Raw genomic sequence first — 72,089 nt, 5'->3', positions numbered from 1 at the left:
GGACGGGAACATGTCAGCTCTGGTGCAGGAGACTGGGAAGCATCTAAGCCCGGTCGTGCTCCATTTTCCACTTCAGCCCAGCAGTTCCACTGCCAGCAGTTCACCCTGAGGAGTTACATCCAACGGAAAGACACGCGTACAAGGTTATTGGGATTGGCATCATCTGTAGTGCAGAATCTCAGAGACAACTTCACTCACTGCACAACCCCCTGATGTCAGAATGGCTGGCCCATAGCACTGTCCTTCTCAGACAAGATGAGGGTAATCCCACTGTCAAGAATGGAGTGAGGGGGCAAGAGATAGTATAGCAGGTATGGCACTTGGGTTCAATCCCCAGCATTCCATGAGGTCCCCCAGTACTACCAGGAGTAATTTCTGAGTGCAGATCTCTTTTTTTTGGGGGGGGCACACCCGGCGGTGCTCAGGGGTTACTCCTGGCTGTTTGCTCAGAAATAGCTCCTGGCAGGCACGGGGGACCATATGGGACACCGGGATTCGAACCAACCACCTTTGGTCCTGGATCGGCTGCTTGCAAGGCAAACGCCGCTCTGCTATCTCTCCGGGCCCTGAGTGCAGATCTCTGAGCACCACCATGTGAGTTCTCCAAACCAAAACTTAACAAAACAAAATGACAGCAAATATAACAAAGAAAGAATGGGGCGACTGCAAGGATCACTTGAATGAAAAGAGCAAAGTGCAAAAGACGATAAAAAAAAGAAAGATGCATCCTCTGATTATCTTGGGAGGAAAGGGCAAGTCAAGCCCCCACCCTGCTAAAGCCACATCTGCTGTCTTAATCACACAGAATCAGCATTTTCTCAATGGCCCTGCCTCATCACGCCTATTGGGTACATGCGCCCTCCCCTCCTTCCTCCTTCCAGGAGGCCTGGCAGCTGAGTATATGCCCCGAAAAGTTGCAGTATCAGTACTAGTGTTTTGAATTTCAGGACAACTTCCTTTGTTTGACACTCATCCCTGTCAGAACATACCGCTTTAACAGAATGGAAAGCTAACAAGAGCTTACTAAACCTACTTCCACTGAATTAATAACTTCATTGAAGATGCAATAAATTTCACAAATGTGCCTGCTACTGTACTTTTTTCTTTCTTTTTTAACACTTTCCTCTCTTCCCTTTTCTTTTTCTATTTTCTTTCCATAACTTTGATTTCACGTATCTAGAAACAAATGTATTATGTTAACTCTATGGACTATGTGATGCATTTCCTTTAAATAAAGTGAAAAAAAGATGCTTCCTCTGCGTGAGGAAAATGGGGGTGTGGTGGTGGCAGAAAACTTGCCTATGTGGCTGCTTGTGTAAGAATTTGTGTAAGACTCAGTCTCCAGGAGATTGGACAGTGTTAGTCCAATCCCAAACCCCAGATCCCAGATGTAGAACTGATACAGCTCCGGGCAATACCACCAGGAACTAAGCTCCATTGGGAGATTTATAACACTGCTCTGGCACCAACTTGTGCCAGTTTTGATATGACAATGAGGAACGGACAACTTGACCTAAGACCAGGTTGTCCTATCACATCACCTAACACTAAATGGAAGTCAGAAGAGGTATCGTCCTTTGAACTGTGAAAAATAAGAGCACCAACAACAGAAAACAGACTTTAACAACTGAACAGAACCTACCTTGGGACCAATAAGGAAAACCCTACCCTAGGCTGTAGCCCAGGACTCATAAAAAAATAAAACAACAACAACAACAAGATGTCTTATTGCAGAGGACAAGAGACTGAGCAGAATCTTTGGATCCATACTATCCTAGGCTCTGGCTTAGGGACTGAACAAAAACAGGAAGCAAGTGTTACAGAAAACTGAACACAACAACAATGATGGATAGGAACCTCTAGAACAGTAAAGACTCTATCCTAGATCCTGACCTATGACCTGTGCAAATACCAAGATCGCTAGCTACAGTGGCTTGATTTTCTCACACACAACTAAGAGGAAAGTTTCCTGGCACCACAAAAAAGTCTTTGGGATGGAGTAATGAGTATATATGGAGCCAGGGGTTGATCCCATGATGGTATGCTTCAAGGATGGAGAAACCCTGAATCTCTTGAGGCCAAGGGAATTCCCTTTCTTCCCCAATGCTTACTGTGCCTATGCAAAAAAAAAGTGGGGGAACGCCAAACCCTGCCACTCCAGAACCCCTACTTTTTCTTGTTTTGGTTTGATTTGTTAGTTTTTGACTTTATTTTCCTTCTCTTTTTCTTCCACTTTTCTCTTTCTTTTTCACTCTTGTGGTTACTATTTGGTGATTAATTTTTATTTTTATTTGCTGAGTGCATTTTTCTTTTTTCTTCCATTTATCTTTATTTTTTTTCTCCTTTCTTTTTTTGGTAGTTGTTACCAAATTTTTTTCTCCCTTTTTTCTTATCCTTTTTATCTCCAATGACGGTGGAATGGATGGGCAATCTACAACAAGCTGTAAAGTGGAGACCAGTTGCACTAGCATTCTGGGGGGTAAAAGAGGGAGACATAGGATACATACTGGGAACAGGGGTGGTGGGAATGCCCCTCATTCACTGTCACTATGTACCATAAATGATGCAGTGAAAGATTTGTAATGCACTTTGGTCACAATAAAAAAAGAATTTGTGTAAGAATTTCAGTAAGGTCTGGAACACAGTGGGTAGGGCGTTTGCCTTGCACATGGCCAACCCATGACTGACCTGGGTTTGATCCCCAGCATCTCATATGGTCCCTGAGCCAGCCAGGAGTGATTCTTGAGCACAGAGCCAGAAGTAAATCCTGAATGCCACCAGGTATGGCCCCAAAACTAAAACAAAAACAAGTTCAGGGAGAAATAAAGCAGCCAGTTCTGCACAAAGGGCCCTGGACGGTGTGGGGTGGTGCTAAAGGGATGTGAGACCTACTTGTCCCTAGGTATCTTCTCATACAGTTTTGATCTGAGGAAATATGTCCATATTTTCCATATTAAAAATGCAAATCAACAAGGATGAACATGGGAAGCCAGCTAAAACTAAACACAGACTAGTTTTAACAAAAACAAAAAATGTGAAACTATATTTCTTTGAGGGGAGGGGTTACACTCAGTGGCACCAGGAATCAAACCAAGGTTGGTCATGCTCAAGGCAAACGTCTTAACCTCTCCAAAACATAATTGTATTTATTTTCCCTTCCTTCCATCCTCCCTTCCTTTTTCCTTCCTTCTCTCTTTCTTTTTCTTTCTTCTTTCATTCTTTCTTTCCTTTTCTTACACCCAACTATACTCAGTTTTTACTTCTGTCTCTGAACTCAGGGGTCACTTCCAGTGGAGCTCAGAGTACTATATGAGGTGCTAGGTATTGAGCCCTTGCCAATCATGTGAAAGGCAAGTACCCTACCCACTGTATTATCTATCTAGCCCTCCAACTGTGTTGTATATGAAAATATTTCCATAAAATTATTCTTTGCCTGTTGTCCCACCTTGACCTTCCAGGTGGGGGCGCTGTTGAGATCCGAATAAATAGCTTGGGTGCCAGGCATTCGGGGTCTTTTGCCAGAGTTGGCTGGCTGGCTCAAGGTGTGTTTTGGAGCTAGCAGCAGGCTGACAAAGGACTCTCTTTTCCCAACCTTTTAACCCTTAACCCTCCTGGCTGTGTGGATTATTTGCACGGATAAATATTACCAAGATCTCCCCCCAAAAGGGGACAAGAGAATGGGAATCAATTTCTCATTCTTGGAGCTCTTTGCAGATACTCAAACAATCGACAAAGGTGTAAACGGGACCCAACAAATGGGGCAACACAACTGTACTTCAAATGAATAATATAACCACATTCTGGGATACATGGATAGGGCTAATTCTTGGGATGGGTTGGCAATATAAGCAAATTCTAAACACTTCTTGGGTGCGAAGGAAAACACTGAAAACAAATCCTGAACTATTTGTAGCAGGTTTCTGCCCTGTAAGGGCATGTATGACACCGTTGTGACACTATTTTAGATGTACTGTACTGCATGAATGAGAAAAAGATTACATTATTTGATCTTGGGAACCAGGGTCCTTACTGTGGATGTAAGATACAAATGTGAATACAGATATAAGGGAGGATCCTATGGGGAGGGAAGGGAGGGACTGTGAGACCTAATCATTTCTAGAATATGTATGAGGATTATATTCATGTTTGTATGTGTGTTTGTGTTTCCCAATTCTGATAGCTGAGGAGGCAAAGACGATCCCATAGTTATGGGCACAGATGACCACATTTTTTTTTTGGTTTTTGGGTCACACCTGGCAGCGCTCAGGGGCCACTCCTGGCTCTATGCTCAGAAATCGCTCCTGGCAGGCTCGGGGGACCATCTGGGATACCAGGATTCGAACCGCTGTCCTTCTGCATGGAAGGCAAACGCCTTACCTCCAGGCAATCTCTCCCGCCCCAGATGACCAAATCTTAGTCTCTAATAGCACTTCTCACTCAAAGAATTCAGGGGTCCTTGGAGAAAGGGGCTGCTTTCAAGGCTACAGCAGGAAACATGCAAGGTGAACCTGGAACACCTTGGTCCATTTTTTGGTTTTGGTTTGGGAACCATACCTGGCTGTGATTAAGACTTAATCAAGACTTAATCTTGGCTCTGTGCTCTGGGATCAATTACTCCTGGCAGGGCTTGGAGGGTATACAGGGTGGTAGGGATCAAACACAGGTCCACAACATGACTCCCTCATAATATCTTTTTGGCTTTGGAATATTTTGTTATGCTACAAAGAAAAGGAATGCTGAACATAATTATGAGGACATAGCAATCATTTTATTTTTTTGGGGGGGGGTCACACCCGGCGGTGCTCAGAGGTTACTCCTGGCTGTTTGCTCAGAAATAGCTCCTGGCAGGCACGGGGGACCATATGGGACACCGGGATTCGAACCAACCACCTTTGGTCCTGGATCGGCTGCTTGCAAGGCAAACGCCGCTGTGCTATCTCTCCGGGCCCCATAGCAATCATTTTAAAAGGGCACACACTGACCAATGCAGGGCTCATTTCACGCACCAAAATAATCAAGGACAATAATGAATCATAAAGCACTGCAAGACTAGGCATGAAACATATTGATAATTAACTGACAGAAAAGGGAGGATGTTTCTTGTAGGAGAATGCCAGCCAGAAAGCGTGCAGGAAAACAACCATCTGTAACCAAGACTATAAGATTGGTTCAGACAGAAATCAGCAAGAGATACTAAAAGTATGAGGCAATTTTGATAAGTAACAAGACATTCCAGATTCAGCTTTACAATTTATTCAAAGGAAAGAAAGGAAAAAACAATAATTCTGTGACAAGAATGGACAACCACCAATTCACAGTGGGCTCAGGGGACATATGGGGAGCTGGTGATCAAACCCAAGTTGGCCTTGAACAAGGCAAACTTTCTACTCATTGTACTACCTCATGAGTAGTAGCTTTTTAGCTACACTCAATGGTGCTCAGAGCTTACTCCTGGTTCTGTGATCAGGGATCACTCCTGTCTGTGCTCAGAGGATGCCTGGGATCGAACCTGGATTGCCTAAGTTTCACATGACTAAAGTCCTAGGTTAGATCTCCAGTATCAAGAAAATTACAGGGAAATAGAGGCCAGAGCGATAAAACAGCCTTGCAAGCTGTCTGCCGACCCGAGTTCAGATACCCAGTACTACATATGGTAGTACAGCCTGAGTATCACCAGGGGTCACTCTTCAGCACAGAACCATGATTAGCTCCTGAGCACTGCTGGATGGGACCCAACTCACCTTCCATCTCCCTTGCCCCTCCCAATAAAAGAGAAAAATACAGATTAATAAACACAGGAACAAACACTCATCACTGTCATTAAAGAAACACAGTTAGAAAACGGTGAGATGCTCCTTCACCTCTAGTAGAACAGCTGAAAACAAAGAGACTGCCACAGGCAGAGCCACAGAACTGTTGAGATGCTCAGATTGCTGGTCAGAGCGGAAAATCCTCCAGCCATTTAGGAAACATTTGCTAGTTAAATATCTACTTATCTTAGAACCTGGCATCTCACCTCTAGGTATTGACCTGTGAGAGAAAAAGACAGGCTTCCGGGTCTGGAGAGATAGCATGGAGGTAGGGCATTTGCCTTGCATGCAGAAGGACGGTGGTTCAAATTCCAGCATCCCATATGGTCCCCCGAGCCTGCCAGGAGCAATTTCTGAGCATAGAGCCAGGAGGAACCCTTGAGCGCTGCCAAGTGTGACACCCCCCCCAAAAAAGACAGGATTTTAGGCAGACCTGTACTTTGTCACTGCCGGTAGGTAGACTTGACAAAGGCCCCTCAAATTGTATTGGAGAAATAAATTACAGGATAAGGAAATATGATTTAGCAATAAAAAGGACCAGATCAGTTGGAAAGATGCAACATGGCTTTACAGAGTGTTATTTAGAAGGAACAATTGTTGAAGAAGTTTGTATAGTGTAAGATTCTGTGGGTATGGCGTCTGGAAAAAGACTTTCAGAAATAGAAAACATATCCCTGAGCCAGAGTGACAGCACAGCAGTAGGGCATTTGCCTTGCACGCAGCTGACCTGGGATAGACCAGGGTTTGATCCTCAGCACCCCATATTGTCCTGAGCCTGCCAGGAGCAATTTTTAAGAGCAGAGTCAGAAATACCCCTGAGTGCTGCTGAGTGTGGCCAAAAAATAAAATATATCCATTTGAGGTAGCAGGTGGGGGTGAGGGGACAAAGGAAATGTGGGGGGGGTGGTGATTAAAATAAAAAATCTCTATGTAAGAGAGAAAAGTCAAATGTCTGCAAAGAAGCAGGCAGCGGGGAAGAGTGGGAGGGATGTTGGGGACACTGGTGATGGGAAGCATGCACTGGTGAAAGGAAGTGGACACTGTGTGTAAATCATGAACAATTTTGCAACCACAGTGCTTAAATAATTATTTTAAAAATAAATAAAATGTTAGTAATTTTTAAAAATTCTATATTTTGACTGTGGTGCTTGTTAAATAACTGTGGGTTTTTCAAAGGTTTCTGCACTGGAAATCTTGAGCACGTTAGCAACTTCCACTGCCTTTGTGTCAGAATCTGCCTGCATGACAGGAACAGTAATAGAAACAATTTCGTAGGGATTTGGGGAGATCTGTGAAGTCATGGAAGCAGCAACATGTTTAGGTGACAGAATAAGCACCTAGAGTGTGTCAGCCCATCTGGTCAAAATCCCTCCCCGAGCCTGGAGACGTGGCCACCAGCACCACCTCTTGGTACCTATCACTTGGTATCTTTGAGGGAAGTTATTGGACTTGGAGGAGCTCAAAGTTGAGGCACTGTTCTCTTCTGTTTGTGTGTACAGCACATCGGGTAATGATAGAGGGAAGGAGGATGGGTGGATGGGTGTCTCACGATGCCTGGCCTTTCAAGGACAGTTTTTCAGAAAGAAAAAAAAAAGCTACTCTGAGAGGACTTCCGAGAATCTGACTCAGTGAATTAGGGAGCTATTAACTGAGCTCATGAACAGAAGAAAAGCACTTGGAAGCTTCTATTCAGCTCCAGAAGGGCTTTTTGCACTAATTGTAGGACATTCAGGTAAAAGCTTACACATAACAAATGGAAATAAATCTACAAAAGGGGAGCGAGGTTAGGAACAGATAACATTTAGCATTAATGAACACCTGGGACAAAATAACAAAAATCTAAACGAATTCCAAGAAATATATGGGGAAGTGAAGGGAACCAGGGCTTTTACGAGCTTTATTGGCTTTGAGAACAGAGCTATAATACAGCAAGTTTTATACACTTGACTTGCATGCACCCAACCCAGGTTTGATCCCTTATATGGTTCCCTGAGCACTGCCAGCAGTTATTCCTGAGTGAAGAGCCAGGCATAAGCCCTGAACACCACCAGCTATGGCTCAAAAAACAACAAAAAGAAATTTGATAGCTTTTGGGGGACACCAGTTCAAGAAAGCAGATGATGGGAGCCTCAGAGAAAGAGAAACAAGAAACTGGATTCCACAAATGCACAAGAAGTTAGTGGCTATACAAGGCACAAAAACTGAGTAAATTAGTAAAGGGGATGAGAAGATGAAAAGAATGAAAAGCAAACCAGGCAGCCAGGCACTGCTCCAAGAGCAGAAAAACAATGAGGGGGTTTCAAAATCAGGCAGTGATAGAAAGAAAAGAATCAGAAAATGTAAGACATAGAAGGTCTTCAGATTGAACAGGTCTCAGGAACTCAGTAGAATCCATAAAAACTCCACAAAAAATATGAAGTGGAGCAAGGATGGCCTCTACAACAAATGGTGTTGGGAGAACTGGTCAGATACATGCAAAATAATGAACTCAGACCTAACACCATGCACAAAACTTAAATCCAAAAGGATTAAAGAACTTAATACCAGACCTGAATCTATTAGATACATAAAGGAAAATGTAGGCAGAACTTTTCATGACATTGAAACTTAAGGCATCTTTAAGGATAAAAAGGATGTTTATCTTTAAGTGATAAACAAAGATAAACAAATAGATGTATGTAAAAGAAAAAAGCTTTTGCTCTTCAAAGGAAATGGTGACCAGGACATAAAGACTGTCTGTGGGATAGGAGAGATTATTTACCCAAAACTCATCTGAAAAGGGGTTAATATCTAAATATAAGGCACTGATAGAATTTATATACCTTCAACCTATCAACCTATTATATACACCCAACCCTATCAAAAACGGGAAGATATGAACAGAAACTTCCTCAAAGAATAAATATGGATGCCCAAAAAGGCACATGAAAAAATGTTCCACATCATTAATTATCAGAGAGATATAAATAAAAATGACAATGAGGTATCATATCACACCACAAAGACTGGCACACATCACAAAGAACAAGAATAACCAGTGCTGGCATGGATGCAGGGAGAGAGAGACTCTCATTCACTGCTGGTGGGAACTTAGACTGGGCAAGCCATTTTGGAAAAAATATGGGCATTGCTAAGCAGCCATACAACCCAGCAATACTGCTCCAGGAAATATGTTACCCTATAGGCCCAAAAACACAATGCAATAAAGTTCACTGTACTCCTTTATTCATTGCAGTGCTATTCATAATAGCCCAAATCTGGAAACAACCCAAGTGCCCAAGAATGGATTAGCGGATAAAGAAACTATTGACAGAATGAAATATTATGCAGCCAATAGAAAAAATTATGTCCTGAAATTTGCTTATACATGGGTGGATATGGAGAGTATTATGCTGAGCTAAAAAAAAAAGTCAGAGGACAGACGTAGAATAATTACACTCATTTGTGGGATTAAAAAAAAAGAATGGATGATATTTGAGAAGAAGCCTCATGCTCCAAGACCAGAACATTGGAGAGACATGGGTCTGGAAGCAAACGTCCATGCAAGAAATAACCCACACAAATTAAAGAGAGTGAAACAGGTTTAGAAATTCAACATGCAGCCTTCCTCTCTTAAGAAGATAGTTGAGTGGAGAAAGCCGGAAACCCAAGAGGGCGTTTTCCCAAGACCTGGAATTTTTATTAGGAAGAAATCAGACCACCCTGAGGTGGAAAAGAAATGGTCAAAACACCAGTTCAAGGTTTTACATTCAAAGATGATTCCAACCAATGAGTTATAAGGCATATACTCAGTGGGGTGACATCTGGTTAATCCAGCAGGTATTAATATCCAAAGACAAAGACGAGGGCCAAGAGGACCAGTCCATGGTATGAAGCTTGCCACAAATAGTGGAAGAGTGTAGTAAGAGCAGACCATAGTAAGGGACCACTATGAAAATGATAGTTGGAAAGATAAGAACTGGATATGAACTGGGTACTGAAAGAAGATAAAGTGATATGCATGATACCCCATCAATAACAGTATTGCATAGCACAGTGCATAAATGGGAAAAAGGAAAAAGAAACCAGTGAATGTAAAAGACAGAGAAAAGTGTCTGCTATAAAGTCAGAATTTGGCGCCAAGCCACCAAATTGTTTCGCCTCTATAGCTCCTCATTCTCAGAATGGGAGGGTGAAACTGAATGAAAATTGGGGACAATGGTGGTAGAAATGTACAGTGGTGAAAGGTGTTGTACATTGTATGACTGAAAGTCAATCGTGAACAACTCTGTAACTGTGCACTCTCTCTCTCTCTCTCTCTCTCTCTCTCTCTCTCTCTCTCTCTCGCCATGGTAATTTTCAGTGCAGTTGGTGCTCTAACTGTGCTCCCTGCTCTTTGTGGCAAGCTTCATATTATGGGCTGGTCCTTCCAGCCCTCATCTATATTGTCTCTGGATATTATGACCATACATACTGCCTTTTATTTTTGTTATATCTCACAGATAGACTATTCTGCATCGATACCTCTCCCTCTGACTCATTTCATTCAGCCTCATAGTCTCCATGTCGATCTATGTATAGGCAAATTTCATGACTCGATTTTTCAACATTTGTATAGTATTCTACTGTGTACATGTACCAATTTCTTTAGCAACTCATTCATATATAGAGATAAGAACCAAAGCAATGTAGAAATGTTCTTAAGTATAATGAAAATTGCATCTATTCTGGATATTTTATTGATAGGGTATCATACAATGTTTGTACCTGTGTTACTGGTTTATTTAGCATGCTTCAAGATGCATGTACACCACTGCACTTCATTCCTTCTTTGGATGGGTATGATACCACTAAATGGATAGATCTTGTTTATTCATTTATCTTCTAATGTCATTGGCTTACAAGTATGATAGTCCCTGTCTTCAATTCTTTGTGATATATATATCTAAGAATGAAATTGATGGGATATTTGGTAATTCTGTTGAGCTTTTCCAGGAACCTCTTGGCAATATTTTTTTCCACCACAGTCGTTAAGAGTAATTGAATTGGCAGCAGTGTTCCTTGTAACCCCTTCCAGAAATCATCATCATCACGGTCAAGAACTTCCCAGCACTAAAGTCACTTTCTTCTTGAAATAGTAGTGGGTAAGACACTTGCCTTGCACAATGCCTTTCCAGGCTTGATCCCTGGCATCCTTTATGATCCCGAGTCTTCAAGAAGTGATCCCTGAGTGCAGAGCCAGGAGTAAACCTTGAGGACCACCAAGTGCAGCCCCACGACCAAAAAATAAGTCAATTTCTTCTTTACTAAATATTAAGTATTATTAGAAGGGCTAAGGAATTTGAGTTAAGAATTTACTTTAGAGGAGCTACACACACACACACACACACACACACACACACTCACTCACTCACTCACTTGCCATTTTGCCAGTAGATAAAGGAACCCAGCTCCACAATTAATCTTGAAGAGAACATGATGCCACAGAATCTTCGCAGGAAGACTGGTCCAGGCTAACAACTCGGGGGGGCTCTTGGAATGAGGGAGGGCAGATACCCTTTTCTGCCCAAAAGAACAGCAGTCAACAGCCACAACCCGCACCCTCTGACATAGAAGCAGTTCAGCTCCACATCTGACCCTCAGGCTGCCAAGCCACCAAACTGTTCCAGGTCTATGGACTCCATGGCAACATCTGCATTTGCGGCCATGCCACACCTCTGAGTTTCAGAGTACTGTACTGGCAGTCCAGTAGGAGGATCATAGAAAATCTAATAAGAAAAGTTGCATATATTACCAAGCTCAATGAACAAAATCAACAACATAGAAGGTTTAATCAGCACCAATCAGCCCTCAGCTCTTAGAGAATGCCCTCAGTAACATCATAGTGAGATATAATCATGATCACAAATTGACTCTATGATCAAAGGATTCAGAGTCCCATTTGCCTTTGTATTGTGACAAACAATAGGAAGTAAATCTGTGCCTACTACAGAAGCTGACTGGGATGGTCGTTGGGTGGGAAAGGGGGAGCATTGGTAGGACAGTAAGAATTAGTATTGGAGAGGGCTGGAGAGATAGCACAGTGATAGGGCATTTGCCTTACACGCAGAGGGACGGTGGTTCAAATCCCAGCATCCCATATGGTTCCCCGAGCCTGCCAGGAGCGATTTCTGAGCGTAGAGCCAGAAGTAACCCCTGAGTGCTGCCGGGTGTGACCCAAAACAAACAAACAAACAAACAAACAAAAGAATTAGTATTGGAACATTTAATGCCTAAAACAACTTTATTATAAACAACTTAGTAAGTTGTGCCTTTTGTAACAAAATATCTTCAAAAACAATTTACTTTAGAAAGTTATATATAAAAATGTAATCTAGGGGCCAGAGCGGTGGCACAAGTATTAAGGCATCTGCCTTGCCCGCGGTAGCCTAGGATGAACCGAAGTTCGATCCCCTGGCGTCTCATATGGTCCCCCAAGCCAGGAGCGATTTCTGAGCACATAGCTAGGAGTAACCCTTGAGCATCACCCGGTGTGATCCAAAAAACAAACAAAATAATGTGATCTAGTTTTTAATATCATAAGTGGTATGTATAGCAAAAAAACAAAAACAAGTTCTCTAAATGTCAATATAATTCAATATTTCTTAAGACATTTTTAGCTTTCTGAAAAATGCCTTTCCCTTGTCCTCCAAAAAGAGGTCAATTTGGATGTCATACAAACTTTAAAGACATTTTAAACATATATGACTATGTGAAAAATTAAATATACACAACTAAAATACTGCCTCAAATTCTAAAGTACTAACAAAAGAACACCAAATATGTTTATATTAAATACATATAATTGTATAATTGTGAATGAAAAGTTTACAGACTAGTCTATGTACCTTGCTATTGTTGGAGGTGGAAGAAAGCTCTGCACTTTAAAAAGTGTCAAGGCTAGAGCGATAGCATAGTGGGTAGGGTGTTTGTCTTGCTGGTGTCATATCTGGGATCCCATATGGTCCCAAATCCGTAAGAAGTGATTCCTAAGCACAGAGCCAAGAGTAACCCCTGAACACCACCAGGTGTGGCCACAAGACAAAAACAAAAATAGCAAAAAAAATATAAATAATAATTTTTCATAAAAAAAAACACATGCTTGAGTCAACACCACTCACACTTGAGTAAATCACTCACTTTTTAAGATGTGGGAGGAAAGGAAGGAGAAAATCCTTTAAACAGCATCAACATAGGCAGGCAAGGGAGGGACGGTGATACATTTAAATAGACTTTAGTGAGACAGTAGAAAGATGAAAAAGCTTTAGTACTTTAATGAAATCACTGTATTTTAATTTTTCCCCTTTGAGGGCTCCACCTAGCAGTGCTCAGGCACTGCTCCCGTATCTGTGCCTGTATTCTCTCCCAGCAGTACTCAAGGGTCTGTGAAGTGTCACAATAGAATCTGGGTCTCCTACATGCAAAACATTTGCTGTATCCCTTTGAGTAATCTCCTTGCTTCCAGAAATCTTGATTTTATGAACTGATGACAGAAGATTGAGTGACTCTCAAGCTTGGGCATGCACCAGAATCTACAGGATTTTGTATGACTATTGGGTCTGACCCCAAGTTTCTGAATGAATCAGAAAAGAGGGAGCAAGAATCTGTACTTGTACCAAATTTCCAAATGGACAGAAACGGTCAAGATTTAAAATGTATACATTTTGGTCTCCAACTATGACCCATCAAATCCTGGTATCTTGGTTGTATATTCTAATAGGCTCAGCTCACTACCATTCCTTTTACTGGAAGCTTGGTGGAGAACCTGGCATCCTCTCTTCCAGGTTCCCATTAAATGCCCAGAATTGGGGCTTCCAGTATTTGTTCAAAGGTGTAGCTCATTGGGCTGGCTGTAGCTTCTGGGAAGTGCCTTGTCCTGGGAGTCTTCTCTTTATAAGGTCTTGTGACTAGGTGGCTAAGACTCTATCATCCCTACAGCACCGGTCCTTGTCCAGTGCCTATACTGGACAATGGGTCCCATCACCAGGTATTATCGACACTGTTTTTGTCACAGTCCTATTGAACTGGGTGCAGAGGGCCCAAAGCCTCACCTTGTCACACTGGCACCTTCTAGGCAGTGATCAAGTTTATTAGATGATCAGTTTTTAGAAGTATTTCATTTGGGTCTTTATTTTAGGGGGACCACACCTGGCGGCACTCAGAGGTCACTCCTGGCTCTGTGCTCAGAAATCACTCCTGGCAGGCACAGGGGACCATATGGGATGCCAGGATTTGAACCACCGTCCATCCTGGATCAGCTGCATGCAAGGCAAATGCCCTACTGCTGTGCTATCTCTCCAGCCCTTCATTTGGTTTTATAAGAACACTATTTGGGAACATAATATTGAGTAAACCAGTGTTCAGGTTATCTACATATACTAGGTAAATGACTATGTAAATGTCTTTTCCAACAGACAACATAGATTTGATTATATCTCTGATTATAGGTGATTTTAACTTAAGTTTTGGGAAGATGTACATTTATATGTAACTGTAAGACAGATAAAATCCTATATAAACATTACCAACTTCCTTCTATCCATTTTTTTTTGTTTTGGGACCACACCCGGTGATACTCAGAGGTAACTTTTAGTTATGTACTCAGAAATGGTTCCTGGTTTGGGAGACCAGATGGGATGCTGGGGATTGAACCCAGGTCCATCCTGAGTTGGCTCTGTGCAAGGCAAACGCCCTACTGCTGTGCTATCGCTCTGGCCCCCTCCTACCCATTTTAAATGCCTTTTGAGGTTCATGAAATTAAGAAATGAGGTAGGGAGTGAGCAACCAGGAATGTCAATTTTACTATGAATCTTTCATATAAATGATCAATATGGAAAGTCAGTCAATACTGTATTTTATTTATCTCTACCTCACTGGTGTATGACATTGCTCGGAGCAGAAATCATTTTTGTTACTTTTTCAGTGTTTATGCAAATAATATTTTTAAATTGCTTTAAAATGCCTTACATATTTAAGAATTCGAACTCCTACTAATCAGTAGAAAAAATGCTATTGATAAACTTTTGTTCACGGTCCACAAGAAAATTACTCAGTTCTTATTACACATTCTTTTAAACAATTGTTTTTACTTGAAACACTATCACCACTCACTTATTCAATACATATTTAATGAGTTCCTGGTCACTCCCTAGTCATTCTGGTCAGAATGCTGGGTGCAGCTATACTGTGGTGAATAAGACAGACATGATATCTAAGTTCACACTCGAAATGACAAAGCTTTTCTTTTTAGGTTTGATATCTTTGTTCTAATTTAGGCTTTATATATATTTTTCTTTTTTTGGGGGGTTGCACAATCTGTACAGAAGTAGGTGGTAAAAAAGTAAATATTCAAGGCATAATTCCAAAAAAATGGGAATAAATGAAATTATTTTCAATTTTACAATTTAAGGCAAAATCTTCTACCACCAACTGTAGCTGTAAAATCAAATTGCTACAAATAAATTGAAGGCTTGAATAAAAGCTTAAGGCAAAAAAAAAAAACTTAAGGCAAATACTAAAACATGCTTAATACAAAGTCAAGTTGTCATACCACAGTAGTGAGATGTGTGCTTTTTTTATCATATCATAAATGAAATGTTAGTTTAGTAAAATGCCCTCAGAAATAGAACAGCTTCAGATGAGCAATTTCCTTTATTGCCTTAAGTATTTTCATCTTCTTTATTGCTAACGTACAACGGACATAATCTCCCTACTCCAACAGTATTTTATTTCATTACTTTTTATTTTTGTGGGCCACACAGGTCGGGCTTCAGGACTTATTCCTGGCTCTATGCTCAAAGAACATTCCTGGCAGGCTTGGAGGCCCATATGGGGTGCTGAGGATTGAACTGGGGTTGCCCACATGCAAAAGCAATTGCCCTACCTGCTGTACTATCACTCTAGTCCTAAAGTAGTTTTTTACAATAAAATTATAGTAAAAACATAAATATATATATAGAAAACAATAAAAAGTTTATAGAAACATTTTTCAAAAAAAGAAAAAATAATAATAAATCAATTTGTCATAAACCTTTCATAAAAACTCAAGTTCTTGCCAGATACTGATTTAGAAAGTTCTATCTTTGTATTTCCAACATCAAGTCCAACCCAGGACTACCCAACTCCTAGGCAATTAAAACAATGTTCTCGGGCCCGGAGAGATAGCACAGCGGCGTTTGCCTTGCAAGCAGCCGATCCAGGACCAAAGATGGTTGGTTCGAATCCCGGTGTCCCATAGGGTCCCCCGTGCCTGCCAGGAGCTATTTCTTTTTTTTTTTTTTTTTTGGTTTTTGGGCCACACCCGTTTGAACGCTCAGGGGTTACTCCTGGCTAGGCGCTCAGAAATCGCCCCTGGCTTGGGGGGACCATATGGGACGCCGGGGGATCGAACCTCGGTCCTTCCTTGGCTAGCGCTTGCAAGGCAGACACCTTACCTCCAGCGCCACCTACCCGGCCCCTCCAGGAGCTATTTCTGAGCAGACAGCCAGGAGTAACCCCTGAGCACTGCCGGGTGTGGCCCAAAAACCAAAAAAAACAAAACAAAACAAAACAAAAAAAAAAACCAATGTTCTCACAAACTGACAAATAAGCTCTTCAAGAAGGAGGAGCATTTTAATACAAATGAACAATTCACAAAAAAGTCATTATGAAAGCATACACAGCATAATACAGAAAACAACGAATTTAAATTTTTTATTTGAAATCCAACCAGTGGTATCTTACACAAAGTAGGTCAATGCACATGAACCAAGCTGAAAAAAATCACTGAAATTCTTGTTTGCAAAATGTGTGATGCAAGAATAGTAAAGTACAATTTCCAAATGCGATTTTTGTTTGTCCATTTTATAAAGCCTTTAAAAATATGATATGCACAAGCTTGCCCTGAGGGAAAGTCAGATGAAATCTACATTACAAAAATCTACATATCTTCCATACTGGCACTTTGAAATTGGAAAAGAGCAAATTGTGGAAAAACCTGAAAGAACCAATTACTAAAAATTCAGTGCATTCACAACTACCTGATGAAAATTTTAAAGCACCTTTTCGTTTGCCTTCTTACAATATGAAATGTATGAATTATTTAGGCCTTGACCTTCAAAACGTAAGAAAACCTTCAAAGTTATAAGCCAAAATGTCATCAGATAAAGAAAAATTCTGGTATAAAATTTGCTATCATAAGGCCACTGTATAAAGTTCTTTCATGTACAGACAGTATATAATTCAGATACTTTTGTTTTTGTTTTAATTAATATGCAAAACTTTCAACATATAAATGTCTGGATATAATGCAATTTTTTTCCTGTGAAACCATGCTCAAGAGAAAAATGCATCAACAAATTATGCCCTTTTGAGATGGTTTGCAAAGACATTGTAGTTAATACAACTTTGAAATTGAATACTGCAATTTAAATTCAGGTGTTAAGTTTTTTTTTTAAGTTGCAGCATTGACTATGGAAAATCTAAGTTTTTGAAAGAAAGTTATAATATTAGTGCTCTGATACAAATTCTAACTCCTGATAAAAAGAAATTCTCCCAAATTGACTCTTGTAGTGTTTCTTCCATCGGTAACTTTTCCAGGTCACTTTTCTGAGGCATTGCCTTTTTTTCCCTATTGAGAAAAAACAAACAAGAAAAACAGACTTCAAAAGAAAGATCAGTTATTAGTCACACTAAAATTTGATTCACACAATTTTCCAAAGGTTTTCATATATATATATATTTGCTAGCACCCAAGATCCACACACAAAGGCATGTAGAACATTAAAGATTCAAAAAACGGGGCCGGGCGGTGTCGCAAGAGGTAAGGTGCCTGCCTTGCCTGCGCTAGCCTTGGACGGACTGCGGTTCGATCCCCCGGTGTCCCATATGGTCCCCCAAGCCAGGAGCGACTTCTGAGCGCATAGCCAGGAGTAACCCCTGAGCGTTACCAGGTGTGGCCCAAAAACCAAAAACCAAAAAAAAAAAAAAAGATTCAAAAAACTACATAACACATCAGAGTGGATATCACGTAAGTTAAAAGGACCTATATATATATATATATACACACACACATATATATACACATATATATTAGGTTATCTTATCTGGGGCCTTAGAGAGTTGATGAAAATGATATTCAGCTATTTAGGCAAATTTCCTGGGGACATTCCTAGATCCCTCCCACACAAAAAAAATCCAAAGATATTAAACCTTGGCCTGTCAAGTATGAAGGCATGACCTCAAACTGGTGCCCTTACATTTGTCATCATATAGTATGTTTAACTCAAAAACTATAGGTATTTTCCAGCTTGGCTTATGATACCAAACAAAGCCATTGAGGAGCTTCCTTGCTTTGTGGTTGATTACCTCCAACACAAAATGATGGAAATCTTCAAGACCGGCAAAAGAGCTCACAAGAAGACATTAGATGGCTATGATTATGGGTTCTGTGTGGTGATGCTATGCAAAATGTTGAATTACTGACCACAAACTGAACATAAAACCATGCTACTAAGAACAAAAACAAAAGCATGACATGTTTTTCAAGGACATTAAAAAACTTATTAATATCCTTACCTTTTAATAGGACCTTACTGTATTAAAACTGAAAGAAATGTAAAAGTTGATTTATTTTTTGCAGTTTTATGAAGAGAGAAATAAAATTCTGAAAAAAACAGCACTGATAGAAAATTCTATTTTGGCTAATGAAATATTTAAAATGCATGCATAAATAAATATTGCCACTAACATCATTCCTTTATATAGAAGCAGACTTCATAGCACCCTATTTCTTTGCTTATTAGATGGTCATATACAGTGATGTTCAAATAACAAATCTATTGCCTATTAAACTTTACTTATTTATTTTTATGTCACACCGAGTGGTGCTCAGGGTTTACTCCTGGCCCTGCACCCAGGAATCACTCCTGCCAGGGTTTGGGGGACCATATGAGGTACTGAAAATTGAACCTGTGTCAACAGCATGGAACAAATGCCTTGCCCACTCTACTTATCCGTACTATCTCTCTGGGCCCCTGCCTACTGAACTTTGAAAGGAAATTCTAACTATAATAATTCTAAAAAAATTACCAACCAAAGCAACTTGTTTAGGAAAACATGAAATTGTCTTGACTCGTACTCGCTCTTTTTTTTTGGGGGGGGTCACACCTGGCAGCACTCAGGGGTTACTCCTGGTTCTACACTCAGAAATCGCTCCTGGCAGGCTCGGGGGACCATATGGGATGTCGGGATTCGAACCACTGTCCCTCTGCATGCAAGGCAAATGCTCTACCTCTATGCTATCTCTCCAGCCCTTTTACTTGCTCTTAACGAGCATTTCTAATACTGTACTTCCACTTATTTGAGAGCCAACTTTCAACAGAATGCTGAACTACAGATACAAGATACTACACTCACTTGAGGCTGTCTGGTGGTGGAAACAGAAAACACGCCAGCTGAGGGCAGAGTCAGCCAATGCCCACACAAGCACATCACCGGACCTACAAGTGTTCCATCCCCAGAACTGGCTGTTCTAGATGGCAGGAGAACGAAGCGGCCAAACAAAATCAGTGGCTACCTCCCCAGGTCAGATTGAACTTCTAGGCTCAAGATGTACCAGCAAACCTTAACTGACTGCTCAACAATCCAGACTTAATCTGAGTGGTATGAAATTCAAATTATCAAGAAATTTTAATTAACATTAAGGAGCAGCTTATTAAAAAAATAAGTCACTTATCAGAATGATAGTTGCACAGCACTATGAATATAAAAATATCCCACTAAAGGATATTCTTATATATGGTTGTAATGGTAAATTGTATTTATCTGTATTTTAAGCACATGATTATAAGAAGTTTATCTGTTTTGCAATTTTCCCCCTTTTTATAGTTAGTTCAGTATTTGGTACTTAAGATAATTCATTGTACAAGGCTATGTTTTTTATGAGGGCTATGTTTTTTATGAGAAGTCTTTACGTAAATTTCCATTTCAAAGTAACCATACAGCAGAAATTCTAAGGCAAAAAGTTCAAATATGGGTTTATAAATATAAAAATATAAAAAAGCTCAGACTTCTAGCATATTCAAAGTAAGTGAGGGTTAATAACTAAAATCATCTTCAGATGAAAGTCTTAAAATTCTGTTGTCAATGACCTTTTCCTACAATTAATTTTACAATGAGAACATTTTTTAAATGTAGGTTGTTTCTTAAATCAAAATTAAATTAGCAAAAGCCGGCTCCCTGTGTGTGACACCAGGCAGGGAAAATCCGCGAAAGTACACCGGCCCAGGGGGGCCCAACTGTGAAAAACTGTGAGTGTGACCTGTCTATGTCTGTCTACTGTCCTCTTGCGTGAAACTCTTGCGAGTGGGGCAAAAAGAGGCTCCAGAAACCTCGCTCACCCAGACGCCATTTTCAGGGAGGGACTTATAGAGCATGAAAACCGGCTAAGCTTTGCAAAACCCGGCTCCCTGTGACACCAGGCGGGGAAAATCCGCGGAAGTACACCGGCCCAGTGGGGCCCAACTGTGAAAAACTGTGAGTGTGACCTGTCTATGTCTGTCTACTGTCCTCTTGCGTGAAACTCTTGCGAGTGGGGCAAAAAGAGGCTCGAGAAACCTCGCTCGCCCAGACGCCATTTTCAGGGAGGGACTACAGAGCATGAAAACCGGCTAAGCTTTGCAAAAGCCGGCTCCCTGTGTGTGACACTAGGCGGGGAAAATCCGCGAAAGTACACCGGCCCAGTGGGGCCCAACTGTGAAAAACTGTGAGTGTGACCTGTCTATGTCTGTCTACTGTCCTCTTGCGTGAAACTCTTGCGAGTGGGGCAAAAAGAAGGAAAAATCACACTAAGAACGGCGCTATATCACAGAAGCAAACATTTCTCTCCGAACTGTCTTCTCTGTTGCATGCTCGGGCCTAAGATTTGACCCAGTGTGAGGCTTCATCCACGGAGGACTCCCCTCCCTTAGAGGCAAGTCAGCCCATCCAGAAAGGGAGGAGCCAGAGGAGTGTGCTGCCTGCATCATATAGACACCACAATACCACCACAACACGTAGAAAAACCCACAATACAAGTGTGACAATGGGGAAACAACGCAGGCCAGCATCAGACATAGAGAATGAAGATGACAATTCTGAGGACCAGATAATGACCAACCAACTAATCAACCTCTCAGATAAGGACTTTAGACTAGCAATATGGAAGATGCTCAACGGACTCCAAGAAACCATGGATCGAGTTGAACAGAACACTAATAAGAACCAAGAAAATATGAAGACAGAAATCACAAAACTCCAAACTGAAATAACATGTCAACTAACAGGACTGAAAAAATCAGTAAACGAAGTGAATGACAAAATGGATAAGCTCTGGGACAGGGTATCAGAAGCTGAGAATAGACTTGGTGCTGTGGAAGATGAGATACATAACAATTCCATACAGCAGGAGAGATTGGACAAAAAACTTAAAGCAAATGAGCAGACAATGGAAAAATTAGTCAAAGAATGGGAACAGATGAAAATAGAAGTCTATGATAAGATCAACAGAAACAACTTAAGAATCATTGGAGTCCCAGAGACCCAGGAAGAAAATTTTCAGGAAGAATCAATGGTCAAGAACATCATTAAAGAGAAACTTCCAGAGCTAAAGAATATGTATGATCAAATCCTGCATGCCCGAAGAGTACCAACCAAAAGAGACCCCAGAAAAACCACCCCAAGACACATCCTAGTCACAATGACAAATCCCACAGATAGAGACAGAATTCTGAAAACAGCAAGATCAAAAGGGGAAATCACGTTCAAGCAAGCTTCCCTGAGATTTACAGCAGACCTGTCACCAGAAACACTCAATGCCAGAAAGCAGTGGTGGGATATTGTGACAAGACTGAATGAAATGAATGCTTCACCCAGAATACTATATACCCAGCAAAACTCACTTTCCGGTTTGATGGAAGAATACATAGCTTCACAGACAAAAAACAGCTCAGAAACTTCACAGACACAAAACCAGTCTTAAGAGAAAAACTGAAAGACCTAATCTAAGACAAGACTACCCAAAAGACACACCAAATTTTGAAATAAAGATGGCGTTAAATCCCAGGACAATTCTTTCTCTCAACGTCAATGGACTAAATGCACCAGTTAAGAGAGACAGAGTGGCTAAATGGATCAAAAAACTCAATCCAACCTTCTGCTGCCTACAAGAAACGCACCTGAATAGTCAGAACAAACATAGACTCAAAATAAAAGGCTGGAGAAAAATTATCCAAGCAAACAACACCCATAAAAAAGCTGGAGTGGCCATACTAATATCAGATAATGCAAACTTTATACTCAGGAAGGTTGTAAGGGACAAAGATGGACATTTTATATTAATCAAGGGGTACGTAGAGCAGGAAGAATTCACTCTCCTAAACATATATGCACCGAATGAGGGGCCAGCAAAATATTTAATACAACTGTTGACAAATCTGAAAAATAATATCAACAACAACACAATAATTGTGGGGGACCTTAACACGGCTTTGTCAACACTGGATAGGTCAACCAGACTGAAACCCAACAAGAATATACTAGACCTGAGGAGAGAAATGGAAGAAAGAGGCCTAGTGGATATATATAGGACACTCCATTCCCAGAAACCTGGATACACATTCTTCTCCAATGTACATGGGACATTCTCCAGGATAGACTACATGCTGGCACATAAAACATACCTCCATAAGATCAAAAGGATAGAAATTTTGCAGACTGCCTTCGCTGACCACAAGGCTCTGAAATTATTTGTGAACTCCAAAGGGACTCAGAAGAAACACTTTAACACCTGGAAGTTAAACAGCCTCATGCTCAATAACCAGTGGGTCCGAGATGAAATCAAGGAGGAAATAAAAAGGTTCCTGGAAACAAATGACAATAAAGACACAAACTATCAGAACTTATGGGATACAGCAAAAGCAGTACTGAGAGGAAAATTTATAGCTTTGCAAGCACACATCAGGAAGGAAGAAGGAGCTTACCTGAGTAGCTTAATGACACAGCTAATAGAACTAGAAAATGCTCAACAAAAGGACCCAAGAATAGGAAGACAGAAGGAAATAACAAAGCTGAGAGCAAAAATCAACGAAGTGGAAACTCAAAAAACAATCCGAAAGATCAACGAAAGCAGAAGTTGGTTCTTTGAAAAAATAAACAAGATTGATAGACCACTGGCAAACCTAACAAAGAAAGAGAGAGAGAGAAACTTGATAACTCGTATCAGGAATGAAAAAGAAGAGATCACTACTGACATGACAGAGATTCAAAGGGTAATCAGAAACTACTTTGAAAAACTCTACGCCACTAAAAATGAGAACCTGGAAGAAATGGATAAATTCTTGGACTCTTATAATCTTCCACAGTTGAAGGAAGAGGATGTAGCATATCTAAACACCCCTATCACCATTGATGAAATTAAAACAGTAATCAAATGTCTGCCGAAAAACAAAAGCCCAGGTCCAGATGGATTCACTAATGAATTCTATCAAACTTTCCAAGAGGAACTACTGCCAATCTTGGCAAGACTCTTTCATGAAATTGAACAAACAGAAACACTTCCAAATAGCTTTTATGAAGCCAACATCACCTTGATACCTAAACCAGACAGAGACACTACCAAAAAAGAAAATTACAGGCCAATATCACTGATGAATGCAGATGAAAAGATCCTCAACAAAATCCTGGCAAATAGGATTCAATGCCTCGTTAAAAAGATCATCCACTACGATCAAGTAGGTTTCATCCCAGGAATGCAAGGCTGGTTTAACATCCGTAAATCTATCAACATAATACACAACATCAATAACAAGAAAAATAAAAACCACATGATCATATCAATAGATGCAGAGAAAGCATTTGATAAGGTCCAACACACATTCTTGATCAAAACTCTCAGCAAGATGGGAATGGAGGGAACCTTTCTCAATATAGTGAAGGCCATCTACCACAAGCCAGTGGCAAATATTATCCTCAATGGAGAAAAACTGAAAGCCTTCCCTCTAAATTCTGGCACAAGACAAGGCTGTCCTCTCTCACCACTCCTATTCAACATAGCACTGGAAGTACTTGCTATAGCGATTAGGCAAGAAAAGGATATCAAGGGAATCCAGATAGGAAAGGAAGAAGTCAAGCTCTCACTGTTTGCAGATGACATGATACTCTACTTAGAAAACCCTAAAGACTCTATCAAAAAGCTTCTAGAAACAATAGACTCATATAGCAAGGTGGCAGGCTACAAAATTAACACACAAAAATCAATGGCCTTTCTATACACCAATAGTAATAAGGATGAAATGGACATTAAGAAAACAACCCCATTCACAATAGTGCCACACAAACTCAAATATCTTGGAATCAACTTGACTAAATATGTGAAGGACCTATACAAAGAAAACTATAAAACTCTGCTCCAAGAAATAAGAGAGGACACACGGAAATGGAAACGCATACCCTGCTCATGGATTGGCAGGATTAACATCATCAAAATGGCAATACTCCCCAAGGCATTATACAGATTTAATGCCATCCCTCTAAAGATACCCATGACATTCTTCAAAGAAGTGGATCAGACACTTTTGAAATTCATTTGGAACAATAAACACCCTCGAATAGCTAAAGCAATCATTGGGAAAAATAATATGGGAGGAATTACTTTCCCCAACTTTAAACTGTACTACAAAGCAACAGTTATCAAAAGAGCATGGTATTGGAATAAGGATAGGTCCTCAGATCAGTGGAATAGGCTTGAATACTCAGAAAATGTTCCCCAGACATACAACCACCTAATTTTTGATAAAGGAGCAGGAAATCCTAAATGGAGCAGGGAAAGCCTCTTCAACAAGTGGTGTTGGCACAATTGGATAGCCACTTGCAAAAAATTGAACTTAGACCCCCAGCTAACATCATGTACGAAAGTAAAATCCAAATGGATTAAAGACCTCGATATCAGCCCCCAAACCATAAGATATATAGAACAGCACATAGGCAAAACACTCCAGGACATTACAGGCATCTTCAAGGAGGAAACTGCACTCTCCAAGCAAGTGAAAGCAGAGATTAACAGATGGGAATATATTAAGCTGAGAAGCTTCTGCACCTCAAAGGAAATAGTGCCCAGGATACAAGAGCCACCCACTGAGTGGGAGAAACTATTCACCCAATACCCATCAGATAAGGGGCTAATCTCCAAAATATACAAGGCACTGACAGAACTTTACAAGAAAAAAACATCTAACCCCATCAAAAAATGGGGAGAAGAAATGAACAGACACTTTGAAAAAGAAGAAATACACATGGCCAAAAGACACATGAAAAAATGTTCCACATCACTAATCATCAGGGAGATGCAAATCAAAACAACGATGAGATACCACCTCACACCCCAGAGAATGGCACACATCACAAAGAATGAGAATAAACAGTGTTGGCGGGGATGTGGAGAGAAAGGAACTCTTATCCACTGCTGGTGGGAATGCCGTCTAGTTCAACCTTTATGGAAAGCGATATGGAGATTCCTCCAAAAACTGGAAATCGAGCTCCCATACGATCCAGCTATACCACTCCTAGGAATATACCCTAGGAACACAAAAATACAATACAAAAACCCCTTCCTTACACCTATATTCATTGCAGCACTATTTACCATAGCAAGACTCTGTAAACAACCAAGATGCCCTTCAACAGACGAATGGCTAAAGAAACTGTGGTACATATACACAATGGAATATTATGCAGCTGTCAGGAGAGATGAAGTCATGAAATTTTCCTATACATGGATGTACATGGAATCTATTATGCTGAGTGAAATAAGTCAGAGAGAGAGAGAGAAAAATGCAGAATGGTCTCACACATCTATGGGTTTTAAGAAAAATTAAAGACACCCTTGTAATAATAATTTTCAGACACAAAAAAAGAAAAGAGCTGGAAGTTCCAGCTCACCTCAGGAAGCTCACCACAAAGAGTGATGAGTTTAGTTAGGGAAATAACTACATTTTGAACTGTCCTAATAACGAGAATGTATGAGGAAAATGGAGAGCCTGTCTAGAGTACAGGCGGGGGTCGGGTGGGGTGAAAGGAGACTTGGGACATTGGTGATGGGAATGTTGCACTGGTGATGGGTGGTGTTCCTTACATGACTGAAACCCAAACACAATCATGTATGTAATTAAGGTGTTTAAATAAATTTTAAAAAAAAAGAAAAGACAGTATGAGACTCTATTAAAAAAATTAAATTAAAGGGCTTAATCTCGACATCACCGAAAAATTCAATTAGAACCCCAATTTCCTATCAAAAATTGCCAATTTAAAAGTTCAAAACTCACTGAACTTTTTTAATGACCATAATCAAACCAACTTTTTTTCCCCTCAGTAATCTCTCTCTGAATTTATTAGTCATAAATCCCTTTCGACCAGCAAACCGTTAGCACTGGTATTCAGCCTCAATGAACAGACTCTTCTTTACTAGGTTTGACTTAAAATGGGGCTGGGACTTACCAACTCTACGGTTGCTCTGTAAAGGAAAAAATAAATATTAAAACTATAGCTTCCAAACTTATTATATATGAAATAAAAAATATCTAGTACTTAGATCTGACATCTTTACTCTAGGCACTAGAGCTATTCAAAGCAAAGAAATTAATGTTAACAGTAGAGAACATTTTCTTCAAATTAACCTCCTGGCTTATTTAATATAAAAATATTTTTAGGGACTGGAGAAATCATACATTAGGTACAGCACTTGCCTGCATGTGGCTGACCCATTTTGATCCTCAGTATCCCAGATGGTCCCCCAAGTGCTGCCAGGAGTAATTCCTGAGTTCAGAACCAAGATTAAGTCCTGGGCATTGCCAAATGTTGCCTCCAAACCACAAAATTTTTTCACAGAGGCCCTCTTAGCAGTGCTTAAGGGGTCATGCAGTGCTGCAGTACAGTACCAGGGATCAAACTCAAGGTCTCAAAAACGCCAAAATGACATTTCATACCTGTGGACTCTCTTCCCAGCTCTCTAAAAATAATTTTCAAAAACATTTTACATAAGACAAAAAAGTAACTGCTAATTAAACATCTTTAAAAGTTTTAAAATAATCTTGCTAATGATAAAAACAACTTTTAGGGGTTGGAGTGGTTATGCAAGCAGTAAGGCATCTGCCTTGCATGCACTAGCCTAGGACAGACCTCAGTTCGATCCCCCGGCATCCCATATGATTCCCCAAGCCAGGAGCGATTTCTGAGAGCATAGCCAGGAGTAACTCCTGGGCGTCACCAGGTGTACCCTCCCCAAATAAAAACAACTTTCAAAGCCTAGAAGGCTATAATTATTCTCCTGATTCACAGTGACATATATCATATCCGATAATGTCAAATCCTGGGGGGAAGACATCAAGCATAACATCTATTTAAAAATCAAAAATGAGGGCCAGAGCGATAGCACAGCAGGTGGGGCGTTTGCCTTGTACGTGGTTAAGCTGGGTTTAACCCCACCCCATATGATCCCCGAGTACCACCAGGAATGAATGACCCCTGAATTTAGAGCTAGGAGTAACCCGAGTAACACTGGATGTGACCCAAAAAAATTAGGGGCTGGAGCAATAGCACAGAGAGTAGGCTGCTTGCCTTGCACGTGGCTACCTAGGTTCAATCCCCAGCATCCCACTGTCCTAAGTCAGCAAGGAGTGATTCCTGAGTGCAGTTAGGAGTAACCCCTGAGCATTGCTGGGTGTGGCCCAAAAACAAAAAAGAAAAAAATTAGGGCCAGACAGATAGAACAAGGGTTAAGGCACTGGTCTTGCACATGGCCATTCTAAGTTTGATTCCTGGTACCCTATCTGGTCCCCAGGAGTGAACTCTGAGCGCAGAGCCTGAAATAAGCCTTGAGCACCACTAGGTTTGACTTCCAAATAAAACAAAAGAATCAAAAACTTTGGAAAGAAAGACAGTTCAAAGTGCAGAGTGTGTTCCTTACATACATGAAGCACTGAGTTCACCCCCACACTATTACACCCCACTCCAAGAGCTGTGGGGTATGGCTCCAGGGGCCCTCAGCACCAACAGAACTCTGTTGGTGGGGAAGGCTTCCCCCACCAAAATAAGAAGTCAAAAACTCTCTTAAGCTTATTCCTATCAGTACCTTCAAGCCAATTTTTAAAGACTGTGGTAAAGACCACAAAAATTCCATTACTGAAAATGCTCTAAAGTAAAGAGCTAGACTTAAAAATAAAAAAGAGTACTATCTAGCCTGCACACTCCAATACTACAAAAAATAACAAATAAGAGTATACTCCAATACTAAACAAACACTAGAAGACAATATCTGAATCGTATATCTAATTTAGGAACTACACAAAAAGTGCATGATAACATAATCATAGGTTTCCTATGCAAGGCAATGACTCTGGCCATGGATGAATAAAGTTCACATAAGAAGTAAACACGAACGAAACAGAATCTTTGCTTGGGAAGAATCCCTTACCTAAAGAACTGAGGGGTGGGGCCGGGCGGTGGCGCTAGAGGTAAGGTGCCTGCCTAGCCTGCGCTAGCCTTGGATGGACCGTGGTTTGATCCCTCGGTTTCCCATATGGTCCCCCAAGCCAGGAGTAACCCCTGAGCATCACCGGGTGTGGCCCAAAAACCAAAAAAAAAAAAAAAAAAAGAACTGAGGGATGCGGGAGAGCCAGAGGTTTGAGTACATGCCTAGCAGCCAACAGTCCTGAACTGCAATCCTAGCACCACACCACACAGCCCTGCACGCTGCTAGACCACGTGTCAGTGCAAGTGGCCCCGAGGCACTTTGAGCACTACGTGGGAGAATGTACTCTTCCCATAGAGAGAACTGTAAACTTTTTATAATAAAGTAATATCACATAATACAGCGGAAAGATTATTGCATACATTTTGAAAAAGTATGATTGATGCTTTCCTATTAGGGAAAATGGATATAGGAAAATGATCCTCTAACAATCTTGGAAAAATCCTACCATCACCTACTTCTGACCAATGAGAAGAGCAGTCCTGGTGTCAGTAACATATAGATGAATGCTTATCTACACTAAGTCTAAGTTAAGCAGATAGCATACTTCTTTATTTAAAAAAAGTTTTTATGTGTGTGTGAGCCATATCCCAGCAGTGCTCAGGGATTATTCCTGAGCCCTGTACTCCAGGAATAACTACTAGTGGGCTCAGAAGACCATATAGGATGTCAGGGATTGAACCTGGGTCACCTGTGTGCAAGGTAAGCGCTATCCCCTCTGTACTATCACTTTGGCCCCATTTTCAGTTGACTATGTGTCCCCTAATTTAAGAAACTGCACGATGGTAGATACTATGTTAATTTATCTATGGCCACAGCTATATTTGAAAACCCAATTATCACCTGATTTTAGGCTATAAATGCTATCTATGCAATGCCTACAAAGTGTGCCACTCCATGGGGGGAAAAAATCTTTCCATATCTTGAGTTTCTGTTAAGAAACTGAGCATGAACAGAAATTGAAATGCTGTCTAAGTTGACGGTTTGAGGATACTTTTTAGTATCTTTCTGTTCATATTAACTTGAGGATACCTTTTAGTGGGAGTTCATATTAACTAGTTTTTGTTGATATTTACTTCTTCCTAATTAGCTAACAATTCTAATTCAGTCTGCCTAGTATTTATTTTCTCTCTTTCTCTCTCTCTCACTCACATACTTGCTCTTTAGTCATTTTTCAATCGCTGAGTTCTGTAAAGAACTTCACTTTAGTGAGGTCAAGGGGCTTAAGGATGTGGAACCTTTTCTGCCTCCCCACTGTGCATCTGTTTTACATATCTACATTTCTGTGTGATTTGAAAAAAATATTGGAAAAGTCCTAAGAAAAGATGTCTTAATTAAACTGATTATAGATAACTATAAATGCTCAGGAATACTAGCTTATAGCTATTATTTAAAATATCACATAGTTTTTAACGTTCTAGCACTTAGCACATTACATCCAAAGCATAAACTCAAAGCTGGAATTGAGTGGAAAATAACCCATGATACCTTGAAGACTTTCTCTGAATCCAAGCTATTCTCATCCTTTTCCGTGTCTTCTAATGGTTTGTGAGCAGCAGTGTCATTTTTTTGAGCAGTATCATTCTGCATGAAAAATAAAAGCAACAATACAGGTTGATAAGTTTCAGGCTGAAATATATAGGAATCATAATAAAAGCATATAGGTCAGTTAGAGAAACATACATATAAACATTCATAAAAAGTCATGCTAGTTTGTGAGGGATTATTTAACATGAATATAGGGAATATAAAAATATATTTTCCTGCATAATATAGTGGGTAAACTTAGGAAATGGGCCTAAATAAATAAATCTCCTCTTTATTCATTCAGGTATCTGGAAGACAAACAAATCCATTATTATCAGTGGTTAAAGAGTCCCCACTTCTGAAAAAAAAAAACAAGTCTTACCATCATCAGACAGAAGCAGTTTCCTCTGACTGAGGCAATTAATTTGAGATGACCCTGGCAGCCCCAGGCAAGGGAAAGCCATCACTGTTCTAAGTTTAAATTACAAAGAACCAGATCCTTTGATAGGAAAAGAAAAAAAGGGGCTTCATTTTGAAGACAGCTTCTTTTCTCCAAAATCAATACTCCTACCACCTTCGAATTGCTTCACTTACTATGGAGTCTATACAATCACAAACGTCCTCGTTTTCCCCCTTTATCTCCTCCCCATTTTATTTATTTTTGGTTTGGGGCCACACCCAGCAGCACTCAAGAGTCACTCTTGGCATGCTCGAAAGACCATATATATAGGATGCTGGGGATAGAACCCAGGTCAGCCGTGTGCAAGGCAAACGCCTTACCTGCTGTGCTATTGTTTTGGCCTGTCCTCCCCATTTTAGAGTTATGACCTTTTAAAATCTCAATTCCCAATAGTCCTCTTAAAACTATATGAAGTCTGCAAATTTAATGAGCATGTGATGGGATGATGCTCTGCAGGACTTGGGAGGGAAGACATGTGCTTAACATGAGAAGGATCATGAATCACTGGGAGCTGGAGGGAAGACAGAGAAGTTGTTGAAGAATCCCTGAAGATCCAACAACCTGCTTCTATCCAAGCACCTATTTCATCTCTACCTTGGAAAGCGTCGGCTGGACCTAGCGGTTTGTTTCTTATAAATGATAGCAACTGTGACGAGGTGTCACCTGTGAAATCAAGTCACAAACAGGCTCTGGCTTCCATTGTTCTAGATGTTACTTGCTTGCTCAGATGAAAGCCAGCTGCCACTTTGTGAAGTGCCCCAGGACAAGGTCAATCTTTAGAAACAGAAATATTTGGGCTTAGCTCAGGGTGGGAACAGAGAATAATTCAACAGGCATGAGATGAGGGTACTTTTTAGGATTGCAAAAATGTCCTAAAAATGGTGCTCGCTTCGGCAGCACATATACTAAAATTGGAACGATACAGAGAAGATTAGCATGGCCCCTGTGCAAAGGATGATGCGCAAATTCGTGAAGTGTTCCATATTTTAAAAAAAGTCCTAAAAATGGATTACCAGGGCCAGAGTAATAGTACAGTGGGTAGGGTGTTTGCCTTGAACGCGGATGACCCGGGTTTGAGTCCCAGGATCCCATAACATCCCCTAAACACTGACAGGAGTAGCTTCTGAGTGCTGAGCAAGGAGTAACCCCTGAACATCAAACAAAATAAATCAAATTAAATAAAATGGATTACAGTGACACTGTACATCTTTGTCTATGTAAAATTGTTAAATTGTATATCCAAAACATAAAAATATAAATGCCTATAAATTATATTGATAAAACTGTTTCTCAAAACCTTCTGATATCTAGAAATGCAATGAATACAAACAAAACCTTGCTCAAGCAGAAAGACAATTTCTTCTGTGATAATTGTCCCAACAGAGTATGAGAACATATGCTTAATGAAGTTAGAAACATTATGAAAATTATAGTGATCCCTGTTCATGCAGACAGGTGAGAATGGAATATGCAGTTGGAAAATGTATAACTTTGATTTTACCAATTCAGATTTCTGAATAAATCTTCTGAAACTTGACTTTATATACTGTGTTGACTTTTGAGGCTCAGAATCATCTTGAGTATTCAACGTTGAAATAATGAAATTCTGACCATTCCTAATGAGAGAAAATAAAGATATTTTATTAGTTTATCTTAATCTAACCAGTGAGAAAACAAAATAATACCTCAAGTATTAAAGAATTAAAGTAATACAACAGTGAAAGCAGAACAAAAACAATGATGACCAGTGATTGTTATCAAGAATTCAACACTCATTTTTCAACAAACATTATTTGATTAATTTGCAAAAAAGGGGGGAAATTAGTATTTTCTGAACTGGGGTCCTCAATCCCTGGCCCAAGAACAGGCTTCCTAAAACCACACCACCCTGAAAGCATATAAAAATGTATGTTTTCTGAGGGCAAATATAATGGCTGTTCTCAAACCATTGGCAGCAATGATTCCACTAACAGATTCTCTTTGTTAACTTCTAAATTTGTATTTATTTTACCACGACAAATGACTTCGTTGATAAGATTCACAAGATTACTCCTCTAAGTTAGCAAAGTGACAAGAATATAAAGTTCTTCCCAAATTGCTGATTCTTATTTGATTTACTTTTTGATTTCTGAGCTACACCCTACAGTGCTGGGTGGGGGGGTTATTTCTTTTTCTTTTCTTTTTCTTTTTTTTTGTGGTTTTTGGGTCACACACGGCAGTGCTCAGGGGTTACTCCTGGCTTCATGCTCAGAAATTGCTCCTGGCAGGCACTGGGGACCACATGGGATGCCGGGATTCGAACCAATGACCTTCTGCATGAAAGGCAAATGCCTTACCTCCATGCTATCTCTCCGGCCCCTATTTCTTTTTCTTATGTTTTTATTTATTTTTTATTTTTTGTTTTTTGTTTTTTGGGCCACACCCAGAGGTGCTTAGGAGTTACTCCTGGCTATCTGCTCAGAAATAGCTCCTGGCAGGCACGCGGGACCATGTGGGATGCAGAGACTCTAACCAACCACCTTAGGTACAGGATCGGCTGCTTGCAAGGCAAATGCCACTGTGCTATCTCTCTGGCCCATGTTTTTATTTAAATTAAAAAATATTTCTTGGGGCCGGGCGGTGGCGCTGGAGGTAAGGTGCCTGCCTTGCCTGCGCTAGCCTAGGAAGGACCGCGGTTCGATCCCCCGGCGTCCCATATGGTCCCCCAAGAAGCCAGGAGCAACTTCTGAGCGCATAGCCAGGAGTAACCCCTGAGCGTCACAGGGTGTGGCCCAAAAGAAAAAATTCTTTCTTTTTTGGGGGGTAACACCCAGCAGCGCTCAGGGGTTACTCCTGGTTCTGCACTCAGAAATCGCCCCTGGTGTGCTCGCTTTGGCAGCACATATACTAAAATTGGAACGATACAGAGAAGATTAGCATGGCCCCTGCGCAAGGATGACACGCAAATTCGTGAAGCGTTCCATATTTTTTTGTTCTTAGTGATTACTCTCAGTGGTGTTAAGGAGATCCTATGGTACTGGGGATAAAATCCTGGCTTCCTGTATGCAACAATTATACTTGGTCTGTTGTGCTCTATCCAGTCCCCAATAAATATTTTATAGATGAAAAAAAAAAAAAGAAATCGCCCCTGGCAGGCTGGGATGCCAGGAATCCAACCCAGTCCCTCCCAGGTTGGTTGAATGGAAGGCAAATGCCCTACCACTGTGATATCTTTCCAGCCCCTGAATGATCCTTTGTAACACCATTGTGCAGTCCCTACCTGTGGTGCTGTTCTAGGGATTGAACCCAGGGCCTCCCACATTCAAAGCATGTACTTCTTTTATTTATTTTTCAGTAAAGCAAAATAAGTTTTCATTAAATGAAATTAACTTAGAAAGATGTGAGTAAAGAGAAAGAGAAATCCATATTCAAGAGAGAACATGGGCTTCTCCTGAGTGGGAAAAGCAAGCAAAACAGAGACAGGCTCAAAGAGAACACAGGCTTGCAGGAACAAGTTGCAAGGCACAACTCCAGGCCGGGTTACACCTGGCAGGCACTGCTGGCTCTGAGCTTAGGAATTACTCCTGGTAGTGCATGGGTGACCTTGTGGGATGCTGAAGATCAAACCCAGAATAGCCACATTCAAGGCAAACTACCTGCTGTACTATTGCTCCAGCCTCTGCAAACAACATTTTTTGGGGGGGCCACACCCGGTGGTGCTCAGGGGTTACTCCTGGCTATCTGCTCAGAAATAGCTCCTAGCAGGCACAGGGGACCATATGGGACGCCGGGATTCGAACCAACCACCTTAGGTGCTGGATCGGCGGCTTGCAAGGCAAACGCCGCTGTGCTATCTTTTCGGCCCCGCAGACAAAATTTTTAAGAAAAAAAAGAGATGGGAAATCACTGAACCCACGAATCAAGATTTTATATTCACCTCTTCTGCATTCCTATAGCAATCTATCTATACAGATTTGACTAAATAGGCTTATGCAAAAAAAATCAAAGAAGTCAATTTTGATTAAGCAGATTTCAGAGACAAAGGACAAATTTTTGCTCTTATTCTAATAAGGAAATTAAATGAAAACACAATGACTGACAAACATTTCTACACTTTTATTAATATTGCTTTCATTTCTCTTTTTTGGTTTTGTTTTTTGATCACACCTAAAGGGGAACTGAGGTTACTCCTAGCAGGCTTAGGGGGCCATATGGAAAGCCAAGGATCAAATCCATGTCCACTGCATGCAAGGCAACCACCCTAACCACTATACTATCTCTCCAGCCCCTGCTTTCATTTTCCTTTGCCTGGGACCCCATTCCCTGTAATAGCCAAGATCACCCGGGTGATCTGTTGTACTGTGGATTAAGCTCCTGATACCTCAAACTTGCCCCAGGCACATTCTAAGCCACAAAATCATCTACCAGGCCCTTCTTGCTAAGATCACAACAGTGCTGATGACCTCAACAGGGTCTGAACTCATAATCTTGCACTTGCCAGGCAAGTACTTTCTGCCATGCAAGCTACTGAGCCATCTTCTGGGCCCTGTTGCATTCTTTTTTCAAGAAATGGACAGTATCAAGTGTCGGTAAGGGTATAGAGAACCGGAACCCTCAGACACTGCTGAGAATGTTGAAATAATGAAGCCACTGTGGAAAACTGTCCAGCAGGTCATTAAAAAATGAAGCAATCCAACATTCTTGACAGTGAAACTAGGGGCCAGAGTGGTAGTACAGTGGGTAGGGCACTTGGCTGCATAGCCAAGCTGGTATGATCTGGGCACCTCATATGGTTCACTGAGCTCCACCAGGAGTGATTCCTGAGCACAGTCAAGTGTGACCCAAAGACCCCCCCCTTGCAAAGAAAAACTTTTCAGCATCTTAAGATGCTGACACTAAGGACCATGGAAAGAGGCTTATTATTAGCCTGCTTATTCATTCATTATCACGTTCTGGGAGATCCAAATATGAAAAGACTCTTGGGCAAAGTGGAGACTTTGTCCCCCATGATAACTCACAAACCCTATGGGATCCCAGAGTCACCATGAGCTCCACGGAGTTTTCAGAGCTACACTAGAAGGTCAATATTAAACCACTCTTCACCCCCAAAAGAGGCCAGGTGGAAAAGAAGAATAATGATCTCATTGCATGCATGGCATTATATTCATGTATGCCAGCTCTTTTGCTTTTTCCTGTGTCCACATAGCATATAAATCTGGTTTCACAGATAAAAAACATTCCAGAGTCAAAAGGAAGGTTTGTCAAGATCAATCAAATGATAAATGGCCAGAAAGAAGCAGGACTCAAATCCAGACCTCTTCTGCATTTCTGACTATTCGTGTCTCTTGGGAGACTACCAGAAGTACTGACAAAGAAAACTAAGAAAACCTCACAAAATCTTGTACTTATTCAAAGAATATCAGAATCTATCGGATTGTTATTTAGCTTGAGCCAAATTTAATTAATAAACTTGCTGGCCCTAATTCTTGCTAATATTTAAAACACCATTTTACATTCCTCTCTCGAATTGCAAAGACCTCAAATACACACCGACTCCAGCACTGATTCTAAATCACATAGCACATGATGATCATTACACAACTTTGGAACACTCACACAGATGTCACTTAAACACAAAATGTGCCAGTTTGCAGGGGTCTCAAACTCAATTTACCTGGGGGCCGCAGGAGGCAAAGTCGGGGTGATCCTTGAGTGCAGTCAGTAGTAAGCCTTGAACATTGGGGGTGTGTGTGACCCAAACAATTAAAACAAAACAAAACAAAAATAGATTCCTTTCGGGCAGGGCCACAAAATGTTGTACAGAGGGCCGTTTGCGGCCTGCGGGCCGCGAGTTTGAGACCCCTGGTTTAGGGCTTTGAAGATTCAAACCCCTAGGCTAAAATGATAGTTATGACACATTAAAAAAAACCAGAAATAGTACAGCAAGTAGGGCATTTGCCTTGCAATTGGCTGAGTTGGGTTTCATCCCCACTATCCTTCATGGTCCCCTAAACACCAGTAGAAGTCACTCCTGTGTGCAAACCCAGGAGTAACCTCTGAGCAGTATTGGGTGTGCTCAAAATCAAAAAAATTAAAAGCCATTGAGAAAAAGGCTAAAATCCAAAGCTCACTGCTAACAGGATATCCACATCTACCAATTACCTCTTCGAAGCACTGTTGATGCGAAATGTATGAGCATCTTCATTCATCAATCGCTCTCTCCTCCTTCTCTCGATGTCATGTCGTAAGTCATTTGCATCTATGACTTTGACCACATTCTGGGGAATTTTGACAGAAGACAAACCATTTATTAATTACTGTTAATTGCACAAAGATAATAACTGCAAGAACCTTAACTTAAAAAAACCTAAACAAGGTATCTTGTAGTCATCCTATTAATGGTAAGATGTAAACTGATAAAAAAAAACATTGAGACGAGAGTGATGATGCAGTCAAAAATCTTCCTAAGACTGAACCACTTCTGGGTCTTTATCCCAAAAAAAAAGTTATCTATGTCTGACCCTCTCTATCTGACTCAATACCAAAAATATATAAACAAAGGCCAGGAGGACTGAGCCTTAGTAGAAAACTTAACTCTATGGAGGGCGAGGTCACAGAAAGGACTCCTATCACCATGCTATTGCAAAGTGGTCACTCTGGACAAGAACTGAGTTCTGAAAGGAGGTAAAGTGATATGCATGATACCCTTTCAGTAACAGTACTTCAAACCACAGTACCTAAAGGAAAAAAAAGTGGGGGCAGGAGGCGAAAAAGGGAATGTTGGTGGAAGGAAAGGGATACTGGTGAAGGGATGGTGCTCAGGCACATTAAGGCTGAAACTTGACCATGAACAATTTTTTTTTTAAAAAAGATTTTTTCATACCCGGCAGCGCTCAGGGGCCACTCCTGGCTCCATGCTCAGAAATCACTCCTGGCAGGCTTGGGGGACCATGAGATACCGGGATTCGAACCAATGACCTTCTGCATGAAAGGCAAATGCCTTACCTCCATGCTACCTCTCCAGGCCCCCATGAACAATTTTGTAACTTTTTATCTCACAGTGATTCAATAAATAAAAAAATTAATAAATACAGAAAAAAGTAAAAGTTGTCTTTGAAAAAAAGTAAGTTCAAAAGTGATAGCTTTAACTGATAAGTAGAAGCAATTTTTAAATGTAAAAAAGAATCTTAGGAGAAGAAAAGAATGTATGCCTAATAAATAAAAATCAAGGCAAAGGCAAACTGCATTTATGAAGGCAACAGACTTTATGGAAGTCAACAAGGAAAACCACTTCCTGAAAAATATTAACACTCAAAATCCTCAATCAGAAAGGGGACATAACATTTTTACAGAAAAAGTATATTATCTGGTTTAAATAAAATAGAAAAATGAAGCCAGAGAGATAGGACAGTAAATTAGGCACTTGCTTTGTATGCAACCAACCCAGGTTTCTTCCCCCAGGCACCCTGTATGGGCCTCCAAGCACCGCCAAGAGAAATCCCTGAGAGCAGAGCAAGGAGTAAACCCTGAACTGAACACTGCTGAGAGTGTCCCCTCAAAATGAAAAAATATATATAAAGTACCCAAAGTACATAAATTATGACAACTATGTTAAATTCCAAATATAACTTGAAAGAAAAGATGATCAACTATTTTTCATAAAATGGTTCAATTAATATTGTTCTTTGAAAATTATCAAAAATCCGGGCCCGGAGAGATAGCACAGCGGCGTTTGCCTTGCAAGCAGCCGATCCAGGACCAAAGGTGGTTGGTTCGAATCCCGGTGTCCCATATGGTCCCCCATGCCTGCCAGGAGCTATTTCTGAGCAGACAGCCAGGAATAACGCCGGGTGTGGCCCAAAAACAAAAAACCAAAAAAAAAAAAAAAAAAAAGAAAATTATCAAAAATCCAAGTTGATTATATTGCTTTGAAAATAGAAAATGTCTTAGTCAATAAATAAGCCTATATCTAAAATGACAATAAAAATCATAACTATTCACATGTATAAACATTATACAGTTTATAAAAATGCTTCTAAAATTTCTCCACTAACGAAAATTCATTAGCCTTAATGAATGAATTAGCAGTTCTTTTAGGACTTGACACACCTCTTCTCAAATAAGAGCCAGTTTCCTGGATAGTTATGTTAGTTTTTCTAATTACAAAGAAATGCTGGGGTCAGGGTGGGAAGGCGTTAGCTGAAAACTACCTTACAGCATAGGATGATGAAAAATTCTGTATTTCCCCCCCATTATTTTGTTTATGATCCTTATAATATTTCACTTATTATACAGTATTGTATGAAACTTAGCTCCTCTGCATTTATTCTATGAACATTTTTAAAATACCCTTTAGGGCCGGCACGACTGTCCAGAAAGTAGGATGTTTGCCTTGCACAAGGCTGACCCAGATTTGGTCCCAGCAACCTCTCTGTTCCATTGTGCACTATTGGGAGTGATTCCTAAGTACTGATCCTTGAGTAACCCTTGAGCACTGCTGAGTCAGACCCCAAAACTAAAACAAACCCAAAAATTCACCCTACATAGTTGCTTTGGAAAATAAAAAATACAAGGTAATAATGAATATATTGTACAAAGCTTTATAGTGTCAAGTTTTAGAATAAATGCTGAGTACTGAAAATTTGCTTGAGGATGTATCACTCTTGGGGAGAATTTTTGTCTTTGTCAATGTTGTCTAGGCAAGCTTGCTGATAACTCACATCACTGGGAGAGCTCTAAAACTCCCATTTCTTGGACCTTAATACTTTGTTCTGACTTGTCAACGCCCAATCACCAGTCCCCTTTACCAACAAGAAGATAGTCTCTCATCAAAAATTGTATGCACTTACCTCCTCTGATTCGTAAACCACACTTCTATTCTGACGGTCAATCAAAGACATATCTATTCTCCTAAAATAATAAAGGCATGTTATATTTAAATAACTATGCTATGCACACTATACCATAATCCCATTATCATCAGTGAAATTAGCAATAAAGCTGGTATATCTGGAAAGTGGCAAAAGAAACTTGCTACCAGGGGTTCTCTCATCTATACGGCAGTCTCCAGTGAACAGACACCACCACAGGAATGCCTCTGTGGTTCTCATATCACTAGTCTGCATAAACATCAACTTTGCTCTGGTGATCTACTGCATTCTACCACGGCTTTCACTCAGCTCACATGTCAGGGCGCACCATTTTTTTGGGCAGGTGCCAGGAGAAGTTGACATTTGTTTTCATCCGGCTGCCCTCAGAAGAGCCATTTCTGACCAGAAACCCATGAGTTCAGTGGCTTGACAACTGTCTTTCATTCTTCCATGGCCAACTACAGTAGACAATTACTATAGACATAGCAGAATCAAAGTTATGCAAGTACAGACTTCGAAATCCTAAATATTTCAGCAGACCTAGTCAATGATTTTACCATAACTGATATCCTCAAAGGGCTCTGGCCCAGTACCAGCTTGGGTTAAAAAAAAAAAAAGAATACAGTCCTGCGACTCTACAGCAAGCCCAAGTGAGTGAGTCAGCACGTGCACCTTCCCACATCTGTTCTGAGCTGTCTGCCCCAGTTAAACAGGTACACAATAACTGGACATTACCTGTGAACTTCTGGATCTGAGGTCAAACTAACTTCATAGACATTTCGATTAATGGGTCTTTTTGAGAAACGCTCGTGTAAACTAATGGCAGGTGATGAGAAATAATTTGCTGAAAAAGGAAACAAACAGTTTATCTCAGTGCAAATCTGATTCCATCTCACAGATTATATATAAGCAGAAAGAAGGGAACTATAAAAACCTTCAACCTGCTTCTTCCTTGAAAATATGAGACCTCCACTTATTCCACAGATTCATTTGTTGTACTCCCATCCTTCCCCAAGCCAAAGCAGTAGTCAAATAAAACAAAACAAAATCCTCCCAAACCAAACCCAAAAACTACCACCTGCTTTCTGAATCCAAGAAGTCTGTTCCTACTTGGAATGCCTGCTTGTCAGGTGCAAAGATAATGTCTCTGTCAAAGTGAGATGCCTTCTGCGAGGGAAACCCTTACTATATCTGAGATATAACAATGGTATGAAGCTCTGTAGTTCATCAAGAGTTAAAATTTAACTCCGAAACAATCCTGAATCAAGTTTGGGTAAATTGTTAAATGCCATGTTTACATGTCACAGAAGGTCTTCGAATGCTATTTATTTTAATCAACATTATTTGAAGTTCATGAAGACATTTCTTAAGTCAGCTGTTAATACTAGTTGATACTGTTAAGTAACACTTCAGAACCATTCAAAGACCACTTAAGCAATCCTTTCCCCTAACTTAATTATTCTAGTTCTGGAGTTTTCTGCAATACAGATCCTCCCTGCCAAGAATCCCAGTCTCTAGATGAGATGTAAGAGTGAACTGTTGCAGATAAACTGCACGTTTTAAATGAAAGACAAACCATAGTTTGCAAAGAAAATAAATTTGGAAATATGTTCTATGGAGGCAAAAATAATCCATGTAATTATAAGAAGTTAAGATTAAAAAATTTGAAATTCCTTTTTATTTTGGTTTTTGGGCCACACCCAGCAGCGCTCAAGGATTATCCTGGCTCTGCACTAAGAAATTGCTTCTGGCAGTCCAGGGAACCATATGGGATGCCAGGGATAGAACCCAGGATGGCCACATGCAAGGCCCTACCTACTGTACTATCGCTCCAACCCCCAAAAGTCTGAAATTCTTAATGGTCTGTCTTCAGTTCCCAATGTCCACAATTGCCTTATTTATGTATTACTGATGAGAAAAATTGTTCTACGTGACTGAATTTGCAATAAATGGACATTGATGAGAAGAAAAAGGAATCTGATGCAAATTATATAGCTTTTATTATTAATAAACATTATTATCCTGAATGTCATAGAAAGATTACAAATCAAATGGGAATGATTTACTGATCACTCAGCATCATCCTTATAACCCAAAGTCCTGGGCTTTTAGGGTCTTCAGGGAGCCTGAGACTATTAGCACAGGACTCAGCCTTCCAGATTCTTACCTGTTTCTGTCTTTCTGTTAGGTTGGTTATGGTTTCTTGCTGCTCTTAGCATGCCTGTCTTTTACAGTAGCCAACCTCTCGTGCTGCTTTCTAATCTACTATGAGTTAAGGTGTCAGGTTATTAGAGCTAGATTGGAATTAATACCCAAACTCTTCTAGATATTTACTGGTTAATGATCTATCATCCAATGAAATCTACTGTTCTTAATATCTGCCTACATCTCAGGAAAAGCCGGTATATTGTAGTTGTGTTATCCCTAATGTATGTGCAAAGTATACTAACCTTTAACTTGATGGATTACAGTTATGATTTCCTGAGCAAATTCTCCTGAAGGTTTGTTTTCAGTATTCTGAGTTGAGTCAAGATGTTCACCTGGAGGAATGTCCTCACTTTGCCTGCCAACAGCAACCAAATCATGTGATATCTGTCTCTCTAAAATGTTTATATGTTTTACTACATTTGAAACTCTATTTTACTGCAAACATAATTGATTAAAATGAATCAAGCTAGCCATAAATCTAAAAATTGTGTATCTTTTCAGATAATGAAGGCACTAAATTGTATGGCATAAAACAATAATGAGGAGAAAAGAGTTAAAGCTGCATAGATGAAGTCCTTCTCAATTCAGAGATCATTAAATATTTGCCACCTTAATAATATTATCGTCCAAATCCTCAATTAAATATTCTGTATTTTAAACCACATGGCAAGATATCAAAAACACTAAATATGCAAAATTTATTCTTTTTTTTACTCTAAAATATCTGTACAACTATAGACCCCACAAGCTTATACTGTCTTAAAATATTAGCACCCTTGGGGCAGGAGCAAGGCAGAGCATTTGCCTTGCATACAACCAACCCTTACAGTCAGCTGAGCTTGCCAGGAGTGATCTCTGAGTACACAGACAGGAGTAAGCTCTGAGCACCAGTGGATTCAGGCCCAAAGCAAACAAACAAAAAATATTTCCACTCTTGAAAAGTTAATATCAAATACAAATGGTCAGCTGAGCTTGCTAGGAGTGATCTCTGATTGTACAGACAGGAGTAAGCCCCGAGTACCAGTGGATTCAGGCCCAAAGCAAACAAACAAAAAATATTACCACTCTTGAAAAGTTAATATCAAATACAAGAGCTTCTTTCTCTGACTTCTTTATCTCTATCAGCAACATGAAGCTTAGATTAGTATTTCACAATCAGATTCTGTTGACAATAATTTAATCACAAAAGATCCACTAAACTCAGAAAACAGCTGTTAGCGAAGTGATACTAATTAAAACTAATTATGGCCACAAAAAGAAAAAAAACAATTATAGAATTTATCCTAAATGCATCCTTAAAGGAATGCTAGCATTTACACATAACCCCAGCTAGCTGATGACTTTCATGCTTTCTGAGTTTTTATCATGTTTGATAAGATCTCACTCAAAATCCATGGCTCTAACAATTATTGGGGTAAGCTTACCACAGCCCGCATCACAGGGGGTTTTATTGGGAGCTTATAAACTTTACTTTGTTTGATCTTTACAATAAATTGCCCAATGGCAAAGATACTATGACACTGTGCTTTGCTATACATACCAGAAGCTGAGCCCATCCCCAGAAATCACATTTTTGCAAATGTCAAAATGGAAAACTGTACCTATTCCAACAAGGTTGCTCCTGCTCAAAAGCACGATCAGAATCACTTTACATGACACAGAAGATAAGGTCTTGATAATTCATATTTTGCTACTGGTTTCTTTGGGGTTGGGGGCCACAGTTGGGAGACCATGAGTTGCTAGGGATGAAACCCGAGCATCCGTCTGGGCATTAAGGTTCAGGGCATGTGCTCCAGCCTACGGAGCTACTGGACCTAAATCAGCACTTCACAGTCATTCTCCCTCTCGGTCCTTAACTCGAAAGAGCACTGGAGTCTTCTCCACAGTCAAATTCACTGGTCAAAGCATTGAGATGTGTAATTGCTGGGGTGCTTTAGGAGCATGTTACAGGCTTTGAAGACAAATATTTAAAAAGAGCCCTTGAAGATGCTCCCTTCCCCCAGAATACATGACTCAAACAGCAGGAACACTCAGGTGGAAGCAGGATCCAGGCTGTGGGGATAGGCATATGCACTTATTTGTCAAGTCACTTCAGAACCATAATCACAGGAGGGAACAGGAGATAGTACTGTAAAATCTCAACTGTGTAGCTAAGAGATATTTAGTGATAAATTCTATGAGCTAAGTAATTGGCTCTTTATCAAACTCCACTAACAACAAATTATAAATCCCCGCCACTGCATATGATCTCCCACGCACCACCTGGAGTAATCCCTGAGCACTGTGCAGTGTGGCCCCAAACTCCAAAAACAAACCATTTTTCAGGAGACAAAGATGTTCAATCAGAAATATAAAAATGATCCATCCTTACTGGAAAATTGACCAATGTTTCTTATTGCATCCTTGCTTTTGCCTAAGAGAAACCCAAATGATAGAGGCTTCTACTTGCTTTTCAGATTAAATAATTAGTAAATTATGATCATTCTAATCTCTACTCCCTTCCCAAACCTCAATCCATAGAAATACAATGGTATGCATTGAAGCCATACTTAAGTCCTGATATCCTTGTATTTAAATTTGCTATCAGTTAACAATTTTTTTTTGGTCACACTGGTCAATGCTCAGAGGTTATTCCTGGCTATGCACTCAGAAATCGCTCCTGGAAGTCTCAGGGGACCATATGGGATGCCGGTATTTGAACCAGTCCTTCTGCGTGCAAGGCAAATGCCCTACCTCCATGCTATCTCTCTGGCCCCGACAAATTTATTCTAATTACCTCACTATAATATTTTAGTAGAGGATATTAAATCTTCTATTCTGTTGTTTTGTTTTTTTGAGGCCACACCCAGCGGTGCTCAGCTGGCTTTGCACTCAGGAATCACTCCTAGTAGGCTTCTGGAGACTTTGTTCTAGGTATCTGCATTTATAAATTTATTTATTTATTTTTTTATGTATTTATGTATTTATGTATTTATTTACGTTTGGGGCCCACACCCAGTGATGCTCAGAGTCAGAAATATCTGACTCTGCACTCTAAAATTACTCTTGGCTCAGGAGACCATGTAGTGTTGGTAGAGGCCTTTGGATTGGTCCTCATATTGCCTTCTAATTAGATGTCTCTCGATTGATTCCTTGGTTTACATGTTAAAAAGATGTTTCCCTATTGCCTTCTCATATGGCTTTTCCCCTCCCCTTGGGGGTGGGCCTTGTATTTCCCAATAATGGCTGCATTGGAGGCCTAGAGGGGAAGCTGCCATCTTGGCTCCTGGTTCCACATGGCTCCTGGTTCCACATGGCTTGTGGGTGAACAGATTGCTGTGTGAGTTTCTGGCCTGCTATTCCATCTCAACTGTGTGGATTATTTCCTGCATTGGCATTGCTGCTGGACCTGCATCTCTTGTCCTACCCAGACAAGAGGCATGGAGATCCCTCTCCCTCTCTGAGGATTGTGGAATGCACAACCCACCATTTCACAATATAGGATGCCAGGCATCAAACCTTGGCTGGCTACATGCAAGACTAGTGATCTACCCTTTGTACTATCTTTCTGACCTCTGCATTTATAAATGCAATTGCCCAGATTGACATTTTTCTTTTTTACTCTTAGACATTTATCAATAATTTAATAATTTGATAAAACTCTCCAACATAGTAATTAGAAAGATATGACTGATGAATTTTAGACAATTTTTAAAAGTAAGAGTCCAGGAAACACCTGCATTCTAATACCACTTCTATTACTGATCTCATGAAATTTCCCAAATCCCCTTGCAGACTGCAACACTGTTTTTTCTTGAAGGTTATTTCCAACTCCCTTCCTCCTGAGTGCTATACATAACAAAGAAAACATAAACGCATAAAAGACTACATTAAGCCTTTTTTTTGGGGGGTTGAGTCACACCAGCAGCGCTCAGGGGTTACATCTGGCCCTACACTCAGAAATCACTCCTGGCAGGCTCGGGGGACCATATGGGATACCAGGGTTCGAACCACTGACCTTCTGCATGCAAGGCAAGCATTCTACCTCCATGCTATCTTTCCAGCCCCACATTAAGCCTTAATTTCCACATTTAAAGAAAAAACAGGGCCCGGAGAGATAGCACAGCGGCGTTTGCCTTGCAAACAGCCGATCCAGGACCAAAGGTGTTTGGTTCGAATCCGGGTGTCCCATAGGGTCCCCTGTGCCTGCCAGGAGCTATTTCTGAGCAGACAGCCAGGAGTAACCCCTGAGCACCGCCGGGTGTGGCCCAAAAACCCCCCCCAAAAAAAAGAAAAAAGAAAAACCAACTGCATGACTAAACAATAGCATAAATTTAAACACCAAAACCTACCCTCTGAAGGCTTATAATACAAACCAAATCCATATAAAACATGCCAAGTTTTCCTTTCTATGTTCTCTTCCAATAAACTACTAAGAATTTGTACAGCGCACTACAGTGCCTTAAACAAACACTTTCCCAAATACTATCTTCTTTGCTCCCTTCTTCCTAAAAATAGAGGATTTGAGGAATCAAGGAAAAGGGTACAGTATCTCATTGCCTTTGTTTTCTCAAAAGTGCCTGGCAGGATCCCTCATCAGTTTATATCCTTCTAACCAGCCCACAGCATGCCAACCTCTGCCAGCCGGAGCTGGGCACGGCCTGTTCTGTCAGTTGATCCTGTCAATTAAACTCCTGTCCCTCTGTTCTCATTCACTGCTGGCCCAGAAGCACGGAGCTCAAAGATCCCCTCTATTTTCTCTTTGTTAACTCCTGAACACCAAATCTTCCTCTGTGCCCCATAAATGTGACATTCACCAATATTGGAAACCTTCTCCTGCATCAAGGGAAGGGGGCATTCTCCAGATCAACCCTTTAGTATCAGGTAAGTACCTCCCCACCACCTCCATACCGGGCCATAGCATTGTCAGTAAGGCAGGGAACAGTGTTTCTGCTACCCTTCTACATTACTGCCAGTTCATTCACTTTTCAATCTGAGAATTCTTTAAAATAAGGACAGCATTTGCTTTGATTTCAAGAGTCAAGATTTTAAATATGATTGACTTGGCCTTGACATAAATAAAAATTCAACTGAAAATTAAACATGGATGTAATATAGGGCCGGGAAGGATGTTCTGGGGTAAAGCATACCTTGTATGTGTGAGGCTCTGTGTTCTATCCCTAGCACCACACAAAATAAACAAAATTGATAAGGGGGGATATATTGTTATCGGCCAGTCACTTTGAAATGTGACCCAAATTTAAGCTGGAACAAAAGATAAATGGACAGACATGTGACTGGGAAAAAGGATTAAAATGTTACTTGCAGGAATTAATTACTGGGGATATAGGCACCCACAATTCTTTCAGATTTTGTGTTTGAACATTTTCATAATATTTAATGTTGGGATGACAAAATATTTAAGACACTTTCCTTAACCCTGATGCTTATTGCTTCAGATAAAGACCAAAGACCATGGAGGTGGCTGAGGAGATGAAGTCTATGCCTTCCTTGCATGGGTGTGGCCTTGGGTTTGAACACTCAAGTGCCACCCAAGTACTGCTGGATGCGGGTCCCTCCTCCCAAAGGATAAAGAGCTTTTTATCACCGTTATTACAGTTCAAAGGATGGAATCTCTATAACATGAGATAGGGCACAAAATTGTTCACACGTCATTTGTAGCAATCAAGTATACACATAGACAAAAGATGCTATATTAAAATATTCATAAAACTGTCCTAGAATAGTAGGATTTTGATTCTCCATTTGTCCAACTGTCTGGAATGCCATATCTACAAATGCTCTCTTTGCACACATAAATACACAGATTTACAATTTTTAGTGTTTTTAAGTATACAAATGTAAAAAAAAAACACATGAAGGTACTGCTCAATTTCACTTCAAGAAAAGGAAGAAAATATTTTACCAAATAAAAGACTTGGGTTTACATACATTCTCACCAAATATTGCTTCTCCATTTCTAATTCTAATAGAGATCTGAATCCACCTAAGTGTACCACATCAATGTGTTCCATAACATACTAATGTCATGAACAGGGTTAGCTGGCAGTCAACACACCTTGGTCTTACTCTTCTCCATATCTGTAGATAATTTTACAGTGGAGCCAAGCAAGCTAACCTGCATTAGAAGCATGCGATATACTGAGCCAGTGTGCTTTTCTTTCCAATCATTAAGAGCAACTCCCAATGGGGCCGGAGAAATAGCACAGCAGTGTTTGCCTTGCAAGCAGCCGATCCAGGACCTAAGGTGGTTGTTCGAATCCCGGCGTCCCATATGGTCCCCCATACCTGCCAGGACCTATTTCTGAGCAGATATCCAGAAGTAACCCTTGAGCACCGCCGGGTATGGCCCAAAAACCAAAAACAAAAACACAAACAAGAGCAACTGCCAAGTCCTATGTCAAGTCTTTTTCTACACTCTAGCCTCATTTCCTCAACCTGGGTAACTCAGAACAGTGAAGCTCCTGTTTCAGTGAGCAGGTAATAAAAACCATGTGAAATCATCTACTCCTTTGAGTCTCGAGGAAATGAAGGGGAGTGAAACCCTAAGTGCTCAGATTCAAGCAAGTCACATCCTCTCTTGGGGTCTCACTGTGGCATAAGATCCCAGGTTGCTAAGGTCCTTCTAAGACAAAAATTCTATGACTTTCAGGCATCAGGGGGAAAAAACAGACTCTGTAAAAGTGAACATAGGATTGATTCTTTGAACTCCACCCCACCTGCACCCCAAAAGCAGCAAGGTGGAAACAAGCCAATGAGAAATGCCCTGGTGCAAGAGATTTATCCCTCACTGCAAGATTTTCTGGATAAAAAGTCATATCATTCTTCACCCCTCAGCAGACATTATTATTATTCCAGCTTAAAGGTGTTCGGAAAGACACACTAGGCACCCATGAAAGATAATTAATGAAAAATAGTATACCTGGATGTTTCTAACATTTTCGTGTCAACCTTAATCAGAAGGGATTTGTTGACTTGCGGGGAGGAAGATTTGGCATCGGAAATGCTGCTTTTCTCATTGTCCTGCTTATTGGAAGAGCTGCTGTCCATGCTGCCTTTCTCGCCCTCTGTCCTGCTGAGCTCCTGCTTATTACCACAGGGCTTCAACATACAATCACTTTTTGATGGGTAAGAACTTGCCCCATCTTTCTTGGCCACTTGACCTGGCTCTTTGCCTTGCTCGCTCTCAGTCTCCCTTCCTCTTCCCAAACTAAAACAGCTGGAGTCTCTGCTGGTCTTGCTTTTGGGAGCAAAGTATTTTCGTTCATCCACCTTTTGACTTTTTCCATCGAAAAAGTCTTGGTCCTCAGAGTCAAATTTGGGCCGCTTGTGGTAGTGGTCATTGGGCACCCTGGCTGGCGGCTCCCTGTGTGAGTAGTGGTGCATGTAAGGTGTCAGGTCCCACTGAACTCGCTTCTCTCGGTGTGAAGAATGCTCGGGTTTCCGATGCTCATTTCTGGCAGGCTCTCGGTTGTTATATCTCTCCGTGTACTTAGGTCGGTCGGACATGTATTCATATTTTCTGAAGTCATCCTTCTGGGGATACCTTTGGTGACACAGAGCAGTTTAAGGACACACTCAAGAAAGTGGGAAACGTTTATGTGGGGGACATGAGACAGTAGCATTTACGATTCTAGCCACACCCAGCAATGCTCAGGGATTATACCAGCTAGGTACTCAGGAATAACTCCTGGTAGTGCTCAGGGGACCCAAGGGGGTTCGGGGGATCAAATCCAGGTCAGCCGCATGCAAAGCAAGCACCCTCCCTGCTGTACTATCGCTCCAGCCTCCTATCAAGATGATTTACACTGAAAAGAAACATAGCATTCTTAGGAACAAACTATACATTTTAATCTTTTTTGTTAATTAAAATTATTTATGGTACTTGGTACAGGAAGTTATTCCTAGTTGAGTTTCAAGTACTCGATGTTCAATACTTTAGAAAAACTTTAATTTGGGGCACTGTAGTTCCCAAACTGTTATTAGGCGTTCTTATATAAACTATTCTAGCACTACACCCTCCATCCACCCATGTCCCATGTCTACTTCCCTCCTCCACTGTCCCAGGGTGGCCCCCCCACCCCTGCAAAATGGTCTGCTTCCTACTAGAAACTTCTCAGTTTCAGCTGCCTCTGGCCATTCCTTATTTCTTTTTTTTTTTTTTTTTTTTGGTTTTTGGGCCACACCTGGCATTGCTTCAGGGGTTACTCCTGGCTGTCTGCTCAGAAATAGCTTCTGGCAGGCACGGGGGACCCTATGGGACACCGGGATTCGAACCAACCACCTTTGGTCCTGGATCGGCTGCTTGCAAGGCAAACGCCGCTGTGCTATTTCTCCGGGCCCCATTCCTTATTTCTTATTCTGTTTCTTCTTACCGACAGATAAGAGATGTCACTTTATGTGTGCCAATACTTTTTAGCCAAAAGCTTTTCAAGGTAGTGACCTTCAACTATAAAGAGGGGAATACTGATTATGGAGACACCTCCCATAAACCCTGGAACTTCCCTGACATTTCCCTTTTCTTTTCCTTTCTCAATAAAATCTTTTCTGAAAGAAAAAATATAATATACATTTTCCCCTTGGAGGCTTTATACCACATGACTCAGGCTGAATATTTCCCTATACCTCTTTTGGTAGGTGCTCCTTCTGTCAAAGTCATCAAAGCCTCTTCTAGACGACCAAGAATATTTCTCATCGTGGATCCTCGGGTGCTTCAACTCATCGTCATGCCGTTTTCTTTCAAATCTTGGCGATTCAGGTAAGGATCTCGGGGGCGATTTCCTTTCTTTCCCACTTTCTCTCACTCTATGGTCATCCGGAGCATACCTCCCTGGCATGTTTTGCGAATAACTGTCTTTCTGGTAGTCTTTGTAGGCTATGCCCTCGGAGTATTTTGGCATGTACTGAGATCGTCTGTTGCCATCCCCTCGTACTGATGAATATGCTCCATAAGGCTTATAATCATAAACACTGTCTCCACAGTCCCTTCGGCCACTCGGGGAAGGCAATCTTTTTCCATATGAGCGGTAAGGTATATTTCCACAAGGATGTCTTGACTTACTCTGCCCATATTTGTCATCATCCATTCTCAATTTTTCTTCCTTCCGATATTCATCATCATAATAGCCATAAGGATGTCTTTGCTTATAGTGTTCAGAATGTCTTGGTCCTGGTGATAAAGTCCTAAATAAAACAACAGTTTAGTCCACTAAGGAACAATAAACTAAGCTTGCCTTAATGTCACCTTCTTATAGACTAGTTCTTCCCATTGCTCTTCCACTCAACTGAGGCTACCGATTTGCTCCATCTGCAGGATAAACTGTCCATTTAGATCACAGTTACACCCAACTCCATGCAAATAAATGGACAGTGTGCATATGGCCTGGTGCAGGAGGGCTGGCTTCGCACAGCAGGATCCAGGCTGGAGGACTGTTGCCAGCAGAGTGCTGGCAAAAGGGCCAGTCAGCAAAGGCTTCAGAAATTTCAAGGGTCAGGTATGAAATCAGCAGAAGGAACAGATGGACAGACTGACAGATAGACGGACAGATGGACACACACATACACAGAGTCTATCCAACAAGACAGACAGCTGAAGTTGAGCTCAACTGTAAGAATCTGTGATGTCGGGCCGGGCGGTGGCGCTAAAGGTAAGGTGCCTGCCTTGCCTGCGCTAGCCTTGGATGGACCGCGGTTCGATCCCCCGGTGTCCCATATGGCCCCCCAAGCCAGGGGCGACTTCTGAGCGCATAGCCAGGAGTAACCCCTGAGCGTTACCGGGTGTGGCCCAAAAACAAAAACAAAAAAAAAAAAAAAAAACAAAAAAAAAAAAGAAAAAGTCTTGAACTAATGAAACATCATTATGTGAAAGGGGCCGGGCGGTGGCGCTGGAGGTAAGGTGCCTGCCTTGCCTGCGCTAGCCTAGGACGGACCGCGGTTCGATCCCCCGGCATCCCATATGGTCCCCTAAGAAGCCAGGAGCAACTTCTGAGCGCATAGCCAGGAGTAACCCCTGAGCGTCACAGGGTGTGGCCCAAAAACCAAAAAAAAAAAAAAAAAAAGAATCTGTGATGTCGCAATCACTCCCAACTCAGACAAAAGACTAACATCTGTTTCTTCAAAATACTGTCTCATCTACTAAGGCTGTAACAAAGAACACCACCACCAAAACCAATAACAAATAAGGCAAGGTGAGAGTGAGGTGAGGTCCTAAGACTTGGATTCACGTTTAGTTCCTCCAGGAGAAAAACACCATGGGGTTGGTGTATGGCTCCTCTAAAACAGCACACACCTTGCACATGTCATGCTGGGGATCAGCTGCAGGTATTGCATACCTGCTGCACCCCAGCACTCCCCAGCACAACAGAGATAGCCCCACAACAGCAGGGAAATAAAGAAGACACTAGAAGGAGGGTAACTGCTTTTCCCCCAGGCCTGCTCCCCAACACATAAATGAAGGTGCTATCACTCAAAGAGCCTATGAGCTTGGTAACTGCCCTGGATGTAGCTCTAATGCTAGCCCACAGCACTTTCTTCCCGGGGCTCCCCTCTTGGTCCCCTGCCTGGCCCACAGGGAGGCCTTTATTCCTGCTAAGGGAGGGATGGAGGGATGGAGGATGGGTGAGAGAGGGTGAGAGAGAGAGAGAAAACAATCTCGCACCAGGAGGCCGTTTCCTCCAACCTGCCACGTTCAACTTCTCCATCTCCTTCCTCCCTGAGAGTGAGAAACTGTGAATCCAAGATGGAGTGGCTGTCGCATCCTAAACCGCTACAGGTGAAAGAGCCACCAGGGAAACCCTTTGTACTTGGCATGTCTGGGTTCCAGCTCTGAGCCAGGAACCAGGCTTATCTCCTGCATTGCACAAATGAGGACTTGTGTGCCAGACGCAGCTAAGACCACCAGCAAAGCTTCCCCTGAGTGTGTTCTTCAGTAGAAAGCCTATTAGCCACTAACTGCACATCATCACAGGCAGCAAGCAGGGCCTCTAAGGAGTCTTCAAAGCAAGCAGCCCCTTCTCCCCCACCAAAGAACACAGCTCGTCAGGCTAAACAAAACAGCCCAGCCCAGCCCTGCCTCTGACCCTGCCCTCACATTGGGCACCAGGGCTGAATGGTGAGGAATTCCCTTCCCCAGAGGAAAGTGGCTGGGGTGGCTGTTTGCACCATTAGGTTTCTTGTAAAGGTCTTAGGGACCCATGAAGCCTCTGAGGAGACACAGGTACATCTTTCCAAGTCTGGCATTCATTCAGTAGCTGTGGCACTAGCAGGTTTTGTGCCAAGGAAGCCTGAAAAAATGGAGCGAGGGCCTTCCTCAGGGCTCTGAGCTGGTTGGTTTTCTGTCTGCAATGAAGAAAAATGTCTCCTTCAAGGCAAAGTCTGGGTGTAAGTGAAGCCCCTAATAGAGGTCAGGTCACCCTGCTCGATCCCTCTAGAGTGGGCCTTTCGGGGGCTCAGATTGAGAGGAACACAGCCCGAGGAGCCCTGGCTTCCTGCTGTATTGGGAATCATAATCTCTTGGGGGGTTCAGGGAGGCAGGCTAACAGAGTAGCATGGAGCTCAAGTGTAGAATCAGCCCCTTTATCATTTTTGAGCAAGTCCTAAGGCTGATGTCAAAACTCAGGCACGAAGCTTGGCAGGATTTTTATTTTTTTGCCCACAGCAAAGACTACTGGAAGGTCCGTCATGTTAAAGCCATTTACAGGTCCACTTTTCCTAGTTCCCCTTCACTCACAATTCGGCCTTGGTGTTCACAGAATGAAAACTGTTGATGACTGATTGAATAAGAAAATATGAGCGGCCAGAGAGATAGCATGGAGGTAGGGCATTTGCCTTGCATGCAGAAGGTCAGTGGTTCGAATCCCGGCACCCTATATGGTTCCTTGAGCCTGCCAAGAGCGATTTCTGAGCATAGAGCCAGGAGTAACCCCTGAGAGCTGCCGGGTGTGCCCCAAAAAAAACAAAACAAAACAAAAAAGAAAATATGAACACACATCATGAATGAACATATGGCCAAGTCATAACAACATGGAAAAGGGGGCTAAGGGTGGAGTTCCATTGTATAGCACTTGCCATGTTCATGTAAAGCTTTGGTTTCAGTCCCAAGCACCACAAAGTAAAAAGGATCTTGCTGTCTTCTGTATCTGTAATTATGGTACCTTTGTATGAACCAGTATTTGGTAGTTACTTCCATAGTTCTGAACCTTTGGTTCTATTGTCCCTTGTAATAGAAGACCTTTCCTTCTGCTTTCAGAAATGTGACCCATCCTTAAGCAGCCAACTAGAATCTCAACTCTCCTTTGAAAAATGTCTTACTACCCCCAATCCTTGGCACCAAAGCAGACTTCACCCCTACATGTGGACCCAGGCAGGAGCACTGAACTTTCCCCATTTCATAATTGCCTTTAGCATTGAACCCTCCTCCAGCCTCAGTGCCTGCTGAGGTCCATAAAATGTCATCCCTGTCACTGTAATCCCAGAACTGCTCAGAGCAAGTATACCATATACTAGCTGAGCTGCTCCAATTTAGTAACATATATAATATAGTGGCATGACCAACCTCGAAAGAGCAGAGCTAAACTACAACTGAATCATTCAAAACAGGAAGGGCAGAGACACGAATCATATCCTGACATATTGCTAGTTCCAGTGTGCTAGAGAGAAAATGCTGGTTTGCATTCACTGGTGGGAACAACCATGCTCTTCTGCCTCCGAGACAAGCTACTACATGGTTCTGGGGGAGGGAAAGCTCCCCAAACTACCTGTCACGAGCATCAGATTGTTTAGCGGAGAGCTAGGAAGATTAAGGGAGTGGCAGGGACCTGTTTCCTGGTGATGAAAAAGAGGAGGAGGAAGAAGAGGAGGAAGAGAAGAGAAAGAGCAAGAGGATAAGTAGGAAGAAGAGGAGCAAGGGCTGGCAAGACAGCACAAGGGTTGTTAAGGTGCCTTCCTTGCATGCAGTCAACCTCAGTTTGATCTTTGGCACTGCATATGGTTCCTCTGAGCACTGCTCAGTACTTCACGAGTGAACCAAAACCAAAGAAAAGCAAAACAGAAAAAAGAAGACACAGGAAACTCTGAACCAAATAAAATGCACACAAAGAGTTCTAAACCATTTACTGATGGAAAAAAGGCAACACTCAAAAATGCCTGTGTCTCCCATCAGTCCAGGGCATAAGCATTTCTATGCAGGATAATTGATGCCATATGCCAAAATAAACGCAGCTGTCGGTTCCTGAAAATGTCGCCTCTACTCCTATAAAGCACCTACTGTGAATAACCTGGCCCAGGAATTTACTCCATTTCAAATAGCCCAAACTCATGATCAAGGGGCAAATCTCAGAGATGCTTACCTGTATGTCCGCCTTGGGGATCGAGAGAATGAAGACGACATCCTTAGCTATTTCAGCCGCTGTGTCCTTGTCCACTGCAGCGAAACAGTCTCACCAAGTGTTCAATGAACCTGAAATCAGTCCCAGAAACAGAGAATGCCATCACCAGTTACTTAAGCCTTTTGTGCCTCCCTTTCCTTATCTGTGAGATGAAGAGAACCAAAGACTATTAGAATAAAATACATAAAATCATCAGAAAGTCAACTTTTTTCAGTCAAGATAAAACAATAATTCAGTAAAGGTAAGAGTAGTTTTTGCGGGACCGGAGAGATAGCATGGAGGTAGGGCATTTGCCTTGCATGCAGAAGGACGGTGGTTCGAATCCTGGCATCCCATATGGTCCCCTGAGCCTGCCAGGAGAGATTTCTGAGTGTAGAGCCAGGAGTAACCCCTGAGTGCTGCTGGGTGTGAACCAAAAACCAAAAACCAAAAAAAAAAAAAAAAAAAAAAAAAGTAGTTTTTGCAACCCACTGTCGTTGGTTGGTTGGTTGGTTGGTTGGTTAGTTTTGGGGGGTGAGGGTTCATGCTTGTGCCCAGGGTATACTCCTGGCTCTGTGCACAGGGATCACTTCTGGTTTAGCAAATGAATCCGGGTTATGTCGCATACACAGCATAGAGCCAGGGGAGTAACACCCTAGAGCCTCGATGGCGAATCTATGGCACACGTGCCAGCGGTAGCACATGAAGGCCTTGCAGCTGACATGTGGGAAGGTCCACAATTATGATACGCAGCGCATGCCGCATAGTTTTTAGATACTAAAATCTTGTTATTAAGGTTTAATTGACTTGCTGGCATTTTTGAGAAAATTCTTTGGTTTTGTGCAGCAGTTTGGGCACTCAGGCTGAAAAAAGTTAGCCATCACTGCCCTAGAGCCACCAGGTGTGGCCCAAAAGCAAAAAGGTAGTCAGGCCAAGGAGCCTAGCATGTGGGGTCTGGGGCAAGCACACTATGGTCCCAAGCACCACAGAGCCTAAGCATTCAAGGAACTGGCTCTTGACTCTGAAACACCAATTAGAAGACTCCTCAAAAATTTAAAAAAAACTTTCAAAAATGTAAAATAAATGCAAAAGCCCTAAGTCATACAAAAAAGAACCCTGTGGAACAAATTGGAACAAATGCACTGTGGTTTCATGATCTCCGAGTTGAAGCCATTTAAAGAGATAAGAATAATGCTTGGTCCCACTGCAACTGCTAAGTCAGTATTCCAGAAAAAAAAATTCCCAGAGTCCCACTCTGTGAACAAAACCACCAGTGCCTTCCCGTCCTTCACCACATGTATAAACATTTCATATAGTCATAGTCAAAATGTTTGGAGATACTTAATGTGAGAGCCTGTATTTTCCATTGCTGGATAATATGAATGACAAGGCCTAATTACAGTAATTCATTGCTTTAACTTCTACCAAATATACTAAAACGTTAAAAAAATTTTGCCATTTAATGAAAACAAATAATGTCAACTAAGTAAAATTGAAAAGGTATTTGGTTTTTCAGGCTTGAAGACCATCCAAGGGTTAAGGTATATACGTGCCTGGCATACAGATGACCCTGGTTTGATTTCCTGGTACCACATAGTCCCCAAACACCGTGAAGGTAAACCTGGGTAATCCCAATCACTGCAGGGCCTGAGAATCACCATATTCTCGGCCTTTGCATTAAATTGCTGGAACTCCTGAGCAATGGTATGTGGCCCTCCACCCTCCAAAAAGGTAAATGGTTTATTGAAATTTTTAGTTTTAAGGGAGCAATAGCTGTAGGAAGTGATTTTGGGGTATAACCTATAGTAGTTGTTATTTACACTAATATAGTCTCAGTTCTGATACTATAATTAAGTGGCCCCAGATGCCTGATGGATGCACATGTCCCTGAATAATACATGTAGCAATCATGCACATAAGATTAAGAAGTGTTATGTCTCAGGGGGAAGAGCACTATCACAGCAGGACATTTGCCTTGCATGTGGCAGACCCAGGATGGACCCAGGTTCAATCCAGGTATCCCATATTGGTCTCCTGAGCCTGCCAGGAGCGATTTCTGAGTGCAGAGCCAGGAGTAGCCCCTGAGCACCACTGGGTATGGCCCAAAAACAAAAAAAAAAGGTTTATGTCTCATTTATTATAACCTCTTTCATATTTCTAAAGATATTGTAGATGCTTATGGTTATTCATAGTGAAGTGACGTACCACTACCGTCATGTGAAGTAGCATACCGTTATCATCACGTGCACACTGGTGTGAAAGGGGCTTCTCTGGGGCCTGAGAGACTGATAATGATCCTCATGACTCTTGTGTTGGGAGCCTGGCAGCTCTACTATCTGTGGGCCTCAGTGCTACAAATGATTCCCAGCCATACCTTAGTCAGGTGTGTATAAACACCATGTACACAAAAGGGAACAACCCCCAGCCAGCACTACTAAAAGATACGTGAGCACCATACCTGGGAAGTGTGCTCCCAGGTGAGCATGTGTGTGAGCACTGCTGCTAGGCCAGAATGTGAGCACCAGAAGTGACAAGTGCAACCCCCACTGAGCAAGTGCCTTGGCAAGCCCCCTAGCCCAGTGATTGAGCACCACAACCTAGGATGCGACTCTCACCATCTCCAGAGCCAGGCCCGAGTGCAACCCTGGTCATCACCATAGCAACAAGGCAGGGAAGCGAAGTGGGGGGAAAGAGTTTAGCAAAATTAATAAAGAACATGAAAATTATTTTAGAAAAGGGCATGTTTATTGCTTCAAGGGTATTTGCTAGCTATTGCTCTAATGGATTTGAAAAGGAAGCAAAATATATAGTCATAGGATTGAAGAGATTACTCACCAGAGGAAGTGCATTCAATTCCACTCGTGTAAGCTCTAGATTCTTTCCAAAAAGAAGTGGCCCTAGAAAGAAATATTCAAATGCAATATGAAACAATAATCATATAGAAAGAAAATGTTTACTTAGCAAATAAAAATCGCCAAAATCATCAATTCAACAAATTTCAGAATACCTATTATTTTCCAGGCACATTCCTGAGTAAATAAAAACAATAAACAAAATGAGTTTTAAAGCAATGAAACAAAAACGAGTAAAAATTCCTACCTTCATGAGCAATTAATCTACAGAGGGAGCATATGACTTAAAGAAATACAGAGAAGAGAGAGAGAGAGAGAGAGAGAGAGAGAGAGCACAGAGTTAAATTAAAGCACGTCGGTTTACTCACAGTTGACTCAGCTCAATCCCCAACACCACATTGTATGGCAATATGTACTTGGTTAAAATAAATATAAGCAAAACGATGAATGTTGAAAAGAGAGAAATTGAATGAAGAACAGAGAAATGAATGTGAGAGAAAAATGATTAAAAAAGAGAAATTGAGAAAGAGGAAAAGATTTATTATATAGATGAAGAGATTTTGACAGAGAAAGAGAAAATGAGCTAAATAGATTTCATAGAAAAAAGATATTTAGACACAGAAATAGCCAAAGAAAAAAATTAAATAGAGTATTTCAATAGATAGATAAGATAGGTAGATGATAGAAATATAGATAGACAGACAAGTCCAAGCAACCCCCCTCACAAATTTCATTATCAAAAGACTCACAGGGAATGGAGACATGGCTCAGAGATAGATTAGAGATAGATGATAGATATAGACAGACAGACAGACAGATGATAGAGATAGATAGATAGATAGATAGATAGATAAATGATAGAGAGATAGTCCCACAACTGCCCCCTATCAGCAGGAAGCAGCTAGAAAGAATTCATTGCCCCTCTACAATAAAGACTTGGAGTTTTTCACTTTCTTAGACTAGGCATAGGTAGGCTACGCATATGTTTAATAAAAAGCTACAAAGTTGAGACAGGAGCAATAGCAGCTTATTCCCAGCAGGGCGCTGCAGCTAATTAGAGCACACAATCTCACTCCACTTGCCCCACACTCTGAAACCCAAATGCTTTGGTGCTCTGGGTCCCATGCTCAGCCTTTCACAGCAACTGGGCACTGTTCACTACAAGAGCATAAAGACTTGTTACTGCTTGGGCCTTATGGTGCCAGGGGCCACCAGGCAAAAACCCAAGTTCATGGGAGCCTCCGGGGTTACACCTGATGCTTAGAGGGTCAGTTGGTGCCTAGGGTTGAAAGGGGGTGGCCATGGGCTTTATAACCTAACTGCTGTACCGTCTCTCCAGCCCCTCTCCTGCACCATTTACAGTCAACTTCTTCAAAAAAAAAGCTGCCAGTACTGGGCTGGGGCAATAGTACAGCAGGAAGGGCACTTGCCTTGAACACCCATATGGTCTCCTGAGCCCTACCAGGATTGATTCCTGAGTGTAGAGCCAGGTCCTGGGGGAAAAAAGAGCAAAAACTGGGTGTGGCCCAAAATGGGGGGGTGGGCTAATCTCTTCATTTATCTTTTATTTTCAGACCCTTTAGTTCATTGGCATTTTCCTTGCTTCCGTTGTGTATACGACAGTTTTTCTAGGCTGGCAGATAAATAAGACCATCCAATACTAAGGGGGATTTTTGTGTCTAGCTTTACTAAGAAGAAAACATTTGAAATTTGTCCATGTTATTGCATGCTCAGCAATTCTCCTTAGTACTGAGTAGTGTTCCAGCATGTGCATATATGCCATAATTTACCCTTTCAGCTGCTAATGGACACTGAGCTTTACATCAACTTCGATTTAGTTGATTACAAGTAAAATAACATAATCATCCATTTTAAAACAAAAAAGACTGCCAGGCTAGCACAGTCATTCTTTTTTTTAATTAAATATCTTTATTTAAGGGGCCAGAGCGATTGCACAGTGGTAGGATATTTGCCTTGCATGCGGCTTACCCAGGACGGACCTGGGTTCGATCCCCGACATCCCATATGGTCCCTGAGCTAGGAGCAAGTTCTGAGGACATAGCCAGGAGTAAACCCTGAGTGTCACCGGGTGTGGTCAAAAAACCAAACACACACACACACACACACACACACACACACACACATAAGCACTATGATTACAAACTTGTTTGTAGTTGGGTTTTAATCATAAAAAAGAACACCAGAGTCATTCTCTAATTCTCATGCTCTTCCTAGGTTTCTCACCAATCTCACAATCCCATCTCTACACTGTCCCAAACTTCTCTGGCCACATTCAACAAGAAAATCCATGTTATTCAATTCAAAGGCCTTATTTCCACCTTCCCTCTAAACTAACATTAGCACTTGATAGTCAATCACAACCTTCTTCCCAAGAAAAATCATCTAAATTCCAGGAGTGATCGACAGACAGATATATACTTTCCTGTTTTACTCTTTCCTCTAATTCCTTCCCTCTCTTTTACTGGTTCCTTTCATCTTTCCCCACCACCCTGACCCATTTTAAAACAATTAGCCCAAATCTCTAAATAATGACTTCAGTTTGCTCTTCAAACTCATGTTCTTCCTTAAACACTTAATCATGATTGGTTAGTTGTGTGCTCTGCTTTTCCCACTCTGGAGAAACCTGTGTACTCTCTTGAACATGTATTTCTCTCTTTATCTCCTTTCATGTCTTTTTTTTGCCACACCTGGCAGTGCTCAGGGGTTACTCCTGGCTCTGTGCTCAGAAATCACTCAGGAGACCATATGGGATGCCAGGGATCAAACCTGAGCAACTGCATGCAAGGCAAACTGCCCTATCCACTGTACTATCCCTCAAGCCCTCATCCTTTGACATCTTTCTAAGTAAGTTTGATTCAACAAAAAGTACCTTGCGTCACAAACAACAAATAAAGAGTAACTTAAGTCTTTGGACTTCTCATATCTACATGGCCTTCAAGACACTATAAATAAACCTATTTCCTTTACTAATTTTATCTGCACCTGCCCTCTCCCACCTACTCTCTGAGCTGCAGTATTGTATACCCAAAAGCACACTGAATGAATGAGAGAAACATGTCCAAAATCAGACTCCTGACTGCCCTCCACATCCTGCCTCCTGAATAGTAGTATTAGCCTTCAATTCTCCACAGAAAAGACATTAAAATGATCAATAAACATACAAAAAAAAGACTTGAAAGCTCTCAGTGCCAAAACTATTCAAATAATGAAAAAAAAATTTTTTTTTGGTTTTTGGGCCACACCCGGCAGCACTCAGATGTTACTCCTGGCACTGTGCTCAAAAATCGCTCCTGGCGGCTCGGGAGACCATATTGATGCTGGGGATTGAACCCAGGTCTGTTGTGAGCCGGCTGTGTACAAGGCAAATGCCCTACCGCTGTGCTATCTTTCTGACCCCAAATAATAAAATTTAATATTTATGCTCAGATTTTGCAAAAACTTTCAAGATTGATGATGCCCTCGTGACCTCAGAACAATAGAAGGAACTTTAACAACTAAACAAAATTCCTTTCCCCCAACCCATGAAATGTAAAAAAAACTAGAAGTGGGGCCAGAGTGGTAGCACAGTGGTAGTGCGTTTGCCTTGCATGTGGCTGACCCAAGACGGACACAGGTTCTATCCCCAGCATCCCATACAGTTCCCCCGAGCCAGGAGCGATTTCTGAATGCAAAGCCAGGAGTAACCCAAGTGCTGCCGGCTGGGTATGCTCCCTCCCAAAGAAAAAGAAAGAAAAAAAACTAGAAGTATGTACTCCAATTAAATACATCCAATAGCTTTTAAGAATGTATTTTCAATCTCTGTTATCAATAGCTTTGTAAATCAGGGTGCCTTAAAAATTAATCAATCATAAAAATAAATCTAGGATACTTAAAGTATATATTAGATGAAGAAGATAGAGAGAAAATTAAAATGACTGTACAGTGTGACAGCAGGAAAAATGCAACTGAATATGAGAAGAGAGATGAAAGGAGAATAAAAGTAAAAGTAAAATGTTTTGCAAGCAATATGTGGATTTGAAGCTCAGTAAGGAGAAAGCAAGTCAGTCAGACATCAGAAAGTTAAACTCAACATCCAGTGCTGGGACAACTTAGTACACAAAAAAAGAATCAAGTGGAATACCCCTGACATACACTATAATATAAAAATCAACTCAAATGAACCAAAGGGTAAAAATATAAAACAGAGAAAACTAAGAATAAACAAACTCTGTAATCTGGATCCAAGTGACTTATTCGATACAAGATAAAAACAAGGAACAAAAATTTTAAAAACTGGGTATCAGCAAAAATTTAAGATACTTATATTACAACCAATGCAATCAACAAAGTAAAAACAACCTACGTAATGAAAAAAATTTTTCCTGTAAATCATATCTGATCAGGGGTTGTCTCTAGAACATACAAGGTAATCTAAATACAAATAACCCATTTAAACATGGGCAGAGAGGGGCTGGAGCACAGCAGGTAGGGGATTTGCCTTACACGTGACCTACCAGGGTTCAATCTCCAGCATCCCATGTGGTCCCCCAAGCCTGCCAAGAGTAATTTTTCAGCGCAGAGCCAGGAGTAACCCCTGAGCACTGCCAGGTTTAGCCCAAAAACCAAAGGCAGAGAGGTGGGGTTGGAGAGCCAGTACAGTGGGCAGAGTGCTTGCCTTGCACATAGCTGAATGCCTGGTATGGTCCCCTGAGCCCACTAAGTGATTTCTAAGCATAAATCCAGGAATAATGTCTGAACACTACCAGGTGTGACTCCAAATCAAAACAAAACAAAACAAAAAACCTGGCAGAGAGGCCCGGAGAGAGAGAACAGAGGTTAAGGTGTTTGCCTTCCATGCAGCTGAGCCTACTGTCATGGATCTGGTTCAAATCCCTGGACCACATTTGTTTCCTGGAGCACCACCAGGCGCAGCCCCTGACTCCAGAGCCAGGAGTATGCCACCTCCCACACAAGCAACTTACAAATGCCCAAGAAGCACATGAAAACATACTCAACATTACTAATCATTAGAAAAATACCAATCAAATCAAAAACTCCATAACAAGTAGCTATAATCAAAGGCAAATGAATAACAAATACTGAAGACTGTCAAGATAATGAAACCCTCATCCATCCTTGGCTAGGCTCAACTGATGCAGTTGCTTTGATAATTCCCTTCAAAATTAAATATAGCTAGCACATGGCAACTCTACTTCAGCTATGTGCCCCAGAAAAATACATCCTTCCTAAATACACTACCCAATTTTATACAAAAGAGGGAAAAAAGGAATCTCATCAAAGAGAGCAGATTTTTATATAGAAAATCCACACAATCTTGTCAAATATAGCGATAGAGTTGAAAGCAACACATAAGTGCTAACAATATATTTGAAGGGACCTCATTCACCTATAAAAAGTTTCAATTTGGGTTCCAAAAATCAGATTTCAAGGAAGGAAGAAAGGAGGGAAGGAGAGAGGAAGGAAGGAAATTAAGACACCATGATTACCAAAAAAAAAAAAAAAAAAAGACACCATGATTTACAACGGTATTCAAAGGGGCTGGAGCGATAGTACAGAACTAAGATGCTTGCCCTGCACATAGCTAACCCAGCCAGTTTCACCCTGGGTTCGATCCTCAGCACCCAATATAGTCTCCTGAGAAATGCCAGAAATGATTCCTAAGTGTACCGGAGTAATCCCTGAATACTGCTGGGTGTGCCCAACCCACAATAAAACCAAAAGACCAAAATTATTCAGAGTGGAATTTGAGGCATACAATGTTCCAGCGCCAATCAATCCTACCAAGAGTTAGTTATTTAAAAGGCTCCCAGGAGGCCGTACAGTACTCAGAATCAAATACAGAACCTCTTACATGCTGAGCATGTATTCCAGCCCTTTAAACTATCTCCCAGCTCCAGAACAAAGAGCTTTAGAATGGTTAAAATAAGAAATTGAAGGTAAACTAGGCAAATGGAATTAAAAAAAAAAGGCAGGAGTGGAAACCCTAAAATCAGGCAAAATTAAAGTCAAATCTCAAAGCATAAGAAAAACTATTTCTTTGCGTCACACCAATAGTGCTCAGTGACTCATCTCAGCTTGGTGCTCACAAGTGACTCCTGGTGGTCTTTGAGGAACCATGCTGTGCCAGGGATCAAACTTGGGGCTCCTGCCTGCAAATCACGCACACACTGTTTGCTATCTCCATGGTCCTAGAAAAACCTTTTTTAAATGCTGAAAGTCAAACATGCCTATTGAAGATGGAATAGGTAAAAATACAAAAAGCAACCATCTTTATGAAACAAAATTTCCAAGAGGGGGGCTGGAACAATAGTTCAGCAGGCCGCCAACCCAGGTTTGATCCCCTAAATTTAATATGGTTCCCCAAGTCTGCTAGGAGTAATTCCTGAGATTAGAGCTCAAAGTGAGCCCTGAGCATGGCCAGGTATGGCCCCAAAAATCAAAAACTAAAAATCTCCAAAAGATGCCTGAAAACACAGAAAGACACCAATATTCCATTCTCAGTGTGGAATTAGATGAGGTCCACTAAAATAAGATCAGTCAACAGCATGAATAATAGTCACAATTATAAGGATCTTTTTATCAAACTCTAGTACCCTGAATCTAGAAAATACACACTTCTTGAAGAGCTATGACACTCACTTATGCCCTCAAATCACATCATAAGGAATTAGTATTATCCATAAAATAAAAACATGTGCATGATAGTCCATGGTTGTAATTCAATAAAAGTAGACTTTCCTAGCCAAAAACACAGACAGAGGGCCTGGAGAGATAGCACAGTGGCGTTTGCCTTGCAAGCAGCCGATCCAGGACCAAAAGTGGTTGGTTCGAATCCCGGTGTCCCATATGGTCCCCCGTGCCTGCCAGGAGCTATTTCTGAGCAGACAGCCAGGAGTGACCCCTGAGCAACACCGGGTGTGGCCCAAAAACCAAAAAAAAAAAAAAAAACACACAGACAGAAAGGCCTTTGCTCCTAACAAGTGTTAGATATGGCTCAAAGGACTCATACACACGCTTTGCATGTAGGAGCCTAGGTTCAAGCCCTTGCAACACTTGGTTGAGCAATGCTGGGTATTGTCTCCCCCCCAAAAAATAAAATAAAAAACGTGGACATCGATAACAGACTGGAGCTCACCACAGGGAAAAGGGGTGTGGGGAGAATCCAATGGATGGTGATGGGTGCTTTTGTATAAGATTATCATGCAGACAAGTGCTCCCATTACACTCGTCATTAGTCAAGTTACATTTTTATCAGTACCAAATTTCCCATAAAGATTGCTAAGTACTGGGCCCGGAGAGATAGCACAGCGGCGTTTGCCTTGCAAGGAGCCGATCCAGGACCAAAGGTGGTTGGTTCGAATCCCGGTGTCCCACAGGGTCCCCCGTGCCTGCCAGGAGCTATTTCTGAGCAGACAGCCAGGAGTAACCCCTGAGCACCGCTGGGTGTGGCCCAAAAACCAAAAAAAAAAAAAAAAAAAAAGATTGCTAAGTACCAATGTCTGCAGGGGCAGGTCCACCAAGCAGGGGCAGACTTAGTTTCTACTCCCCCACCACCACGAAAGGCAGACCCATGAGAGGTGGGAAGAATCAGACCGTGGTCACCTAGACAGTGGCGCCACCCCTAAAAGTACTGTCTATACTGGGGCACAGTTGGGAGGCCCTCTAGCTGTCTGCATAAATTATAACTTGCTAGGCACAAAGATCATGTTCTATTTCCAATGATCGCAGAGTCTTTCATTCAGTTGTATTTTGGTGGGGGCTCTATCCAGCACAGTTCTCAGGGAGGTGCATTCCTAGAAGTGCTGGGGTGTGGGGGTAGACTAACTCAGAGGTTTCTGCACCGAAGCATGTACTCTGGTCCTTTGAGCCATCTCCCCTGCCTTTGCTTTACATGTATGTCTTTCCTGCCTTTGCTTTACATGTATGTCTTTAAACAGCTGCTGCTTTCACATTTGTACAGACTCACTCGTTCTCCCAATTCCTGAGACCATGCTGAATCTCATAGGGCAGACTTAGAAAACTTCAAATTTGAGAACTGAAAGTGTGGAACAAGGTTACTCCCTTTTAGAGTCCCCCAGCTATGAAATCAAATTTCTTTACTTGCTCCGGAGAAGCCTGTGTCTCTTCCACACTTCTTTTTCCTTTGCTGCTCTCCCACAATCCTTTCGCAGGGGTCTCAAACTCAATTTACCTGGGGGCCGCAGGAGGCAAAGTCGGGGTGATCCTTGAATGCAAAAAGTCAGTAGTAAGCCTTGAACATTGGGGGGTGTGACCCAAACAACTAAAAGAAAACAAAAAATGATTCCTCTAGGGCAGGGTCACAAAATGTTGTACGGAGGGCCATTTGCGGCCTGCAAGTTTGAGACCCCTGCTTTAAGAAAATTAATTTGCTACAAAGAAGAGAGTGAGAGCAAAGGGTATCAAGAATCACTTTGGGGGATATCTGGGAGGCACACCTAGCAGAGTTTAGGGCTTACTCCTGGCTCTGTGCCCAAGAGCACTCCTTGCAGGGCTTAGGGGATCATACTCCGGGATCTGCAGCATATGGCAGGTGAACTTGCATGCAGCTTCATCCCTAGACTAACTCTGCAGCTCCTAAAGAGCTTTGGAAGTGCTTTGTGGAGTGCACTGGGAAGGGGTGCTCAGCGGCAGGATACACCTGGGGTTGATCCTAAACAAACATCCCACACAGCGCACCTAACCACACCCCAGAATATTGCCAATAGTAATTCCCGAGTCAGTAGTAGTCACCTCTAAGCATCACCAGGTGTGGACCCCTCAAAAAAAATAGGAGTCGGGCCCGGAGAGATAGCACAGCGGTGTTTGCCTTGCAAGCAGCCGATCCAGAACCAAAGGTGGTTGGTTTGAATCCCGGTGTCCCGTATGGTCCCCCGTGCCTGCCAGGAGCTATTTCTGAGCAGACAGCCAGGAGTAACCCCTGAGCACTGCCGGGTGTGACCCCCCCAAAAAAATAGGAGTCAGTACAACAGATAAGGCATTGCTTAATGGCTCCCCGGTACTCCATACTGTCCCCGTCCCCTACCAGGAGTGATACATGTTCAGAGCCCAAAGTAAGCCCTGAGCACAGTCAAGTGTGGCCCCCAAACTCCATCCTCCCCAAATTAAGAATCACCACATAGGGCCACAAGTGGAAGCGAGGTGTCCAACGATACAGGAACTTAAACTAAGCGTCCAGACTGGTGCAGAAATTAAAAGTTGGTATCACACAGGGCAGTAATTCAAACTGGAGTCTCTGGAGGTGCCACAAACCCAACCTGATGCATGGCAAGAGAAATTCAACTTGTGCTGAGTGGTTAGTAAATTTGAATTCACAATGTTGTTGAATGAAATCGAGACCCCACAGGCTGTGGAAATGCAAAGCAGACCCTAAAGTAGGAAATCAAATAGGTGCCCTAAGGGTGTGTTTCTGGGACCTCAGGGCACAGGCAGTTAGAAACGTAGTTAGGAACGTAGTTAGGAACACAGTTAAGAACGGGCTGTTAGAGACACTAGATGTCCAGATTCCCTCGCAGGAAAACTCGATGTTTCCTTCTGGGTCACTTCCTCCACTCACAGATAGCCTTTATTAAATGAACAGAGGAATAAAGGATTAGAAAATGAATGCAATCAGCAAAAAGGAGGGAGGAGGAAGGGAATCAATCGCTGGAGGAGAGCAGAGGAAAATAAACTGTCCCGATGTATTGGAAAGAAACTACATGTCTGCATCTTCTCTGCTCAGATGTGAGAAGGGGCACACAGAGATGTTTGGTGTGAGCCCCGAATTCTCCTTTCCAGAGGGAAACGGATTAGCTGAATTCAACAAAAACCCTCTTGGTCCATTCTATCATCCAGCGATGTAGACTGCATTTCTTTGACAAAGTTTTTGAGTAGTGAAAATTCGGCATAACCCACTAAATTGCTACAGCCAGCGAATGGCGTGCTGTGTAGTCAAGGAGGGAAAGATTAGAAAAAGAAAATGCACTTCAAAGAAATTGCCTACACTCTTCTCTGGGTGGAAGAAACTAAATGCGCGCCTAGATTTTCAATGGTTCTTGGGAATAGTATCTTTTTCAGTAGGATTTTGTAAAAAAAAATTTTTGGCTTTTGGGTCACACCTGGCGTGACCCGAAAAATAAATATAAAAAGAAAAAAATAAAAACCAAATTCCCACACACAAAAAAATAAAAGAACATTTAAAAAGCTGTTTCGGTTTTTGGGTCCCACCGTAGGGGATAGTGGGGATTGAACTGGGGTCCGTCCTGGCTTGCCCGCGCGCAAGGCGAACGCCCTACCGCCGTGCTATCAATGCGGCCCTACATTTTTTTTAATTTTTTTAATTAAAAAAAATGTAGGGGCCGGAGAGATAGCACGGAGGTAACGCGTTTGCCTTTCATGCAGAAGGTCAGCGGTTCGAATCCCGGCGTCCCATATGGTCCCCCGTGCTTGCGAGGAGCGACTTCTGAGCCTGGAGCCAGGAGTAACCCCTGAGCGCCGCCGCCTGTGACCCAAAAACCAAAAAAAAAAAAAAATGTCAAAATACTTGGGGCCCGGAGAGATAGCACGGAGGTAAGGCGTTTGCGTTGCATGCAGGAGGACGCTGGTTCGAATCCCGGCATCTCGTCCGGTCCCCTAACCCGAGCCTGCTAGGGGCAATTTTTGAGCAGAGAGCCAGGAGGAAATTCTGAGCGCCGCCGCCGGGTGGGACCCCAAAAGCGAAAAGCAAAAAAAAAAAAAAAAAAAAACGGGGGGGGGCGCGAAAAGACCGCCTGGCGAAAAGTCGAAGTCTACCTGTCCTCTTGACCGGGTCCGAGTCGTCGGCTGGCTTGCGAAGCGCCTCTGAGGGGAAAATATTCGGCCGAGAAAAAATGGAGTGTGTGGGGGGGGGGGCAGGGGGAGACGCGGCGTCGGAACCCCCAAGTCTGTCCCGGCGACCACTCGAGCCCGCCGCGGGGGCTCGCGGCGAGGACAAAGCGGGGGGCTCCGAGGCTCCGGGACCGACCCCGCGCCCCGCACCCCGCGCCCCGCAACGCGGCTTCTCACCCCGCCGTTCGGACGCCGCCTCCCTCCGCCGGCCGCTTCGGGCTTCGCGCGGCTCGTCGCCGCCAAACGCCGCCGCCGCCGCCTCCGAGGACAGCCGCCTCGGGAGTGTGGCGCCGCCGGCGGCGGAGCGCACGAACCACTTCCGGGCCGCCAAGCCCCGCCCCCGAGCGCTCCCGCCACTCAGCGCGCCGGACTCCGCCTCGCCCCGCCCCGTCCCGCCCCGCCTCGCGCCCTCGGCGGCACTTCCCACGCCCACGGCGCCTGCGCGGCCCGCCAGCCCCGCCCCCTGGGGCAGGTCGCTCGCGCGCGCTCGCCCGCCAGCCCCGCCCCCTGGGGCAGGTCGCTCGCGCGCGCTCGCCCGCCCGCCCGCAACTCCGCCCCTGTCTGGGGCTCTGAGGAAAAGAGGGGCGGGCCTCCAGGCTGCTTCTGAGGCGTCCCGGCTCGTGCCTCTGGGGCTCCCGCTGAGACGCCCAGCCCCCCCCAACCCCCCCCCCCCACACACACACCGGCGCGCAGCCGGCTTCCTCTCGGACCCTTCCTTCCTGCCTCAGGGGCGCCCCCCCCCCCCGCCCTGGCTTCTGTCAGCTCCTCCCCAAGTCGTTCGCGGGACCCAACCTGTCGCCACCCCCACGCCCCCAGTTCGAAACACAAACCTGTCCTGATTCCCGTCGCGAGCTTTCGCGCCCTTGGCACCTCCTGATTGGCGTCTTGTCACCCCCTTGCGCCTTGTCCCGTTTTCCCCAGCTGCTGCCTCGTCTCTATCTAGCTCCCCACCCACCGAGGTGCCTAGCCCGGCAGGGGGCCTCTGCTCCAGCTGACTCGCTGCACTCAGCCCGATGCTGCAAAGCTCCGACGACTTGGCCTTTGCCCTATTTTAGGGCCCCACCTCCCCGCCCCCCGTGCTCAGAGGCACATTCTGAAGCCTCAAAGCGACTTTCAGGCTGGAAACATTCCAAGAGTTACAGCCCCACTAAAGGGAGGTCGGGGGTTGCGGGACCTGCCGAGGTCCAGGCTGGAACCTGCTTTTGATACATCGTCCAGTCCTCTTTTTGTCCTGAACCCTCATCCTTTTCCTTTTTTCTTTTTTTTTGGGGGGGGGGGTTTGGGCCACACCCGGCGGTGCTCAGGGGTTACTCCTGGCTGTCTGCTCAGAAATAGCTCCTGGCAGGCACGGGGAGGGGGGCATATGGGACACCGGGATTCGAACCGACCACCTTTGGTCCTGGATCGGCTGCTTGCAAGGCAAAAGCCGCTGTGCTATCTCTCCGTCGGCTGGCCATTTTTAATTCGTCTTACTCAATCTTTGGGCTCCCGTGGCTTTCTGTTTTTTTTTGTTTTTGTTTTTGTTTTTTTTGGTTTTTGGGCCACACCCGGCGTTGCTCAGGGGTCACTCCTGGCTGTCTGCTCAGAAACAGCTCCTGGCAGGCACGGGGGGGGGGGGCATATGGGACACCGGGATTCGAACCAACCACCTTGGGTCCTGGATTGGCTGCTTGCAAGGCAAACGCCGCTGTGCTATCTCTCCGTCAGCTGGCCATTTTTAATTCGTCTTACTCAATCTTTGGGCTCCCGTGGCTTTCTGGGTTTTTTTTGGGTTTTTTTTTTTTTTTTTTTTTTGGTTTTTGGTTTTTGGGCCACACCCGGTGGTGCTCAGGGGTTACTCCTGGCTGTCTGCTCAGAAACAGCTCCTGGCAGGCACGGGGGACCATATGGGACACCGGGATTCGAACCAACCACCTTTGGTCCTGGATCGCCTGCTTGCAAGGCAAACGCCGCTGTGCTATCTCTCCGGGCCCGTGAACCCCCATCCTTGGATCCCTATGTCTCCCTTAATTCCTACCTAGTACTTCACAGGCGATGCAGAGGCTATACAGAGCTCAAAGGACTGCATGCAGCAGGGCCAGTTGGGTTCTTGGCATGGGCAAGGCAAGGCAAAGCAAGGCAAGGCAAGGGAAGCAGGACCAGGCACAGAGGAGCCTGAAAGGATAGCACAGTGGTAGGGCTTTGGCCTTGCACAAGGCCAACCCTGAATGGACCCTGGTTCAATTCTTGGCATCCCATATGGTCCCCAGAGCCTGCCAGGAGCGATTTCTGAGCGCAGAGCCAGGAGTAAACCCTGAGCATCGCCGGGTGTGGCCCCCAAACCCACCCACCACCCCACCCCATCCCACCCCCCAAAACCAGGCAAAGAACAGACATGCAGAGAGAAAGGAAGGGAGAGGAAGGGTAGGGCTCACTCTCAGTGGCATTTACAGCAAATACGACATGGCAAACACCAAGTGCCGAGGTGGTATACCTCGGCCTACTGCATGGAAAGCTTGAAACCCTAATTCGGGAGCCACCTCCTGGCTCCCAAACCATCATTCTAAATTATCTGGGATGGAAAAGCCACATAGTTGTATGGACAGCTTGACAGTGGAAGGTCAAATTGCTCCTAGAAATCTTTGGGTGTAATCTCATTGTAATAACATCTCATTGTAATAACTGCCATGTGATAACTGTAATAACAGGCCACCCTCTTCAAGCCACATACCAAGTCTCATTACCTGACACTTCTCCTCAATGCTCAGACTCCAGCGAAATTGTTACAGCGAAAAAAAATTAAAAAAAATTTTTTTTTCTATTCTATTGCAAGTACTTGGAGGAGACGTTGGAGGCTATTTGTTTGTTAGGGCTCCACAGTGAGCAGTGCTCATGGCTTACTCCTGGCTGTGAGCTCATGGATCATTCTTGGTAGGGATCAGTGGACCCCAGGATCAAACTTGGGTCAACCACGTACAAAGCCAAGCACCCTAATATCACTTGAGCCAATGGAATTCTTTTAGATCTGCTTCTATATGGCTTCTCACTTCTTTGTTTTGGTGATTTTTTTTTATTGTAAGAATTTATTCAAGAGACAAAATTGATTAACATAATGACGTAAACTAACATAACATTATATAGTTACATAACATAACATATAATATAATTGATATAATAATACATGTAAGTCAAAGAAAGTTTTGGATTAAAAACACATTTTTTTCCATAATGGCTTACATATCTTTCACAGTAGTATTTTAGGTACATAGATGTTGAATCAAATAATTAATGATGGGGCTGGATGGTGATGGATGCCAGGCCACATGGCTTCGTATCCCCCATTCAGCTGGCGGGTCCCAGGTTAGGTGAACGGCGGGTATAGAACTCACTCACAGGCAGGCATCAGGAAGCATCATCTTTATTCATGCCCTATTCACCACATGTGTGTGGCCTATCTCATAACCTTTCAAGCATAGCCATTCTTAGGTAGCCCTGCATCTTAACTCCTTTCAGCCATCTTCCTTTGACCTCCATCCTGGTCAAAGACCAAAAGAGGCAAAGACCCAAAAGCCAGAGAGCTCAGCCCTCTGAGCTAACC

At 42.4% G+C, this 72,089-nt stretch overlaps 1 protein-coding gene and 2 non-coding genes across 3 annotated transcripts; 2 read left to right on the top strand and 1 right to left on the bottom strand.

The window, feature by feature from the left end:
- Positions 1-26,197: 26,197 nt before the first annotated feature.
- Positions 26,198-54,799, bottom strand: BCLAF3 (BCLAF1 and THRAP3 family member 3). The gene is made up of 10 exons (XM_049767447.1): positions 54,759-54,799; positions 50,038-50,595; positions 48,335-48,958; positions 41,655-41,767; positions 39,940-40,048; positions 39,184-39,244; positions 36,497-36,612; positions 31,857-31,971; positions 29,857-29,952; positions 26,198-26,352 (listed from the first exon to the last, which is right to left on the bottom strand). The coding sequence occupies exons 1-10, from the start codon at positions 54,797-54,799 to the stop codon at positions 26,263-26,265; spliced, it is 1,923 nt and encodes a 640-aa protein (XP_049623404.1). The 3' UTR covers positions 26,198-26,262.
- LOC126000188 (U6 spliceosomal RNA) lies at positions 31,237-31,344 on the top strand. The gene has a single exon (XR_007492549.1). It is a non-coding gene; the product is annotated as a U6 spliceosomal RNA (small nuclear RNA).
- LOC126000100 (U6 spliceosomal RNA) lies at positions 33,218-33,324 on the top strand. The gene has a single exon (XR_007492466.1). It is a non-coding gene; the product is annotated as a U6 spliceosomal RNA (small nuclear RNA).
- Positions 54,800-72,089: the final 17,290 nt, after the last annotated feature.

Source organism: Suncus etruscus, chromosome X (assembly GCF_024139225.1).
Source record: "Suncus etruscus isolate mSunEtr1 chromosome X, mSunEtr1.pri.cur, whole genome shotgun sequence".
NCBI classification, from domain to species: Eukaryota; Metazoa; Chordata; class Mammalia; order Eulipotyphla; family Soricidae; genus Suncus; species Suncus etruscus.
Note: the sequence above shows the minus strand (reverse complement) of the source record. Positions and strands in the feature narration are given on the sequence as shown.

What these genes read in the sequence shown, in the direction of transcription:
- BCLAF3 (XM_049767447.1), bottom strand. Translation starts at nt 54,799, where the DNA reads ATGTCGTCTTCATTCTCTCGATCCCCAAGGCGGACATACAG. An exon ending in TCAGATCCAGAAGTTCACAG is followed by an intron (nt 39,245 to 39,939) that starts GTAATGTCCAGT and finishes TTATTATTTTAG; the next exon opens with GAGAATAGATATGTCTTTGA. An exon ending in TTATTCAGAAATCTGAATTG is followed by an intron (nt 29,953 to 31,856) that starts GTAAAATCAAAG and finishes TTTTTCATGCAG; the next exon opens with AATGATACTGCTCAAAAAAA.